This window comes from Ambystoma mexicanum, chromosome 2q, assembly GCF_040938575.1.
Source record: "Ambystoma mexicanum isolate Mex_15411 chromosome 2q, UKY_AmexF1_1, whole genome shotgun sequence".
NCBI classification, from domain to species: Eukaryota; Metazoa; Chordata; class Amphibia; order Caudata; family Ambystomatidae; genus Ambystoma; species Ambystoma mexicanum.
The window spans coordinates 1,489,687,311-1,489,758,846 of record NC_090924.1 but is presented as its reverse complement, the minus strand read 5'-3'; positions in this window follow the sequence as shown (position 1 = coordinate 1,489,758,846).

Sequence of the window (71,536 nt, the reverse complement as noted above, 5' to 3'; positions counted from 1 at the left end):
CGCTGCCTCTTGCCTGGGCACTCACAGGGCCTGGAAGGATGGCCCTCCTGTAGTGTTTGCACTGGCACCTCTGCCTTTTGCCTGGGCACTCACAGGGATTGGGATGGCTGGCCCTCCTGTATTGTTTGCACTGGGCCCCTGCCTCTTGCCTGGGCACTCACAGGGGTTGGGAGGCTGGGCCTCCTGTAATGTTTGCACTGGGCCCTCTGCCTCTTGCCTGGGCACTCACAGGGTTTGGGAAGGCTGGCCCTCCTGTAGTGTTTGCACTGGGCCCTCTACCTCTTGCCTGGGCACTCACAGGGGTTGGGAGGCTGGGCCTCCTGTAGTGTTTGCACTGGGCCCTCTGCCTCTTGCCTGGGCACTCACAGGGGCTGGGAAGGATGGCCCTCCTGTAGTGTTTGCACTGGGCCCCTGCCTCTTGCCTGGGCACTCACAGGGGTTGGGAGGCTGGGCCTCCTGTAATGTTTCCACTGGGCCCTCTGCCTCTTGCCTGGGCACTCACAGGCGTTGGGAGGCTGGGCCTCCTGTAGTGTTTCCACTGGGCCCTCTGCCTTTTGCCTGGGCACTCGCAGGGGTTTGGAGGCTGGGCCTCCTGTAGTGATTACACCGGGACCTCTGCCTCTTGCCTGGGCACTCACAGGGTCTCCGAACGATGGCCCTCCTGCAGTGTTTGCACTGAGCCCTCTGCCTCATGCCTGGGCACTCACAGGGTCTGAGAAGGATGGCCCTCCTGTAGTGTTTACACTGGCACCTCTGCCTCTTGCCTGGGCACTCACAGGGGTTGGGAGTCTGGGCCTCCTGTAGTGTTTGCACTGACCCCTCTGCCTCTTGCCTGGGCACTCACAGGGGTTGGGAGGCTGGGCCTCCTGTAGTGTTTGCATTGGGCCCTCTGCCTCTTGCCTGGGCACTCACAGGGGTTGGGAAGGCTGGGACTCCTGTGCTGTTTGCACCAAGCCCTCTGCCTCTTGCCTGGGCACTCACAGGGGTCGGGAAGGCTGGGCCTCCTGTAGTGTTTGCACTGGCCCCTCTGCCTCTTGCCTGGGCACTCACAGGGGTTGGGAAGGCTGGGCATCCTGTAGTGTTTGCACTGGCCCCTCTGCCTCTTGCCTGGGCACTCACAGGGGTTGGGAAGGCTGGGCCTCCTGTAGTGTTTGCACCGATCCCTCTGCCTCTTGCCTGGGCACTCACAGGGGTTTGGAAGGCTGGGTCTCCTGTAGTGTTTGCACCGAGCCCTCTGCCTCTTGCCTGGGCACTCACAGGGGTTGGGAAGGCTGGGCATCCTGTAGTGTTTGCACCAAACCCTCTGCCTCTTGCCTGGGCACTCATAGGGGTTGGGAGGCTGGGCCTCCGGTAGTGTTTACACCGGGACCTCTGCCTCTTGCCTGGGCACTCACAGGGGCTGGGAAGGATGGCACTCCTGTAGTGTTTGCACTGGAACCACTGCCTCTTGCCTGGGCACTCACAGGTTTTGGGAGGCTAGGCCTCCTGTAGTGTTTGCACTGGTCCCTCTGCCTCTTGCCTGGGCACTCACAGGGGCTGGGAAGGATGGCCCTCATGTAGTGTTTGCACTGGGCCCTCTGCCTCTTGCCTGGGCACTCACAGGCGTTGGGAGGCTGGGCCTCCTGTAGTGTTTGCACTGGGCCCTCTGCCTCTTGCCTGGGCACTCGGAGGGGTTGGGAGGCTGGGCCTCCTGTAGTGTTTACACCGGGACCTCTGCCTCTTGCCTGGGCACTCACAGGGTCTCCGAACGATGGCCCTCCTGCGGTGTTTGCACTGAGCCCTCTGCCTCATGCCTGGGCACTCACAGGGTCTGAGAAGGATGGCCCTCCTGTAGTGTTTGCACTGACCCCTCTGCCTCTTGCCTGGGCACTCACAGGGGTTGGGAGGCTGGGCCTCCTGTAGTGTTTGCACTAGGCCCTCTGCCTCTTGCCTGGGCACTCACAGGGTTTGGGAAGGCTGGCCCTCCTGTAGTGTTTGCACTGGGCCCTTTGCCTCTTGCCTGGGCACTCACAGGGGCTGGGAAGGATGGCACTCCTGTGGTGTTTACACTGGGCCCTCTGCCTCTTGCCTGGGCACTCACAGGGGTTGGGAAGGCTGGCCCTCCTGTGCACTGTTTGTACTGGGCCCTTGCCTCTTGCCTGGGCAATCACAGTGGTTGGGAAGGCTGGACCTCCTGCAGTGTTTGCTCTCGCCCCCTGCCTCTTGCCTGGGCACTCACAGGTTTTTGGAGGCTAGGCCTCCTGTAGTGTTTGCACTGGGCCCTCTGCCTCTTGCCTGGGCACTCACAGGGGTTGGGAAGGCTGGCCTTCATGTGCACTGTTTGTACTGGGCCCTCTGCCTCTTGCCTGGGCATTCACAGGTTTTGGGAGGCTAGGCCTCCTGTAGTGTTTGCACTGGGCCCTCTGCCTCTTGCCTGGGCACTCACAGGGGCTGGGAAGGATGGCCCTCATGTAGTGTTTGCACTGGGCCCTCTGCCTCTTGCCTGGGCACTCACAGGCGTTGGGAGGCTGGGCCTCCTGTAGTGTTTGCACTGGGCCCTCTGCCTCTTGCCTGGGCACTCGGAGGGGTTGGGAGGCTGGGCCTCCTGTAGTGTTTACACCGGGACCTCTGCCTCTTGCCTGGGCACTCACAGGGTCTCCGAACGATGGCCCTCCTGCGGTGTTTGCACTGAGCCCTCTGCCTCATGCCTGGGCACTCACAGGGTCTGAGAAGGATGGCCCTCCTGTAGTGTTTGCACTGACCCCTCTGCCTCTTGCCTGGGCACTCACAGGGGTTGGGAGGCTGGGCCTCCTGTAGTGTTTGCACTGGGCGCTCTGCCTCTTGCCTGGGCACTCACAGGGGCTGGGAAGGATGGCACTCCTGTAGTGTTTGCACTGGAACCTCTGCCTCTTGCCTGGGCACTCACAGGGGTTGGGAAGGCTGGGCCTCCTGTAGTGTTTGCACTGGGCCCTCTGCCTCTTGCCTGGGCACTCACAGGCGTTGGGAGGCTGGCCCTCCTGTCGTGTTTGCACTGGGCCCTCTGCCTCTTGCCTGGGCACTCACAGGGTTTGGGAGACTGGGCCTCCTGTAGTGTTTGAACTGGGCCCTCTGCCTCTTCCCTGGGCACTCACAGTGTATCGGAACAATGGCCCTCCTGCAGTGTTTGCACTGAGCCCTCTGCCTCTTGCCTGGGCACTCACAGGGGCTGGGAAGTATGGCACTCCTGTGGTGTTTACACTGGGCCCTCTGCCTCTTGCCTGGGCACTCACAGGGGTTGGGAAGGCTGGCCCTCCTGTGCACTGTTTGTACTGGGCCCTCTGCCTCTTGCCTGGGCACTCACAAGGGTTGGGAAGGCTGGACCTCCTGTAGTGTTTGCTCTCGCCCCCCTGCCTCTTGCCTGGGCACTCACAGGGATTGGGAAGGATGGCCCTCCTGTAGAGTTTGCACTGGGCCCTCTGCCTCTTGCCTGGGCACGCGCAGGGTCTGGGAAGGATGGCCCTCCTGTAGTGTTTGCACTGGGCCTTTGCCTCTTGCCTGGGCACTCACAGGGGTTGGGAAGGCTGGCCCTCCTGTGCACTGTTTGTACTGGGCCCTCTGCCTCTTGCCTGGGCACTCACAGGGTTTGGGAGGCTGGGCGTCCTGTAGTGTTTGCACTGGCACCTCTGCCTCTTGCCTGGGCACTTCCATAGGTTGGGAGGATGGGCCTCCTGTAGTGTTTGCACTGGGCCCTCTGCCTCTTGCCTGGGCACTCACAGGGGCTGGGAAGGATGGCCCTCCTGTAGTGTTTGCACTGGCACCTCTGCCTCTTGCCTGGGCACTTCCAGGGGTTGGGAGGCTGGGCCTCCTGTAGTGTTTGCACTGGGCCCTCTGCCTCTTGCCTGGGCACTCACAGGGGCTGGGAAGGCTGGCCCTCCTGTATTGTTTGCAGTGGGCCTCCTGCCTCTTGCCTGGGCACTCACAGGGGTTGGGAGGCTGGGCCTCCTGTAGTGTTTGCACGGGGCCCTCTGCCTCTTGCCTGGGTACTCACAGGGTTTGGGAAGGCTGGCCCTCCTGTAGTGTTTACACTGGGCCCTCTGCCTCTTGCCTGGGCACTCACAGGGGTTGGGAAGGCTGGCCCTCCTGTGCACTGTTTGTACTGGGCCCTCTGCCTCTTGCCTGGGCACTCAAAGGGGTTGGGAAGGCTGGACCTCCTGCAGTGTTTGCTCTCGCCCCCTGCCTCTTGCCTGGGCACTCACAGGTTTTGGGAGGCTAGGCCTCCTGTAGTGTTTGCACTGGGCCCTCTGCCTCTTGCCTGGGAACTTACAGGGGTTGGGAAGGCTGGGCCTCCTGTAGTGTTTGCACCAACCCCTCTGCCTCTTGCCTGGGCACTCATAGGGGTTGGGAAGGCTGGTCCTCATGTGCACTGTTTGTACTGGCACTCTGCCTCTTGTCTGGGCACTCACAGGTTTTGAGAGGCTAGGCCTCCTGTAGTGTTTGCACTGGGCCCTCTACCTCTTGCCTGGGCACTCACAGGGGTTGGGAGGCTGGGCCTCCTGTAGTGTTTGCACTGGGCCCTCTGCCTCTTGCCTGGGCACTCACAGGGGCTGGGAAGGATGACCCTCCTGTAGTGTTTGCACTGGGCCCTCTGCCTCTTGCCTGGGCACTCACAGGCGTTGGGAGGCTGGGCCTCCTGTAGTGTTTCCACTGGGCCCTCTGCCTTTTGCCTGGGCACTCGCAGGGGTTTGGAGGCTGGGCCTCCTGTAGTGATTACACCGGGACCTCTGCCTCTTGCCTGGGCACTCACAGGGTCTCCGAACGATGGCCCTCCTGCAGTGTTTGCACTGAGCCCTCTGCCTCATGCCTGGGCACTCACAGGGTCTGAGAAGGATGGCCCTCCTGTAGTGTTTACACTGGCACCTCTGCCTCTTGCCTGGGCACTCACAGGGGTTGGGAGTCTGGGCCTCCTGTAGTGTTTGCACTGACCCCTCTGCCTCTTGCCTGGGCACTCACAGGGGTTGGGAGGCTGGGCCTCCTGTAGTGTTTGCATTGGGCCCTCTGCCTCTTGCCTGGGCACTCACAGGGGTTGGGAAGGCTGGGACTCCTGTGCTGTTTGCACCAAGCCCTCTGCCTCTTGCCTGGGCACTCACAGGGGTTGGGAAGGCTGGGCCTCCTGTAGTGTTTGCACTGGCCCCTCTGCCTCTTGCCTGGGCACTCACAGGGGTTGGGAAGGCTGGGCATCCTGTAGTGTTTGCACTGGCCCCTCTGCCTCTTGCCTGGGCACTCACAGGGGTTGGGAAGGCTGAGCCTCCTGTAGTGTTTGCACCGATCCCTCTGCCTCTTGCCTGGGCACTCACAGGGGTTTGGAAGGCTGGGTCTCCTGTAGTGTTTGCACCGAGCCCTCTGCCTCTTGCCTGGGCACTCAAAGGTGTTGGGAAGGCTGGGCCTCCTGTAATGTTTGCACTGGGCCCTCTGCCTCTTGCCTGGGCACTCACAGAGGTTGGGAAGGCTGGGCCTCCTGTAGTGTTTGCACCAAACCCTCTGCCTCTTGCCTGGGCACTCACAGGGGTTGGGAAGGCTGGCCCTCCTGTGCACTGTTTGTACTGGGCCCTCTGCCTCTTGCCTGGGCACTCACAGGAGTTGGGAGGCTGGGCCTCCTGTAGTGTTTGCTCTCGCCCCCTGCCTCTTGCCTGGGCACTCACAGGTTTTGGGAGGCTAGGCCTCCTGTAGTGTTTGCACTGGGCCCTCTGCCTCTTGCCTGGGCACACACAGGCGTTGGGAGGCTGGGCCTCCGGTAGTGTTTACACCGGGACCTCTGCCTCTTGCCTGGGCACTCACAGGGGCTGGGAAGGATGGCACTCCTGTAGTGTTTGCACTGGAACCACTGCCTCTTGCCTGGGCACTCACAGGGATTGGGAAGGCTGGGCCTCCTGTAGTGTTTGTACTGGGCCCTCTGCCTCCTGCCTGGGCACTCACAGGGTTTGGGAGACTGGGCCTCCTGTAGTGTTTGCACTGGGCCCTCTGCCTCTTCCCTGGGCACTCACAGGGTCTCGGAACAATGGCCCTCCTGCAGTGTTTGCACTGAGCCCTCTACCTCATGCATGGGCACTCACAGGGTCTGAGAAGGATGGCCCTCCTGTAGTGTTTGCACTGGCCCCTCTGCCTCTTTCCTGGACACTCACATGGTCTGAGAAGGCTGGCCCTTTTGCAGTTTTTGCACTGGCACCTCTGCCTCTTGCCTGGGCACTCACAGGGGCTGGGAAGGATGGCACTCCTGAGGCGTTTACACTGGGCCCTCTGCCTCTTGCCTGGGCACTCACAGGGGTTGGGAAGGCTGGCCCTCCTGTGCACTGTTTGTACTGGGCCCTCTGCCTCTTGCCTGTGCACTCACAGGGGTTGGGAAGGCTGGACCTCCTGTAGTGTTTGCTCTCGCCCCCTGCCTCTTGCCTGGGCACTCACAGGGGTTGGGAAGGATGGCCCTCCTGTAGTGTTTGCACTGGGCCCTCTGACTCTTGCCTGGGCACTCGCAGGGTCTGGGAAGGATGGCACTCCTGTAGTGTTTGCACTGGGCCTTCGCCTCGTGCCTGGGCACTCACAGGGGTTGGTAAGGCTGGCCCTCCTGTGCACTGTTTGTACTGGGCCCTCTGCCTCTTGCCTGGGCACTCACAGGGGTTGGGAGGCTGGGCTTCCTGTAGTGTTTGCACTGGGCCCGCTGCCTCTTGCCTGGGCACTCACAGGGCCTGGAAGGATGGCCCTCCTGTAGTGTTTGCACTGGCACCTCTGCCTTTTGCCTGGGCACTCACAGGGATTGGGATGGCTGGCCCTCCTGTATTGTTTGCACTGGGCCCCTGCCTCTTGCCTGGGCACTCACAGGGGTTGGGAGGCTGGGCCTCCTGTAATGTTTGCACTGGGCCCTCTGCCTCTTGCCTGGGCACTCACAGGGTTTGGGAAGGCTGGCCCTCCTGTAGTGTTTGCACTGGGCCCTCTACCTCTTGCCTGGGCACTCACAGGGGTTGGGAGGCTGGGCCTCCTGTAGTGTTTGCACTGGGCCCTCTGCCTCTTGCCTGGGCACTCACAGGGGCTGGGAAGGATGGCCCTCCTGTAGTGTTTGCACTGGGCCCCTGCCTCTTGCCTGGGCACTCACAGGGGTTGGGAGGCTGTGCCTCCTGTAATGTTTCCACTGGGCCCTCTGCCTCTTGCCTGGGCACTCACAGGCGTTGGGAGGCTGGGCCTCCTGTAGTGTTTCCACTGGGCCCTCTGCCTTTTGCCTGGGCACTCGCAGGGGTTTGGAGGCTGGGCCTCCTGTAGTGATTACACCGGGACCTCTGCCTCTTGCCTGGGCACTCACAGGGTCTCCGAACGATGGCCCTCCTGCAGTGTTTGCACTGAGCCCTCTGCCTCATGCCTGGGCACTCACAGGGTCTGAGAAGGATGGCCCTCCTGTAGTGTTTACACTGGCACCTCTGCCTCTTGCCTGGGCACTCACAGGGGTTGGGAGTCTGGGCCTCCTGTAGTGTTTGCACTGACCCCTCTGCCTCTTGCCTGGGCACTCACAGGGGTTGGGAGGCTGGGCCTCCTGTAGTGTTTGCATTGGGCCCTCTGCCTCTTGCCTGGGCACTCACAGGGGTTGGGAAGGCTGGGACTCCTGTGCTGTTTGCACCAAGCCCTCTGCCTCTTGCCTGGGCACTCACAGGGGTTGGGAAGGCTGGGCCTCCTGTAGTGTTTGCACTGGCCCCTCTGCCTCTTGCCTGGGCACTCACAGGGGTTGGGAAGGCTGGGCATCCTGTAGTGTTTGCACTGGCCCCTCTGCCTCTTGCCTGGGCACTCACAGGGGTTGGGAAGGCTGGGCCTCCTGTAGTGTTTGCACCGATCCCTCTGCCTCTTGCCTGGGCACTCACAGGGGTTTGGAAGGCTGGGTCTCCTGTAGTGTTTGCACCGAGCCCTCTGCCTCTTGCCTGGGCACTCACAGGGGTTGGGAAGGCTGGGCATCCTGTAGTGTTTGCACCAAACCCTCTGCCTCTTGCCTGGGCACTCATAGGGGTTGGGAGGCTGGGCCTCCGGTAGTGTTTACACCGGGACCTCTGCCTCTTGCCTGGGCACTCACAGGGGCTGGGAAGGATGGCACTCCTGTAGTGTTTGCACTGGAACCACTGCCTCTTGCCTGGGCACTCACAGGTTTTGGGAGGCTAGGCCTCCTGTAGTGTTTGCACTGGTCCCTCTGCCTCTTGCCTGGGCACGCACAGGGGCTGGGAAGGATGGCCCTCATGTAGTGTTTGCACTGGGCCCTCTGCCTCTTGCCTGGGCACTCACAGGCGTTGGGAGGCTGGGCCTCCTGTAGTGTTTGCACTGGGCCCTCTGCCTCTTGCCTGGGCACTCGGAGGGGTTGGGAGGCTGGGCCTCCTGTAGTGTTTACACCGGGACCTCTGCCTCTTGCCTGGGCACTCACAGGGTCTCCGAACGATGGCCCTCCTGCGGTGTTTGCACTGAGCCCTCTGCCTCATGCCTGGGCACTCACAGGGTCTGAGAAGGATGGCCCTCCTGTAGTGTTTGCACTGACCCCTCTGCCTCTTGCCTGGGCACTCACAGGGGTTGGGAGGCTGGGCCTCCTGTAGTGTTTGCACTAGGCCCTCTGCCTCTTGCCTGGGCACTCACAGGGTTTGGGAAGGCTGGCCCTCCTGTAGTGTTTGCACTGGGCCCTTTGCCTCTTGCCTGGGCACTCACAGGGGCTGGGAAGGATGGCACTCCTGTGGTGTTTACACTGGGCCCTCTGCCTCTTGCCTGGGCACTCACAGGGGTTGGGAAGGCTGGCCCTCCTGTGCACTGTTTGTACTGGGCCCTTGCCTCTTGCCTGGGCAATCACAGTGGTTGGGAAGGCTGGACCTCCTGCAGTGTTTGCTCTCGCCCCCTGCCTCTTGCCTGGGCACTCACAGGTTTTTGGAGGCTAGGCCTCCTGTAGTGTTTGCACTGGGCCCTCTGCCTCTTGCCTGGGCACTCACAGGGGTTGGGAAGGCTGGCCTTCATGTGCACTGTTTGTACTGGGCCCTCTGCCTCTTGCCTGGGCATTCACAGGTTTTGGGAGGCTAGGCCTCCTGTAGTGTTTGCACTGGGCCCTCTGCCTCTTGCCTGGGCACTCACAGGGGCTGGGAAGGATGGCCCTCATGTAGTGTTTGCACTGGGCCCTCTGCCTCTTGCCTGGGCACTCACAGGCGTTGGGAGGCTGGGCCTCCTGTAGTGTTTGCACTGGGCCCTCTGCCTCTTGCCTGGGCACTCGGAGGGGTTGGGAGGCTGGGCCTCCTGTAGTGTTTACACCGGGACCTCTGCCTCTTGCCTGGGCACTCACAGGGTCTCCGAACGATGGCCCTCCTGCGGTGTTTGCACTGAGCCCTCTGCCTCATGCCTGGGCACTCACAGGGTCTGAGAAGGATGGCCCTCCTGTAGTGTTTGCACTGACCCCTCTGCCTCTTGCCTGGGCACTCACAGGGGTTGGGAGGCTGGGCCTCCTGTAGTGTTTGCACTAGGCCCTCTGCCTCTTGCCTGGGCACTCACAGGGGTTGGGGAGGCTGGGCCTCCTGTAGCGTTTGCACTGGCCCCTCTGCCTCTTGCCTGGGCACTCACAGGGGTTGGGAAGGCCGGGCCTCCTGTAGTGTTTGCACCGAGCCCTCTGCCTCTTGCCTGGGCACTCACAGGGGTTGGGAAGGCTGGGCCTCCTGTAGTGTTTGCACTGGGCCCTCTGCCTCTTGCCTGGGCACTCACAGGGGTTGGGAAGGCTGGGCCTCCTGTAGTGTTTGCACCGAACCCTCTGCCTCTTGCCTGGGCACTCACAGGAGTTGGGAAGGCTGGCCCTCCTGTGCACTGTTTGTACTGGGCCCTCTGCCTCTTGCCTGGGCACTCACAGGAGTCGGGAGGCTGGGCCTCCTGTAGTGTTTGCTCTCGCCCCCCTGCCTCTTGCCTGGGCACTCACAGGTTTTGGGAGGCTAGGCCTCCTGTAGTGTTTGCACTGGGCCCTCTGCCTCTTGCCTGGGCACTCACAGGCGTTGGGAGGCTGGGCCTCCTGTAGTGTTTACACCGGGACCTCTGCCTCTTGCCTGGGCACTCACAGTGGTTGGGAAGGCTGGGCCTCCTGTAGTGTTTACACCGGGACCTCTGCCTCTTGCCTGGGCACTCACAGTGGTTGGGAAGGCTGGGCCTCCTGTAGTGTTTGCACTGGGGCCTCTGCCTCTTGCCTGGGCACTCACAGGAGTTGGGAAGGCTAGGCCTCCTGTAGTGTGTGCACTGGCTCTTCCGTGGCGCGGAGCTACTCACATAAAGAGGGGTGAGCTGGGGGGGGGGGGAAATGGGGGACGAGAAGTCCCCTTGCAGTTTATGGAAGAAGGACCTGGACAGCAGATAAAAGCAAGCCGCTCCAGCCAATCAGGATGCGCTGTCAATCACCAACAACCAGAGAGTCTGTGTGACCGCCGTGATCGTGCATCAGACACCCAAACACCCACAACCCACCAGATGGATCCAGTAAAAACTATGGGACCGATTCATGGAATTTTGTGCACGGTTCAAAGTGACTGCAAAAATGCACTTTGCACAGTTCCATGAATCAGAGTTTGTGTCGCGGTGCAAAGGCACTTTGAACCGTGCAAAACTCAAGCCCTACGTGTAAGTGATTGGCTGGAATTTCCACCCAGGTCAAACAGAGATCATCTCTCCAGGTCAAGGATCATCACTCACCCTATGAGGTGCCAAGCTCGCTGCTGGTAACCTTGCTCTCTAAAAGTAGTGCCTTGCACCCTTACCAAGTCTTCAAAGCACTCCTTAGCCACATAAATGACCAATATCAAGATCTATTCCTTCACTTTGGACATGACATTTACTGGCTCCACCTCCTGTTGCTTGACTAATAGGAGGGGATACAGTACCTCCTAATGCTTGCCTGACTAGAGGGATATAGCACCTCTGAATGCTTGCCTGATAGTAGGGGATATAGCACGTCCTAATGCTTTCCCAGATAGGAGGGGATATAACACCTCCTCATGCTTTCATGATAGGAGGGGATATAGCACCTCCTGATGCTTGCCCGATAGGAGGGGATATAGCACCTCCTAATGCTTGCCTGATAGGAGGGGATATAGCACCTCTTAATGCTTGCCTGATAGAGGGGATATAGCAACTATTAATGTTTGCATGATAGAGACATAGCCATTCCTAATGCTTGCCTGACAGGAGGGGATATAGCAACTCTTACTGCTTGCCTGATAAGAGGGATATAGAACCTCCCAATTCTTTTTCGAAAAGAGAGATATAGCACCTCCTTATGTTTGCCATACAAGAGGGGGATATAGCACCTCCTTATGCTTTCCTAATAGGAGGGTATATGGCACCTCCTAATGCTTTCCTAATAGGAGGGATATAGCAACTCCTAATTCATGCCTGACAGGAGGGGATTTACCACCTTCTAATTATTGCCCGATAGGAGGGGAGATATCACCCCATAATGCTTGCCTGTTAGGAGGGTATATAGAACCTCCTAATACTTGCCTGACAGGAAGGGTATAGCACCTTCTAATGTATGCCTGACAAGAGAGATATAGCACCTCCTAATGCTTGCCTGATAGGAGGGTACATAGCACCTACTAATGCTTGCCTGACAGGAAGGATATAGGACCTCCTAATGCTTGTCTGATAGGATGGGATATAGCACATCCTAATGCTTGCCCGATAGGAGGGGTATAGCACCTCCTAATGCTTGCATGATAGGAGGGGATATAGCACCTCCTAATGCTTGCACAATGGGAGGGGATATATCACATCCTGATGCTTGCCTGCTAGGGGATATAGCATCTCCTAATGCTTGCCCGATAGGAGGGGATATAGCACCTCCTAATGCTTGCACTATTCGAGGGGATATAGCACATCCTGATGCTTGCCTGCTAGGGGATATAGCATCTCCTAATGCTTGCCCGATAGGAGGGGATATCGTTCCTTCTAATGCTTGCCAGTTGGGAGGGGATATGGTACCCCTTAATGCTTACTCGATAGGAGGGGGTATAGCACCTCCTAATGCTTGACTGATCGAAGGGGATATAACACCTCCTAATGCTTTCCTGATAGGGAGCAATATCGGAATTCCTAATTCATGCCTGACAGGAGGGATATAGCACCTCCTAATGCTTGCCTGAGAGGAGGGGATAAAGCACATACTAATGCTTGTCTCATAGGAGGGGATATAGCACCCCCTAATGCTTCCCGGATAGAAGGGGATTTACCACCTTCTAATTATTGCCCGATAGGAGGGGAGATATCACCCCATAATGCTTGCCTGTTAGGAGGGTATATAGAACCTCCTAATACTTGCCTGACAGGAAGGGTATAGCACCTTCTAATGTATGCCTGACAAGAGAGATATAGCACCTCCTAATGCTTGCCTGATAGGAGGGTACATAGCACCTACTAATGCTTGCCTGACAGGAAGGATATAGGACCTCCTAATGCTTGTCTGATAGGATGGGATATAGCACATCCTAATGCTTGCCCGATAGGAGGGGTATAGCACCTCCTAATGCTTGCATGATAGGAGGGGATATAGCACCTCCTAATGCTTGCACAATGGGAGGGGATATATCACATCCTGATGCTTGCCTGCTAGGGGATATAGCATCTCCTAATGCTTGCCCGATAGGAGGGGATATAGCACCTCCTAATGCTTGCACTATTCGAGGGGATATAGCACATCCTGATGCTTGCCTGCTAGGGGATATAGCATCTCCTAATGCTTGCCCGATAGGAGGGGATATCGTTCCTTCTAATGCTTGCCAGTTGGGAGGGGATATGGTACCCCTTAATGCTTACTCGATAGGAGGGGGTATAGCACCTCCTAATGCTTGACTGATCGAAGGGGATATAACACCTCCTAATGCTTTCCTGATAGGGAGCAATATCGGAATTCCTAATGCTTGCCTGACAGGAGGGATATAGCACCTCCTAATGCTTGCCTGAAAGGAGGAAATATCACAACTCCTAATGTTTCCCTGACAGGAGGGAAATAGCACCTTGTATTGCATGCCTGAGAGGAGGGGATATAGCAACTATAAATGCTTGCCTGATAGGAGGATATAGCACATTTGAACGCTTGCCTGATAGGAGTGATATAGCACCTTTGAATTCTTGCCTGACAGGAGGGGATATAACACCTCCTAATGCTTGCATGATAGGATGGGATATAGCACCTCCTAATGCATGTCTGACAGGAGGGGATATAGCTCCGTCTAATGCTTGTCTGACAGGAGGGGATATAGCACCTTCTAATGATTTCCTGACGGGGGGATATAGCAACTCTTACTGCTTGCCTGATAGGAGTGATATAAAATCTGCTAATGCTTGCCTGTTAGGAGGAGATATAGAACCTCCCAATGCTTACCCAATAGGATGGATATAGCACCTCTTAATGCTTTCCTGACAGGAGGGGTATAGCATATCCTAATGCTTGCCTGACAAGAGGGGATATAGGACCTCCTAATTCATGCCTGACAGGAAGGATATAGCACCTGGTAATGCTTGCCTGATGGGAGGGCATATCGCACCTCCTATTGCATGCCTGACAAGAGAGGATATAGCCAATCTTAATGCTTGCCTAGCAGGCGGGATATCCCATCTCCTAATGTTTGCCGGATAGGGGGATATAGCACCTTCAAATGCTTGCCTGATTGGAGGGATATATCACCTTCGAATGCTTGCCTGACAGGAGGAATATAGCACATCCTAATGCTTGCCTGACTGGAAGGGATATAGAACCTTCTAATGCTTGTCTGAGAGCAGGGGATATAGCACCTCCTAATGCTTGCCTGATAGGAGGGATATAGCACCTCCTAGTGCTTGCCTTATTGGAAGGGATATAGCACCTTCTAATGATTGCCCGATAGGAGGGGATATAGCACCTCCTAATGCTTGACCGATAGGGGCGTATAGCACCTCCTAATACTTGCATGATAGGAGGGGATATAGTACCTTCTAATGCTTGCATGATAGGAGGGTATACAGCACATCCTGATGCTTGCCTGCTAGGGGATATAGCACCTCCTAATGGTTGCCCGATGGGAGGGGATATAGTACCTTCTAATGCTTCCCTGATAAGAGGGATATGGCACCTTCTAATGCTCGCCTGACAGGCAGAATATAGCTCCTCCTAATGCTTTCTTGACACGTAGGGCATATAGCACCTCCTAATACTTGCCTGATAGGAGGAGATATAGCACCTCATAATGCTTGCCAGAAAAGAGCGATATAGCACATCCTAATGTTTTCCATACAGGACGGGATTTAGCACCTCCTAATGCTTCTCCGATAGAGGGGATATAGCACCTCCTAATGCTTCCCCGATAGAGGGGATATAGCACCTCTTAATGCTTGCCTGACAGGAAGGATATAGCACCTCCTAATTCATACGTGACAATAGGGATATAGCACCTCCTAATTCTTGCCTGACGGGAGGGGATATAGCACCTCTTATTCCTTGCACAGTTGGAGGGATATAGCACCTCCTAATTCTTGCCTGAAAAGCAGGTTATCCCATCTCCTAATGCTTGCCTGATAGGGGGATATAGCACCTTCAAATGCTTGCCTGACAGGAGGAATATAGCACCTCCTAATGCTTACCTGACTGGAGGGTATATAGCACCTTCTAATGCTTGCCTGAGAGGAGGGGATATAGCACACCCTAATGCTTGCCTGACAGGAGGGATATAGGACCTCCTAATGATTGCCTGATAGGATAGGATATAGCACAGCCTAATGCTTGCCCAATAGGAGGGTATACCACCTCCTAATGTTTGCATGATAGGAGGGCATATAGCACCGCCTAATACGTGCACAATAGGAGGGGATATAGCACATCCTGATGCTTGCCTGCTAGGGGATATAGCACCTCCTAATGCTTGCCCTGATAGGAGGGGATATAGTACCTCCTAAGCACCTCCTAATGCTTGACCAATAGGAGGTGATATAGTACCTCCTAATGCTTGCCCGATAGGAGGGAATATAGTACCTCGTAATACTTGCCTGATAGAAGGGGATATAGCACCTCCTAATGCCTGCTTTATAGGAGGAAATATCGCAACTCCTAATGCTTGCCTGACAGGAGGGATATAGCACCTCCTAATTCATGCCTGACAGGAGGGATATAGCACCTGCTAATGTTTGCCTGTCGGAGGTGATATAGCACCTCATATTGCATGCCTGACAGGAGGTGATATAGTGTGATGCTGGAAATGCATCGGAGGGACAGGGCCTCCGTATCCTTGTCCTTTAGTGCCTTTTATCGTGTGTTCTGTCGTGTTTTCCGTGCAGGAGTTCATGTTGGACTCCTGGCGGTGCAGCTCTCTCTTTTGGTTTGGTGAACAGACCCATGGGATACCCTTATGGAACCCATGGGTGGGGGTACAACCCTGTGCCCCTAGGGTATGTTTTTGGGCACCTGTGGGTGACCCACAGAGCAGGGTACGGGCTAGTGGAAGCTCCGTGCTGAAATGCCTGGTGCCCTGAGCGTCCTCCATTTTGGGATGCCCAGGCCCTGTCATTGGAGTCGGTAGATTCCGGATGGAGACAAAATGGCCCCATGGCCTCTTGCCTTCCATCACCTGTTACCTTGATCCTCCCGAAGTCCCGGGAAGCCCTGCCTCTGTCCCTTCTCCCTGACTGGCTGTTGGGTGGAGCCTTCTCAACGACCGTATGTTGTGGGTACGCCTGTGGGTGGGACATGGGTGAATGGAATGTGTGACGAATATACATTCTATGTTGTGGCTGTCTAGTATCTGGTGGTTGACACAATGGTTGAGACAGCCCTGCCCGAAACCGGTATGAATACAGCTTGGAGTGTTGAATGGCTCGGCACTTGTTCCAATACACATAACTTGTTGTGAGTGTCTGGAGAGAAGTGAATGGCATGAATGCCCCGTGTGCCTGATTGGCTGCCTGCCTGCATGAATGACCGTAGTCATGATTGGATGCTTGAGTGTGACCCAGCGGAATGATGGGAGATCAACAGTATATCTGGGGACCTCTCACTGCTAGGAATCGTGTTCAGAAGCTGAAGCCCACTACGACGAGTAACTGGAGTAACTGAAGCTTGATCTTGAAACCCTGCTGGACGAGAAGAATTGCTGTTGCTCTCCTTCGCAATCTGAAAGCTGCTGTGCTTGAAGAACTGACCTAGAGAAGACCTGGTAAGGCGCCCTCTTCCCGAGCTATGAGGGACCATCGTGCACAGCGGATCTTTGCCTAAGCTCCCTGGTAGACAGACCTTCGACAGGCTGCCGACCCGATACAGGGATTGCTGCGGAACTCTAAGGAGAAGCGCCCGGACTGTTGTCCACCACTGTCGACGACCGCCATTGCCGACTGGAGCCGCTGTGCTCCCGTTGCCTAAGAACTTCATTGATCCAAGGAGCTCTCATCCGCATCGTCGCTGCTGTATCCTGCTGGAGAAGGCCTGACCATCGACGTGCCGAGGAGCATCCACCGGTGGGTTTCCTGCCACCCAAAGACCACAGAGACACAGACAACTCGGCGCCCTTGCTGGGCCACAGTTCTTCAACTCTTTGCGGTCCAGAACTATCGACACTGAGGAGCCCCGCATGCCTCTTCCTGGGAGGACGTTTACATTTCCCCGTCAACGAGCACCGCTAGGAACGACGCGGCCACTTCACCGTCATAGCTCGACCTGTTCTCCGTCGGACGTTCGACGACCCGTGACTCCTGCCTGAAAGGGAGGACACTCAAGAAGGGCCATCGATTCCCCGAATCGGAACGCTACAAGGCCAAGGTACTTTGGGGTTGCAGAACTATTGGAAAGTCTAGTGGGAACTATATATGGACTGGGCTTGTATCTTTCTTCTACAGGTTGCCCAGGTGGGGGGATCTCCACACAGAACTGTGTATAGTGGTAGGGGCCAGTATTCTGTCAATTGTTCTACCATCTTGCTTTCCTTCCTCTCTCTACTGTTGGTTTCCTCTTTATTCTGATCTGGCGGTCGTTCTGACCGTATGCACTTTAATGAGATCTAATAACATTAGTGGTACCACTTTAGAAACTGTATATATTTACCATTGCTGATTTTCGGAGTACAAAGTGAGTTATCGTGATATTGTATATACCTTTGAACATTAATTATATAAAGACTTTGTTGTAACCGATACAGTGTGTGGACATTCCTTTGTTTGTGCTTGGGGACAACACTGTCCTTAAGAACCAGCTCTCATCACCTCCTGAGAAGCTATGCCTTGATTGCTCGACCAGGTACCAATAATAGAGAATCTTGGCAGGGGTCTCTGTGCCTTCCCTCTACCATATAGAGAGCGGAAGTGCAGACCCCCCCTCCGGTCTTTACGTATAGCACCTCCTAATTCTTGCCTGAAAGGCAGGATATCCCATCTCCTAATGCTTGCCTGATAGGGGGATATAGCACCTTGAAATGCTTGCCTGATAGGAGGGATATAGCACCTCCTAATGCTTGCCGGATAGGATGGGATATAGCACCTCCTAATGCTTGCATGATAGGATGGGATATAGCACCTTCTAATGATTGCCTGAGAGGAGGGGATAGAGCACATACTTATGCTTGCCTTATAGGAGGGGATATAGCACATACTAATGCGTGCCTTATAGGAGGGGATATAGCACTCCCTAATGCTTGCTGGATAGGAGGGGATACAGCACGTCCTAATGCTTGCCCGAAATGAGGGATATAGCACCTTCTAATGATTGCCCGATAGGAGGGGATATATCACCCCATAATGCTTGCCTGCTAGGAGGTTATATAGAACCTCCTAATGCATGCCTGACAGGAGGGGATATAGCAACTCTTAATGCATGCCTGATAGGATAGATATAGCACTTCCTAATGATTGCCCGATAGGAGGGGATATAGCACTTACTAATGCTTGCCTTACAGGCGGGATATAGGACCTACTAATGATTGCCTGATAGGATGGGATATGGCACATCCTAATGCTTGCCCGATAGGAGGGTATAACACCTCCTAATGCTTGCATGATAGGAGGGGATATAGCACCTCCTAATGCTTGCACGATAGGAGGGGATATAGAACATCCTGATGCTTGACTGATAGGGGATATAGCACCTCCTAATGCTTGCCCGATAGGAGGGGATATAGTACCTCCTAATGCTTACCTGATAGGGGGGGATATAGCACCTTCTAATGCTTGACCTATAGGAGGAGATATAGTACCTCCTAATGCTTGCCCGATAGGAGGGAATATAGTACCCCGTAATGCTTGCCTCATAGAAGGGGATATAGCACCTCCTAATGCTTGCCTGATAGGAGGAAATATCGCAACTCCTAATGCTTTCCTGACAGGAGGGATATAGCACCTCCTAATTCATGCCTGACAGGAGGGATATAGCACCTGCTAATGCTTGCCTGTCGGGAGATGATGTAGCACCTCCCATTGCATGCCTGACAGGAGGGGATATCCCATCCCCTAATGCTTGCCTGATAGGGGGATATAGCTCCTTTGAATGCTTGCCTGATAGGAGTGATATAGCACCTTTGAATGCATGCCTGACAGGAGGAATATAGCACCTCCTAATGCTTGCCTGACAGGAGGGGATATAGCATATCCTAATGTTTGCCTGACAAGAGGGGGTATAGCACATCCTAAAGCTTGCCTGACAGGATGGATATAGCACCTCCTAATGCTTGCCTGACAGGAAGGATATAGCACCTCCTAATGCATACCTGATAGGAGGGATATAGAACCTCCTAATTCTTGCCTGAAATGTGCGATATTCCATCTCCTAATGCTTGCATTATAGGGGGATATAGCACCTTCAAATGCTTGCCTGATAGGAGGGATATAACACCTTTGAATGCTTGCCTGACAGAAGGAATATAGCACCTCCTAATACTTGCCTGACAGGAGGGGAAATAGCACCTCCTAATGATTGAATGATAGAATGGGATATAGCACATCCTAATGCTTGCCTGAGATGAGGGGATATAGCACATACTAATGCGTGCCTTAATGGAGGGGATATAGCACCCCCTAATGCTTGCTGGATAGGAGGGGATATAGCACATCTTAATGCTTGCCCAATAGGAGGGATATAGCACCTTCTAATGATTGCCCGATAGGAGGGGATATATCACCCCATAATGCTTGCCTGATAGGAGGGTATATAGAACCTCCTAATACTTGCTTGACAGGGGAGATATAGCACCTTCTAATGCATGTCTGACAGGAGGGATATTGCACCTCCTAATGCTTGCCTGATAGGAAGAGATATAGCACCTCCTAATGCTTGCCTGATATGAGGAGATATAGCACTTACTAATGCTTGCCTGACAGGAGGGATATAGCACCTCCTAATGCTTGCCTGACAAGAGAGATATAGCACTTCCTAATGCTTGCCTTACAGGAGGGATATAGGACCTCCTAATGCATGCCTGATAGGATGGGATATAGCATATCCTAATGATAGCCCAATAGGAGGGGATATAGCACCTCCTAATGCTTGACCGATAGGAGCGTATAGCACCTCCTAATGCTTGCATGATAGGAGGGGATATAGCACATCCTGATGCTTGCCTGATAGGGGATATAGCACCTACTAATGCTTGCCCAATAGGAGGGGATATAGTACATCCTAATGCTTGCCCGATAGGAGGGAATATAGTACTTCCTAATGCTTACCTGATAGGAATAAATATTGCAACTCCTAATGCTTGCCTGACAGGAGGGATATAGCACCTCCTAATTCATGTCTGACAGGAGGGATATAGCAACTCTGAATGCTTGCCTGACAGGCAGGATATCTCATCTCCTAATTTTTTCCATGAAAGGTGGATATTGCACCTTTGAATGCTTGCCTGACAGGAGGAATATAGCACCTCCTAATGTTTGCCTGACAGGAAGGGATATAGAACCTTCTAATGCTTGTCTGAGAGGAGGGTATATAGCACCTCCAAATGCTTTTCTGATAGGAGGGGATATAGCACCTCCTAGTGCTTGCCGGATAGGAGGGGATATAGCACGTCCTAATGCTTGCCCGATAGGAGGGATATAGCACCTTCTAATGATTGCCCTATAGGAGGTTATATATCACACAATAATGCTTGTCTGATAAGAAGGTTTCTGATGCTTGTTAATCTGCTTAAAATCACATGTTGTGTATATGGTCCAACATCCAGGGGTAACCACGGAGTATTGCATCTTTTCTTTCGGGGACCAAAAGGGAACGTCGGCATAGGCGTGTCTGTAACACTCTCCCTATCGTGACATTTGTAGTACCCAAAATCCCTCACGCGCCGAGGTCCCTCAGATTGTTTCCACCCAGATAACTGGTCGCCCTATAGCGGAGCTCTTACTAGAGACATTGTTTATGTTACCGAATTGTCGGTTATTCCACGTTATGTCACTTCGCCAATAACTACATCTTCGACGAAGACTACGGGGAATTGTCTACGGCTGTGGATTTTGGCACCTAAGATCCGGCGGCCGGATTGTCCACGTGGTCGGGCCCTCTGACCGACCTATACAGTAGGGAGAGTGGGGTCGGGGTGACCATATTGTTTAGTATGTCTTTCCTCCTTTCCCCTCTTTTCCCTTGCGGTCTGGTCCTCCTTCCCTTTTGCTATGGAAAGGACTCCTTTTAGATTCTGCCCTAAGTGTAGGGTCAGATATCCTTGGAAGGACGAACACAGGATTTGTAACGCCTGTCTTTCCCTAGAGCACCACGAGAAGCAGTGTGCGGCTTGCAAACTCCTTCAGCCCAAGACCCTTAAGGAGCGCCGTGTAAAGCGGTGGGCCGCGAACGCTATGTCACGCGTGGAGCCCCCCACCGCCACACCAGCCGAAAGTGACGGGGGTACTTCGGATGACCAAATGTCCAATGCGGATGTTATAGACCTTGAGGCGGACACTTCTAGATCCGCCACGCCCGTCCCTGACCCTTCCAGGCTCGACTCTGGTCTTGCTACAGGGACCACACCCGGCGACAGGGGCGTACAAGCGCATCGCACTAAGCACACAACCCCTATGCCAATTTTGACGCCTTCGTCGAAAAAGGCGAAAGCACCAACTGGGCCACCGAAGTCTTCGCCGGTTCCCTCGGATCGCTTTGATCCAAAGCCTTCCCCGCATTTGCAGCAGTGTATGGCGACTGGGCAATCAAAACAAACAAAGGGCGCTACTCCAAAACCTACATGCGTCGAAATTCGTGAGTCCGACACTTCGACGACTTCCAAGGCCTCAGTAGGCCCGAAAACGATGGCTAGGCCTATACACGGAAACCCGACCGCTAAGCCTCCTGGTGGCGCGGACGGTATTTATACTGCTGACAAATCACCGGAGCCTTTGTCTCACGACGATTCGGCGACTATCCAAAGTATCATTGGAAGAATCGCAGCGGCGGTGGGAATTATTCCGGTTCCGCCGAAGGTTAAGGGTCAATCTGCTGAAAAGATTTCGGCGGATTGGATTCTTAATTCCAATGAGATCTACGTAGATAGTTAAGAGACTCTCTCCGACACCCTTAGAGGTTCCCGTCAGCGCTAAAGTACGGAGAACGTCACTTCTCCTCCCGCCGGCCCGTTTGGGTCCTCTAAATGGACTACAGAAAAATTTGAGGGTTGTATGAATCGGCTGGAGCGGATTATCAGTTCTTCTGATCATCTGCCCCCAAAAAAGGCTCGGGTAGACCCGAACCCCCAAATTGAAGTAGATCAGTCTCAGGTTTTCCAACAAGGAGGTGTGATCCATATGGATACTTATAGAGACATCTGCAATGAAGAAGAGGAAGCTTCCTTTCTCGAAAACTATGAGGAGGATCAACAGGATACGATGGACAACTGGGAGGAAATCAAGCAGGAAGATGAAAACCCTTGGACACAACAAGATCAGGACTCTGATATTTTGTGCCTAGATTCTCCTCCGTCCACCCCGGCTCGCCAGGCCTTACCTGTGGATAACAAATGGCTTTCAACTCCATGTTGAAAAAAGCAATAGAATTCTTCAAAATTGCCACTCAAGATGCGGTACCGGAGCAGGATTTCGTGGAGGATATTATTAAAGAAAAACCTCAGGCAAGTCAATCCATCCTCCTCCTTAACTCTGTTAAGACACAGGTAGCTTCCTCTTTGGTCACACCTGCTCAGACACGGGCAGTGGACCCGAGAGTCAAAAAATTATTTCGGCCTTCTCCTACCGACCCTCTGTATATCAAAGAGCACGCCATTCCGGACTCACTGGTAGTGACTACCACTCAAAAGAGGGCAGGGGTATCCCTTGCCACGGGAGAATCACCACCGGACAAGGAGTCTAAAAGGTTGTATACCCTGGGCAAACGGGTCACATCAGCAGCTGCATACTCCATTTGGGTTGCTAATAATACTACGCTATTAGCAAGCTATGCTGATGCCTAATGGAACTTACTCCAAGTATGCCTCCAGGAGGTTCCTGAACCCACCAGAACAAAGCTTCTCGCCATTGTTTTGGAGGGAAAACTGGTTAACCAGAATGTGGTGAAGAACACTCTGGACACTGCAGAAACAGCAGGCAGGTCTCCTGCACAAGGTACTCTTCTAAAAAGACACGCATGGCTGCGTACATCGGGCTTCAGACCTGAGACTCAGGCCTCCCTCATTAATAAACCCATTGAGGAGATTAACCTCTCCGGGAAAGCAGTTGATGAAGTGTTGGAGACGGCCAAGAAGGAGCACAAGACTATTAGGTCTTTGCACCAAATTACACAAAAACCCTCCTCCCAGACGGGTAACAATTCTCAGCGGTCCTTTCGAGGACAAGCCCATGCCGGACAGAACAACTACGGCACGGGTAACTTCAACACGAATCAAGCATCCAGAAGCCCTACTTACTACCCCTCAAGGGGTCAGAAACATGGCAAAGGTAGAGGCAGAGGCCCCAATCCCAGAGGAGCCACAGCCTCTGGTCAGAAATGACCACCAAGTCTAGGTCCCCTCCCATGTCTCCCCGGTCAGGGGCGATTAACATCTTTCCTCAAGGCATGGGAGGGGATAACTTCCGACCAGTGGGTCTTAAAGACGGTCGACCATGGTTATTGCATGGAATTCGCCCAACCTCCACAGTTCAGACCGCCGCGATCACGGCGCCTTTCACCGGACCATCTGGAGATCCTGATCCAAGAGGTGGAAGCACTGCTGGGAAAGGACGCCATAGAAGCCGTCCCTATTCTTCAGGTAACAAGGGTATTTATTCAGTGTACTTCCTTGTACCCAAAAAGGATCGCACCATGTGTCCTGTTCTGGATTTGCACCCAACAAACACATTTATAAAACCCGAAGATTTTGCATGGTAACACTGCAGGAGGTGATCCCATTGCTGAAACAGGGGGGCATCATGGCAACATTGGATATGAAAGAGGCATACTTTCATATTTCAATGTTGCCAGCACACAGAAAATACCTAAGGTTCATAATCCAGGACAAACACTACCAGTTCAAAGTACTCCACTTCGGAATCGCCTCGGCACCAAGGGTGTTTACCAAAGTCCTGGCAGTGACAGCAGCACATCTGCGCAGACGATCAGTCCCAGTTTACCCTTACCTCGACTACTGGCTCATTACGGGGGACTCGTTCGACGCTTGTTTTTCAAACACCAAAAAAACAGTAGATCTCCTCTTCAGCCTGGGTTTTTCAATCAATGGAAAGAAATCCAGCTTAGTCCCCAGCCAAGTAAAACAGTTCCTGGGGGTTCTAATTCGGAAGGAAGACGGTCTAGTCTTCCCCTCCAGCGAGACGGTTCAGAACATGCTCTCTCAGGTTCCTCAATATGTAGCCAGTCGGGAGGTGATGGTGCGCAAAGCGATGCATTTGCTAGGGATGATGGCGTCATGTATATACTTGGTTCCCCACGCGCGGCTGCGCATGCGTCCCATGCAAGAGTGGTTCAACAGCCAGTGGTGTCAGGCCAGCGGGCAATGGGAAGATCTGGTAGTTGTCTCGCCAGCCCTCGTTCTCTCTCTACAGTAGTGGTCGAGGGAACACCTCCTGAAGGGGAAAACCTTCACCACCCCTGCAGTGGAAGCCACTCTCATGACAGACGCATCTCTCACGGGGTGGGGGGCTCACCTGCTTCAGCATACAGCACACGGAGTGTGGTCCCCTCAAGTCGCGTCCAACCATATGCAGTTATTGGAACTACTGGTGGTGTTTAAAGCATTGAAAGCCTTTCAGGTCCATCTGCAAGGGAAGACAGTACTGATCCTAAGAGACAGCACTACAGCAATGTATTACCTGAACAAACCGGGGAGCACTCACTCTCCAGGGCTATCCAAGCTATCCCAAAACATTTGGATATGGGCTCTCAAACACAAGATGTTTTTGTTGTCCCAACATGTTCCAGGGGAACTCAATCTTCTGGCAGACGTGCTCAGCAGAGATTTTCCTCTGCCAGAAGAATACGAATGGCGACTGCACAAAGACATTGTGTCCAACATCTTCACAGAATGGGGTTTCCCAGAGATCTACCTGTTCGCTACTCAGGAGAATGCCCAATGCCAAGACTATGCCTCCAGGTACCCCCAGAACCGATCCAAGGGGAACGGTCCCTGGATAACTTGGTGATGGGAAATTTGTCTACGCTTCCCCCCCCCCCCATGACTCCCCTTCTCAACAAGATAGTGCACAAGATGCACCAGCAACCAGTCATCATGATACTGGAGGCCCCCATATGGGCCTGCCAACCCTGGTTCGCTCACCTGATGGAAATTTCCCGCTTCCCACCAGTCAAGCTGCCCTGCCCGTACAAAATGTTGTCTCAGGACAGGGGGGAGACCCTACACCCATGCCCACAAACTCTGAACTTAGCAGCCTGGCTCCTGAGATCATAGAGTTTGGACACCTGCTACTCCCTCAGAGATGCATGGACATACTCAGGGAAGCGAGAAAGCCTAATACACGTTATTGCTATGCCAGCAAATGGAAACGGTTTGTCATCTGGTGCAATCCCATTAATTGCTCACCCTCACACCTTGTGTTGTATCTCACCCACCTGTCGGACTCGGGGTTAGTCTTCAATTCCCTAAAGGTTCATCTGGCTGCTCTGTCAGCCTACACCACATCACAACAAAAAGTATTGTGGTGGAAAATACCAGTAATTAAGGCCTTTATGGAAGGGGTTAAAAGGATTTATTCTCCCATCTCTCACCTAGCTCCTGGATGGGATCTGAATGTAGTTTTAACCAGGCTCATGGGCGCTCCCTTCGAGCCTTTGCATAAAGCAAGTCTGAAGGACCTGACTTATAAGACAGCCTTCCTAGTGGCTATCACTTCTATCAGAAGAGTTAGCGACTACAGGCCCTGTCTGTACTAGACCCCTTTGTTACAGTCCACAAAGATAAGGTAGTTCTGCGCACACATCCCAGGTTTGCGTCTAAATTGATTTAAAAGTTCCATGTGAACCAGTCAATAGAACTACCCACTTTCTTCCAGAACCCTACTAACATGGCCGAAAGAAGCCTTCACACACTAGACGTGCGCAGGGCAGTCATGTTTTACCTGGAAAGAACTAAACCACTAAGGAAGACAAAACAATTCTTTGTTTCAGTGGCAGCTGGTAGAGAAGGGTATCCTGTCTCTAAATCAGTGATCTCAAGGTGGATTGTCAAATGCATCACACTATGTTACACTCTTGTGAAGAGAACTGCCCTTCAAGCCTAGAGCACACTCTACTCGAGGCACTGGGGCTTCCATAGCATTCATTGCAAATGTTCCCCTTGAGTCCATTTGCAAAGCGGCAAGCTGGAGTTCTGTACACACCTTTACAAAACACTATTGCCTAGACACTCATTCTAGGTCTGATTCTCAGGTGGGACAAGCAGTACTAAGACCTCTTTTCACTACTGTTCCTTCTCACAACCCACCTCCAACTCCGGGTACTGCTCGCTAGTCTATGCACAGCATGTGATTCTAAGCAGATTAACAAGCATCAGAAGACATGCATTACTTACCGTAAAAGCATTTCTGATGATTGTATCTGCTTAGATTCACATGCGCCCTCCCTACCTCCCCGCTCGGAGTGGAAGGAACATAGACGTCTTACTACTTTCTCTCTTTATGTACTCACTCACTATAGCCTTGGGCTCCCTCATTGCAGAATAAATACAATCGGTTGGACCTCGGCGTGTGAGGGATTTTGGGTACTACACATGTCACAATAGGGATAGTGTTACAGACACGCCTATGCCGAGGTCCCCTTTCGGTCCCCGAAAGACAAGATGCAATACTCCGCGGTTACCACTGGATGTCGGACCATATGCACAGCATGTGAATCTAAGCAGATACAATCATCAGAAATGCTATTATGGTGAGTAATGCATGTCATATAGCACCTCCTAATGCTTGCCTGACAGGAAAGTTATAGCACCTCGTAATGCTTGCCTGATAGAGGGGATATAGCACCTCCTAATACTTGCCCAATAGAGGGGATATTGCACCTCCTAATGCTTGCCTGATAGGAGGGATATAGAACCTTCTAATGATTGCCCGATAAGGGGGGGGGGTGTAGCACCTCCTAATGATTGCCTGATATAGGGGATATAGCACCTCTTAAAACTTGCATGATTGGATAGGATATAGAACATCCTAATACTTGCCTGATAGGAGGGCATTTAGCACCTCCTAATGCTTGCCTGATAGAGGGGATATAGCACCTCCTAATACTTGCCTGATAGGAGGGGATATAGCACCTCCTAATGCTTGCCCGATAGGAGGGATATAGCACCTCTTAATGCTTGCCTAACAGGAGGGGTATAGCATATCCTAATGTTTGCCTGACAAGAGGGAATATAGCACCTCCTAAAGCTTGCCTGACAGGAAGGATATAGCACCTCTTAATTCATGCCTGACATGAGGGATATAGCACCTCCTAATTCTTGCCTGACAGGAGGGGGATATAGCACCTCCTATTCCTTGCACAATTGGAGGGACATAGCACCTCCTAATGCATACCTGACAGGAGGGATGTAGCACCTCCTAATGATTGCCTAATGGGAGGGGATATGGCACCTCCTATTGCTTGTCTGGCAGGAGGGGATATAGCAACTCTTACTGCTTGCCTGATATGAGGGATATAGCATCTGCTAATGCTTCTGAGATAGAGGGGATATAGCACCTCCTAATGCTTGCCCGGTAGGAGAGATATAGCACCTCTTAATGCTTGCCTGACAGGAGGGATGTAGCATATCCTAATGCTTGCCTGACAAGAGGGGATATAGCACCTCCCAAAACGTGCCTGACAAGAAAGATATAGCACCTCCAAATGCATACCTGCACTCCTAATTCTTGCCCCACAGGAGGGGATATAGCACCCACTAATTCTTGCCTGACATGAGGTGATATAGCAACTCTTAATGCTTGCCTGACATGCAGAATATCACATCTGCTAATGCTTGCCTGCTAAGAGGGATGTAGCACCTTCGAATGCTTGCCCAATTGAGGGGATATAGAACCTCCTAATGGTTGCCTGACAGGAGGGGATATAGCACATCCTAATGGTTGCCCAATAGAGGGGATATAGCACCTCCTAATGGTTTCCCAATAGAGGGGATATAGCACCTCCTAATGGTTTCCCGATAGGAGGGGATATATCACCCCATAATGCTTGCCTGATAGGAGGGTATATAGCTCCACCTAATGCTTGCCTGACAGGAAGGGTATAGTGCCTCCTAATGCTTGGCTGACAGAAGGGGATATAACACCTCCTAATGCATGCCTGAAAGGGTGAGGGGGGTGTAGCACCTCCTAATGCTTCCCAGATAGAATGGATACAGCACCTCTGAATGCTTGCCTGATAGGAGGGATATAGCACCTCTTAATGCTTGCCTAACAGGAGGGGATATAGTACCTCCCAAAGCTTGCCTGACAGGAAGGGATATAACACCTCCTAGTGCTTGCCTCATATGAGGGATATAGCAGCTCCTTATTCTTGCCTGACAGGAGGGATATAGCACCTCCTAATTCATACCTGACAGGAGGGATATATCACCTCCTAATGCATGCCCGATAGGAGGGATATAGCATCTGCTAATGCTTGCCTGAAAGGAGAGATATTGCACCATCTAATTCTGGCCTTACAGGAGGAACATAGCCGCCTCCTATTGCCTGCCTGACAGGAGGGGATATAGCAACTCTTACTGCTTGCCTGATAGGAAGGATATAGCATCGGCTAATGCTTGCCTGTTAGGAGGGGATATAGCACCTCCCAATGCTTACCCAATAGGAGGGATATAGCACCTCTTAATGCTGGCCTGACAGGAGGGGTACAGCATGTCCTAATGCTTGTCTGACAAGAGGGGATATAGCACCTCCTTAAGCTTGCCCAACAGGAGGGATATCGCACCTCCCAATTCTTGCCTGACAGGAGAGGATATAGCACCTCCTATTGCTTGCACAATTGGAGGGATATAGCACCTTCTAATGCTTGCCTGATGGGAGGGGATATTGCACCTCCTATTGCATGCCTGACAGGTGGGGATATAGCAAATCTTAATGTTTGCCGGGCAAGCGGAATATAGCACCTCCTAATGCTTCCCTGACAGGAGAGGCTATAGCACCTCCTAATGCTTGCATGATCGGATAGGATATAGAACATCCTAATACTTGCCTGACAGGAAGGGTATATCACCTCCTAATGCTTGCCTGACAGGAAGGGATATAGCACCTCCTAATGCTTGCCTGATAGGAGGGGATATTGCACCTCCTATTGCATGCCTGACAGGTGGGGATATAGCAAATCTTAATGTTTGCCGGGCAAGCGGAATATAGCACCTCCTAATGCTTCCCTGACAGGAGAGGCTATAGCACCTCCTAATGCTTGCATGATCGGATAGGATATAGAACATCCTAATACTTGCCTGACAGGAAGGGTATATCACCTCCTAATGCTTGCCTGACAGGAAGGGATATAGCACCTCCTAATGCTTGCCTGATAGGAGGGGATATAGCACCCCCTAAAGCTTGCCAGATAGGAGGGGATATAGCACGTCCTAATGCTTGCCCGATGGGAGGGATATAGCACCTTCTAATGGTTGCCCGATAGGAGGGATATAGCACCTCCTAATGCTTGCCTGCCAGGAATGATATAGCACATCCTAATGCTTGCCTGAATGTAGGGGATATAGCACCTCCTAATGCTTGCCTGATTGTAGGGGATATAGCATCTCCTAATGCTTGCCTGATTGTAGGGGATACAGCACCTCCTAATGCTTGCCTGATAGAGGGGATATAGCACCTGCTAATGCTTGCCTGATTGTAGGGGATATAGCACCTCCTAATGCTTGCCTGATTGTAGGGGATATAGCACCTGCTAATGCTTGCCTGGTTGTAGGGGATAAAGCACCTCCTAATTGTTGCCTGATAGGAGGGGATATAGCACCTCCTAATGCTTGCCCGATAGAGGGGATATAGCACATGCTAATGCTTGCCTGATTGTAGGGGATATAGCACCTCCTAATGCTTGCCTGAGAGAGGGGATATAGCACCTGCTAATGCTTGCCTGATAGAGGGGATATAGCACTTGCTAATGCTTGCCTGATTGTAGGGGATATAGCACTTCCTAATGCTTGCATGATTGTAGGGGATATGGCACCTCATAATGCTTGCCTGATAGAGGGGATATAGCACCTGCTAATGCTTGCCTGATTGTCGGGGATATAGCACCTCCTAATGCTTGCCTGATAGAGGGGACATAGCACCAGCTAATGTTTGCCTGATTGTAGGTGATTTAGCACCTCCTAATGCTTGCCTGATAAAGGGTATATAGCACCTCCTAATGCTTGCCTCATAGAGGGGATATAGTACCTGCTAATGCTTGCCTGATAGAGGGGATATAGCACCTCCCAATGCCGGCCTGATTGTAGGGGATATAGCACATCCTAATGCTTGCCTGATTGTAGGGGATATAGCACCTCCTAATGCTTGCCTGATTGTAGGGGATATAGCACGTCCTAATGCTTGCCTGATTGTAGGGGATATAGCACCTCCTAATGCTTGCCTGATTGTAGGGGATATAGCACCTCCTAATGCTTGCCTGATTGTAGGGGATATAGCACCTGCTAATGCTTGCCTGATAGAGGGGATATAGCACCTGCTAATGCTTGCCTGATTGTAGGGGATATAGCACCTCCTAATGCTTGCATGATTGTAGGGGATATGGCACCTCATAATGCTTGCCTGATAGAGGGGATATAGCACCTGCTAATGCTTGCCTGATTGTAGGGGATATAGCACCTCCTAATGCTTGCCTGATAGAGGGGATATAGCACCAGCTAATGCTTGCCTGATTGTAGGTGATTTAGCACCTCCTAATACTTGCCTTATAAAGGGTATATAGCACCTCCTAATGCTTGCCTCATAGAGGGGATATAGTACCTGCTAATGCTTGCCTGATAGAGGGGATATAGCACCTCCTAATGCTGGCCTGATTGTAGGGGATATAGCACATCCTAATGCTTGCCTGATAGAGGGGATATAGCACCTCCTAATGCTTGCCTGATTGTAGGGGATATAGCACTTCCTAATGCTTGAATTCATGGCCACCAGGACCTACCTCTAAAGGACCCTGGGTCCTTCGCTGCTTCTGGAGTGAGGCCGAACACCGGCATCGGTTCCCTTGAGAGAACTCTTGGCCACCAGGACCTACCTATGAAGGACCTTGTGTCCTGAGTAGCACGAGAGCAGGAATATCAGGACCAGAACATGGCGTGAAGATCAGAATCTGGGCATGTGCAGACAGTGTGTCCCATCAAGGCAGGGCATAGTCTGCACCCGAGGGGCATCCAGGAGCGGGCATGGGGATCAGACATGATCTTCGTGATGTGCTATACATTCTCTGCCCACACAGCTTCCAGTTCTGTAGTGCTGTGCAACCATAATGTTACTGTGGGAGGCATTCGAGGGAGCGCTGAGTGTGTCTGTGAGTCTATGAGTCTGCAAGTTCATAAACCTATAGGTTCGTGAGTGAAGGAGCTCCTAGGTCTCTGCGTCTCTGATTCTATAGTTGTATGCACCTATGACTGTATCAGTCTCTGAGCCTCCAAATCTATGAATCTGTGTGTCTATGAGCCTCTGATCCTGGATATCTATATGTCTTTCAGTCTATGAGAGCATGGCTCTACGGGCTTAAACACCTGTACGGATGTGAGTCTATGAGTCTATAAGTGTATGAGTCTCTGTGCCTATAAACCTATAATATGATGTGGGGGCTCTTATCTCCAGGTACTGAGGGGCGGATGAGGTAAAGGGGAAGTCCTCCTGAATGTGTGTGCTTCACTCATGGTCCAGGGGGCGGGGATCGGAATCTCTCTCCAGGTACTGATGGGTGGGTGTAAAGGAGGAAGTCCTCATGAATCTGGGTGCTTCACTCATTGTTCCAGGGGGCAGGGATTGGAATATCTCTCCAGGTACTGATGGGTGGGTGGGTGTAAAGGGGGAAGTCCTCATGAATCTGAACACTTCACTCATTGTTCCAGGAGGCAGGGATCGGAATATCTCTCCAGGTACTGACGGGTGGGTGGGTGTAAAGGGGGGAAGTCCTCATGAATCTGGGCACTTCACTCATTCTTCCAGGGGGCGGGATTGGAATATCTCTTCAGGTACTGATGGGTGGGTGGGTGTAAAGGGGGAAGTCCTCATGAATCTGGGCGCTTCACTCATGGTTCCAGGGGGCGGCGATTGGAATATCTCTCTAGGTACTGATGGGTGGGTGGGTGTAAAGGGGGAAGTCCTCATGAATCTGGGCGCTTCACGTATTGTTCCAGGGGGCAGGGAATGGAATATCTCTCCAGGTACTGATGGGTGGGTGGGTAAGGGGGAAGTCCTCATGAATCTGGGTGCTTCACTCATTGTTCCAGGGGGCGGGGATTGGAATATCTCTCCAGGTAATGATGGGCGGGTGAGGGTAAAGGGTGAAGTCCTCATGAAACGGTGCACTTCACTTATTGTTCCAGGGGGCGGGGATTAGAATATCTCTCCAGGTACTGATGGGTGGGTGAGGGTAAAGGGTGAAGTCCTCATGAATCGGTGCGCTTCACTCATGGTTCCAGCGGGCGGGGATTGGAATATCTCTCCAGGTACTGATGGGCGGGTGGGTGTAAAGGGGGAAGTCCTCATGAATCTGGGCGCTTCACTCATTGTTCCAGGGGGCGGGGATTGGAATATCTCTTCAGGTACTGATGGGTGGGTGGGTGTAAAGGGGGAAGTCCTCATGAATCTGGGTGCTTCACTTATTGTTCCAGGGGGCGGGGATTGCAATATCTCTCCAGGTACTGATGGCCGGGTGAGGGTAAAGGGTAAAGTCCTAATGAATCTGGGCGCTTCACTCATTGTTCCAAGGGGCTGGCATATCTCTCCAGGTACTGATGGGCGGGTGAGGGTAAAGGGTGAAATCCTCATGAATCTGGGCGCTTCACTCATTGTTCCAGGGGGCGGGGATTGGAATATCTCTCCAGGTACTGATGGGCGGGTTGGTGTAAAGGGGGAAGTCCTCATGAATCTGGGCGCTTCACTCATTGTTCCAGGGGGCAGGGATTGGAATATCTCTCCAGGTACTGATGGGTGGGTGGGTGTAAAGGGGGAAGTCCTCATGAATCTGGGTGCTTCACTCATGGTTCCAGGGGGCGGGAATGGAACATCTCTCCAGATACTGATGGGCAGTTGGGTGTAAAGGGGGAAATCCCCATGAATCTGGGCGCTTCACTCATTGTTCCAGGGGGCGGCGATTGGAATATCTCTCCAGGTACTGATGGGCGGGTGAGGGTAAAGGGTAAAGTCTTCATGAATCTGTGCGCTTCACTCATGGTTCCAGGGGGCGGGAATTGGAATATCTTTCCAGGTACTGATGGGTGGGTGGGTGTAAAGGGGGAAGTCCTCATGAATCTGGGTGCTTCACTCATTGTTCCAGGGGGCGAGGATTGGAATATCTCTCCAGGTACTGATGGGCGGGTAAGGGTAAAGGGTGAAGTCCTCATGAATCGGTGCGCTTCACTCATGGTTCCAGGGGGCGGGGATTGGAATATCTCTCCATGTACTGATGGGCAGGTAGGGGTTAAAGGGGGAGGTCCTCATGAATCTGTGCACTTCACTCATGGTTCCAGAGGACGGGGATTGGAATATCTCTCCAGGTACTGATGGGCGGGTTAGGTTAAAGGGTGAAGTCCTCATGAATCGGTGCACTTCACTCATGGTTCCAGGGGGCAGGGGTTGGAATATCTCTCCAGGTACTGATGGGCGGTTGAAGGCAAAGGGTGAAGTCCTCATGAATCGGTGCACTTCACTCATGGTTCCAGAGGGCGGGGATTGGAATATCTCCCTAGGTACTGATGGGCGGTTGAGGGTAAAGGGTGGAATCTTCATGAATCAGTGCACTTCACTCATGGTTCCAGAATGCAGGGCTCGGAATATCTCCCCAGGTACTGATGGGCGGGTTAGGTTAAAGGGTGAAGTCCTCATGAATCGGTGCACTTCACTCATGGTTCCAGGGGGCAGGGGTTGGAATATCTCTCCAGGTACTGATGGGCGGTTGAAGGCAAAGGGTGAAGTCCTCATGAATCGGTGCACTTCACTCATGGTTCCAGGGGCTGGAATATCTCTCCAGGTACTGATGGGCGGGTGAGGGTAAAGGGTGAAATCCTCATGAATCGGTGCACTTCACTCATGGTTCCAGGGGCTGGAATATCTCTCCAGGTACTGATGGGCGGGTGAGGGTAAAGGGTGAAATCCTCATGAATCTGGGCGCTTCACTCATTGTTCCAGGGGGCAGGGATTGGAATATCTCTCCAGGTACTGATGGGTGGGTGGGTGTAAAGGGGGAAGTCCTCATGAATCTGGGCGCTTCACTCATTGTTCCAGGGGGCAGGGATTGGAATATCGCTCCAGGTACTGATGGGTGGGTGGGTGTAAAGGGGGAAGTCCTCATGAATCTGGGTGCTTCACTCATAGTTCCAGGGGGCGGGAATGGAACATCTCTCCAGATACTGATGGGCAGTTGGGTGTAAAGGGTGAAGTCCTCATGAATCGGTGCGCTTCACTCATGGTTCCAGGGGGCGGGGATTGGAATATCTCTCCAGGTACTGATGGGCGGGTTGGTGTAAAGGCTGAAGTCCTCATGAATCTGGGTGCTTCACTCATAGTTCCAGGGGGCGGGAATGGAACATCTCTCCAGATACTGATGGGCAGTTGGGTGTAAAGGGTGAAGTCCTCATGAATCGGTGCGCTTCACTCATGGTTCCAGGGGGCGGGGATTGGAATATCTCTCCAGGTACTGATGGGCGGGTGAGGGTAAAGGGTAAAGTCTTCATGAATCTGTGCGCTTCACTCATGGTTCCAGGGGGCGGGAATTGGAATATCTTTCCAGGTACTGATGGGTGGGTGGGTGTAAAGGGGGAAGTCCTCATGAATCTGGGTGCTTCACTCATTGTTCCAGGGGGCGGGGATTGGAATATCTCTCTGGGTACTGATGGGCGGGTGAGGGTAAAGGGGGAAGTCCTTATGTATCTGTGTGCTTCACTCATTGTTCCAGGAGGCAGGGATTGGAATATCTCTCCAGGTCCTGTTGCGCGGGTGAGGGTAAAGGGTGAAGTCCTCATGAATCGGTGCACTTCACTCATGGTTCCAGGGGCCGGGATTGGAATATCTCTCCAGGTACTGATGGGCGGGTGAGGGTAAAGGGGGAAGTCCTTATGTATCTGTGTGCTTCACTCATGGTTCCAGGGGGCGGGGATTGGAATATCTCTCCATGTACTGATGGGCAGGTAGGGGTTAAAGGGGGAGGTCCTCATGAATCTGTGCACTTCACTCATGGTTCCAGAGGACAGGGATTGGAATATCTCTGTAGGTACTGATGGACAGGTGGGAGTAAAGGGTGAAGTCCTCATGAATCTGTGCACTTCACTCATGGTTCCAGAGGATGTGGATTGGAATATCTCTCCAGGTACTGATGGGTGGGTGGGTGTAAAGGGGGAAGTCCTCATGAATCTGGGTGCTTCACTCATTGTTCCAGGGGGCGAGGATTGGAATATCTCTCCAGGTACTGATGGGCGGGTGAGGGTAAAGGGTGGAATCCTCATGAATCTGTGCGCTTCACTCATGGTTCCAGGGGCCGGGATTGGAATATCTCTCCAGGTACTGATGGGCGGGTTGGTGTAAAGGGGGAAGTCCTCATGAATCTGGGCGCTTCAATCATTGTTCCAGGGAGCGGGGATTGGAATATCTCTCCAGGTACTGATGGGCTGGTGAGGGTAAAGGGTAAAGTCCTCAAGAATCTGTGCGCTTCACTCATGGTTCCAGGGGGCGGGGATTGGAATATCTCTTCAGGTACTGATGGGTGGGTGGGTGTAAACGGGGAAGTCCTCATGAATCTGGGTGCTTCACTCATTGTTCCATGGGACGGCGATTGGAATATCTCTCTAGGTACTGGTGGGTGGGTGGGTGGGTGTAAAGGGGGAAGTCCTCATGAATCTGGGCGCTTCACTCATGGCTCCATAGGGCGGCGATTGGAATATCTCTCCAGGTACTGATGGGCGGGTGAGGGTAAAGGGTAAAGTCTTCATGAATCGGTGCACTTCACTCATGGTTCCAGGGGGTGGGGATTGGAATATCTCTCCAGGTACTGATGGGTGGGTGGGTGTAAAGGGGGAAGTACTCATGAATCTGGGTGCTTCACTCATTGTTCCAGGGGGCGGGGATTGGAATATCTCTCTAGGTACTGATGGGCGGGTAAGGGTAAATGGTGAAATCCTCATGGATCGGTGCGCTTCACTCATGGTTCTAGGGGGCGGGGATTGGAATATCTCTCTAGGTACTGATGGGCGGGTGAGGGTAAAGGGGGAAGTCCTTATGTATCTGTGTGCTTCACTCATTGTTCCAGGAGGCAGGGATTGGAATATCTCTCCAGGTCCTGTTGCGCGGGTGAGGGTAAAGGGTGAAGTCCTCATGAATCGGTGCACTTCACTCATGGTTCCAGGGGCCGGGATTGGAATATCTCTCCAGGTACTGATGGGCGGGTGAGGGTAAAGGGTGAAATCCTCATGAATCGATGTGCTTCACTCATGGTTCCAGGGGGCGGGGATTGGAATACCTCTCCAGGTACTGATAGGCGGGTGAGGTAAAGGATGAAGTCCTCAGGAATCGGAGCGCTTCACTCATGGTTCCAGGGGGCGGGGATTGGAATATCTCTCCAGGTACAGATGGGTGGGTGGGTGTAAAGGGGGAAGTCCTCATGAATCTGGGCACTTCACTCATGGTTCCAGGGGGAGGCGATTGGAATATCTCTCTAGGTACTGATGGGTGGGTGGGTGCAAAGGAGGAAGTCCTCATGAATCTGGGCGCTTCACTCATTGTTCCAGGGGGCGGGGAATGAAATATCTCTCCAGGAACTGATGGGTGGGTGGGTGTAAAGGGGGAAGTCCTCATGAATCTGGGCGCTTCACTCATTGTTCCAGGGTGCGGGATTGGAATATCTCTCCAGGTACTGATGGGTGGGTGAGGGTAAAGGGTGATGTCCTCATGAATCGGTGCGCTTCACTCATGGTTCCAGGAGCCGGGGATTGGAATATCTTTCCAGGTACTGATGGGCGGGTGAGGGTAAAGGGTGAAATCCTCATGAATCGGTGCACTTCACTCATGCTTCCAGGGGGCGGGGATTGAAATATCTCTCCAGGTACTGATGGGCGGGTGGGTGTAAAGGGGGAAGTCCTCATGAATCTGGGTGCTTCACTCATTGTTCCAGGGGGCGGGATTGGAATATCTCTCCAGGTACTGATGAGTGGGTAAGGGTAAAGTGTGAATTCCTCATGAATCGGTGCGCTTCACTCATGGTTCCAGGGGGCGGGGATTGGAATATCTCTCCTGGTACTGATGGTTGGGTGGGTGTAAAGGGGGAAGTCCTCATGAATCTGGGCGCTTCATTCATGGTTCCAGGGGGCGGGGATTGGAATATCTCTCCAGGTACTGATGGCCGGGTGAGGGTAAAGGGTGAAGTCCTCATTAATCTGTGGGCTTCACTCATGGTTCCAGAGTGTGGGGATCGGAATATCTCTCCAGGTACTGATGGGCAGGTGAGGGTAAAGGGTAAAGTCCTCAAGAATCTGTGCGCTTCACTCATGGTTCCAGGGGCCGGGATTGGAATATCTCTCCAGGTACTGATGGGCGGGTTGGTGTAAAGGGGGAAGTCCTCATGAATCTGGGCGCTTCAATCATTGTTCCAGGAGGCAGGGATTGGAATATCTCTCCAGGTACTGATGGGCGGGTTGGTGTAAAGGGGGAAGTCCTCATGAATCTGGGCGCTTCAATCATTGTTCCAGGAGGCAGGGATTGGAATATCTCTCCAGGTACTGATGGGTGGGTGGGTGTAAAGGGAGAAGTCGTCATGAATCTGGGCGCTTCGCTCATTGTTCCAGGGGGCGGGGATTGGAATATCTCTCCAGGTACTGATGGTTGGGTGGGTGTAAATGGGGAAGTCCTCATGAATCTGGTCGCTTCACTCATGGTTCCAGAGGGCGGTGATTGGGATATCTCTTCAGGTACTGATGGGTGGGTGGGTGTAAACGGGGAAGTCCTCATGAATCTGGGCGCTTCACTCATGGTTCCATAGGGCGGCGATTGGAATATCTCTCCAGGTACTGATGGGTGAGTGGGTCTAAAGGGGGAAGTACTCATGAATCTGGGTGCTTCACTCATTGTTCGAGGGGGCGGGGATTGGAATATCTCTCTAGGTACTGATGGGCGGGTGAGGGCAAAGGGCGAAGTCCTTATGTATCTGTGTGCTTCACTCATTGTTCCAGGGGGCGGGGATTGGAATATCTCTTCAGGTACTGATGGGCAGGTGAGGGTAAAGGGGGAAGTCTTCATGAATCTGGGCGCTTCACTCATTTTTCCAGGGGTCGGGGATTGGAATATCTCTCCAGGTCCTGTTGCGCGGGTGAGGGTAAAGGGTGAAGTCCTCATGAATCGGTTCACTTCACTCATGGTTCCAGGGGCCGGGATTGGAATATCTCTCCAGGTACTGATGGGCGGGTGAGGGTAAAGGGTGAAGTCCTCATGAATCGGTGCACTTCACTCATGGTTCCAGGGGCCGCGATTGGAATATCTCTCCAGGTACTGATGGGCGGGTGAGGGTAAAGGGTGAAATCCTCATGAATCGGTGTGCTTCACTCATGGTTCCAGGGGGCGGGGATTGGAATACCTCTCCAGGTACTGATAGGCGGGTGAGGTAAAGGATGAAGTCCTCAGGAATCGGTGCGCTTCACTCATGGTTCCAGGGGGCGGGGATTGGAATATCTCTCCAGGTACTGATGGGTGGGTGGGTGTAAAGGGGGAAGTCCTAATGAATCTGGGCGCTTCACTCATTGTTCCAGGGGGCGGGGATTGGAATATCTCTTCAGGTACTGATGGGTGGGTGGGTGTAAAGGGGGAAGTCCTCATGAATCTGGGCACTTCACTCATGGCTCCAGGGGGAGGCGATTGGAATATCTCTCTAGGTACTGATGGGTGAGTGGGTGTATTGGGGAAAGTCCTCATGAATCTGGGCACTTCACTCATGGTTCCAGGGGGAGGCGATTGGAAAATCTCTTCAGGTACTGATGGGTGGGTGGGTGCAAAGGAGGAAGTCCTCATGAATCTGGGCGCTTCACTCATTGTTCCAGGGGGCGGGATTGGAATATCTCTCCAGATACTGATGGGTGGGTGAGGGTAAAGGGTGATGTCCTCATGAATCGGTGCGCTTCACTCATGGTTCCAGGGGCCGGGGATTGGAATATCTTTCCAGGTACTAATGGGCGGGTGAGGGTAAAGGGTGAAATCCTCATGAATCGGTGCACTTCACTCATGCTTCCAGGGGGCGGGGATTGAAATATCTCTCCAGGTACTGATGGGCGGGTTGGTGTAAAGGGGGAAGTCCTCATGAATCTGGGCGCTTCACTCATTGTTCCAGGGGGCAGGGATTGGAATATCTCTCCAGTTACTGATGGGCGGGTGAAGGTAAATGGTATAGTCTTCACGAACCGGTGCACTTCACTCATGGTTCCAGGGGGCGGGGATTGGAATATCTCTCCAGGTACTGATGGGTGGGTGGGTGTAAAGGGGGAAGTACTCATGAATCTGGGTGCTTCACTCATTGTTCCATGGGGCGGGATTGCAATACCTCTTCAGGTACTGATGGGTGGGTGGGTGTAAAGGGGGAAGTCCTCATGAATCTGGGCGCTTCACTCATTGTTCCAGGGGGCGGGATTGGAATATCTCTCCAGGTACTGATGAGTGGGTAAGGGTAAAGGGTGAATTCCTCATGAATCGGTGCGCTTCACTCATGGTTCCAGGGGGCGGGGATTGGAATATCTCTCTAGGTACTGATGGGCGGGTGAGGATAAAGGGGGAAGTCCTTATGTATCTGTGTGCTTCACTCATGGTTCCAGAGGCGGGGATTGGAATATCTCTCCAGGTACTGATGGGCGGGTGAGGGTAAAGGGTGAAGTCCTCATGAATCTGGGCGCTTCACTCATTGTTCCATGGTGCAGGGATTGGAATATCTCTCCAGGTACTGATGGGCGGGTGAGGGTAAAGGGTGAAATCCTCATGAATCGGTGCGCTTCACTCATGGTTCCAGGGGGCAGGGATTGGAATATCTCTCCAGGTACTGATGGGTGGGTGGGTGTAAAGGGGGAAGTCCTCATGAATCTGGGCACTTCACTCATTGTTCCAGGGGGCGGGGATTGGAATATCTCTTCAGGTACTGCTGGGTGGGTGTAAAGGGAGAAGTCCTCATGAATCTGGGCACTTCACTCATGGTTCCAGAGGGCGGCGATTAGAATATCTCTCCAGGTACTGTAGGGTGGGTGGGTGTAAAGAGGGAAGTCCTCATGAATCTGGGCGCTTCACTCATTGTTCCAGAGGGCGGGGATTGGAATATCTCCCTAGGTACTGATGGGCGGGTGAGGGTAAAGGGTGAAGTCCTCATTAATCTGTGCGCTTCACTCATGGTTCCAGAGGGCGGGGATTGGAATATCTCTCCAGGTACTGATGGGCTGGTGAGGGTAAAGGGTAAAGTCCTCAAGAATCTGTGCGTTTCACTCATGGTTCCAGGGGGCGGGGATTGGAATATCTCCCCAGGTACTGATGGCCGGGTGAGGGTAAAGGGTGAAGTCCTCATTAATCAGTGGGCTTCACTCATGGTTCCAGAGTGCGGGGATCGGAATATCTCTCCAGGTACTGATGGGCAGGTGAGGGTAAAGGGTAAAGTCCTCAAGAATCTGTGCGCTTCACTCATGGTTCCAGGGGCCGGGATTGGAATATCTCTCCAGGTACTGATGGGCGGGTTGGTGTAAAGGGGGAAGTCCTCATGAATCTGGGCGCTTCAATCATTTTTCCAGGAGGAAGGGATTGGAATATCTCTCCAGGTACTGATGGGTGGGTGGGTGTAAAGGGAGAAGTCCTCATGAATCTGGTCGCTTCACTCATGGTTCCAGAGGGCGGTGATTGGGATATCTCTTCAGGTACTGGTGGGTGGGTGGGTGTAAACGGGGAAGTCCTCATGAATCTGGGTGCTTCACTCATTGTTCCATGGGACGGCGATTGGAATATCTCTCTAGGTACTGATGGGTGGGTGGGTGTAATGGGGGAAGTCCTCATGAATCTGGGCGCTTCACTCATGGTTCCAGGGGGCGGCGATTGGAATATCTCTCTAGGTACTGATGGGTGAGTGGGTGTATTGGGGGAAGTCCTCATGAATCTGGCCGCTTCACTCATTGTTCCAGGGGGCGGGGATTGGAATATCTCTCCAGGTACTGATGGGCGGGTGAGGGTAAAGGGTGAAGTCCTCATGAATCGGTGCGCTTCACTCATGGTTCCAGGGGCCGGGGAATATCTCTCCATGTACTGATGGGCAATGGGCAGGTGGGTGGCAAAGAAGGCATAAGTGGCTGGGGATAGGGCTGCCACATTATCTGGCACTCCACAGGTGGGCATGTGTAGTGGCACCTGGGTGTGGGTAGCCATCGTTTGGGCTGGCATCTTTTACCAGTGGTGCAGTACTGCGGGTTCAGGTATGAGAGAAAGGGGTGCTGCACAGGGTGTGGGTAGCCAACGTTTGGGCTGGCATCTTTTACCAGTCGTGCAGTACTGCGGCTTCAGGTTTGAGAGCAAGGGGTGCTGTACAGGGTGTGGGTAGCCAATGTTAGGGCTGCCATCTTTTACCAGTGGTGTAGTACTGTGGGTTCAGGTCTGTACGTCAGCCTGTCCATGCTAGCTGAAGAGCAAGGGGTGCTGCACGGGTGTGGGTAGCCAATGTTAGGGCTGGCATCCTTTACCAGTGGTGTAGTACTGTGGGTTCAGGTCTGTACGTCAGCCTGTCCCTGCTAGCTGAAGAGCAAGGGGTGCTGCACGGGTGTGGGTAGCCAATGTTTGGGCTGGCATCTTTTACCAGTGGTGCAGTACTGCGGGTTCAGGTCTGAGAGCAAGGGGTGCTGTACAGGGTGTGGGTAGCCAATGTTAGGGCTGACATCCTTTACCAGTGGTGTAGTACTGTGGGTTCAGGTCTGTACGTCAGCCTGTCCATGCTAGCTGAAGAGCAAGGGGTGCTGCACGGGTGTGGGTAGCCATCGTTTGGGCTGGCATCTTTTACCAGTGGTGCAGTACTGCGGGTTCAGGTCTGAGAGCAAGGGGTGCTGCACGGGTGTGGGTAGCCAATGTTAGGGCTGGCATCCTTTACCAGTGGTGTAGTACTGTGGGTTCAGGTCTGTACGTCAGTCTGTCTCTGCTAGCTGAAGAGCAAGGGGTGCTGCACGGGTGTGGGTAGCCATCGTTTGGGCTGGCATCTTTTACCAGTGGTGCAGTACTGCGGGTTCAGGTCTGAGAGCAAGGGGTGCTGCACGGGTGTGGGTAGCCAATGTTTGGGCTGGCATCTTTTACCAGTGGTGCAGTACTGCGGGTTCAGGTCTGAGAGCAAGGGGTGCTGTACAGGGTGTGGGTAGCCAATGTTAGGGCTGACATCCTTTACCAGTGGTGTAGTACTGTGGGTTCAGGTCTGTACGTCAGCCTGTCCATGCTAGCTGAAGAGCAAGGGGTGCTGCACGGGTGTGGGTAGCCATCGTTTGGGCTGGCATCTTTTACCAGTGGTGCAGTACTGCGGGTTCAGGTCTGAGAGCAAGGGGTGCTGCACGGGTGTGGGTAGCCAATGTTAGGGCTGGCATCCTTTACCAGTGGTGCAGTACTGCGGGTTCAAGTCTGTACGTCAGTCTGTCCCTGCATGTTCCAATAGCCACGTTTTGAGAGCTTTGCTGAATGGGTCAGTTCTGGAGGCATTCCAAGCCAATGTTCCAGAGGCTGTGTGCGTGATAAGAGAAGAGTTGTTTGCAGGTCCTCCCTTTACAGGTGAGTTGTGATTTGCGCTAGTTTGTGGTTTTCTTGTGCGAGGGGCGTGTGCCACCAGATATGTGGAGCTTAGCCACAAGGTACGTTGGTGTACTACTCGTGAGTGCTTTGTGGGTGATACCTGATGTATTGAACAGTATCCTGGCCTGGAGAGGAAGCCACTGTAGTCGGAGTAGGGCAGGGTGATTTGCTCAAATTCACACGCACCCATAATCAGGCTTGCTGTGGCATGGTGAACTGGTTCTTTTGGGGCCGGATGGGCGTCACGGAGCCTCGTCGACGTGCAAGACTGCATGGGCCTGCATTACAGTCTGGAAGTGACCATAGGGGCCTGCATTACGCTCTGGAAGTGACCACTGGAGCCTGCATTAAGGTCTGGAAGTGACCACAGGGACCTGCATTACGGTCTGGAAGTGACCACAGGGGTCTGCATTACGGTCTGGAAGTGACCAGAGGGGCCTGCATTACGCTCTGGAAGTGACCACCGGAGCCTGCATTAAGGTCTGGAAGTGACCACAGGGACCTGCATTACGGTCTGGAAGTGACCACAGGGGTCTGCATTACGGTCTGGAAGTGACCAGAGGGGCCTGCATTATGGTCTGGAAGTGACCACAGGGGCCTGCATTACAGTATGGAAGTGACCACAGGGGCCTGCATTACTGTCTGGAAGTGACCACAGCGGCCCGCATTACGCTCTGGAAGTGACCAGAGGGGCCTGAATTAAGGTCTGGAAGTGACCACAGTGGCCTGCATTACTGTCTGGAAGTGACCACAGGGGCCTGCATTACGCTCTGGAAGTGACCAGAGGGGCCTGCATTAAGATCTGGAAGTGACCACAGGGGCCTGCATTATGGTCTGGAAGTCACCAGAGGGGCCTGCATTACGCTCTGCAAGTGACCAGAGGGGCCTGCATTAAGGTCTGGAAGTGACCACAGGGACCTGCATTACGGTCTGGAAGTGACCAGAAGGGTCTGCATTACAGTCTGGAAGTGACCAGAGGGGCCTGCATTACTGTCTGGAAGTGACCACAGGGGCCTGCATTACAGTATGGAAGTGTCGAGAAGGACCTGAATTACGGTCTTGAAGTGGCCAGGAGGGCCTGCATTGAGGTCTGGAAGTGACCACAGGGGCCTGCATTAAGGTCTGGAAGTGACCACAGGGGCCTGCATTAAGGTCTGGAAGTGACCAGAGGGGCCTGCATTACTGTCTGGACGAGACCACAGGGGCCTGCATTAAGGTCTGGAAGTGACCACAGGGGCCTGCATTAAGGTCTGGAAGTGACCAGAGGGGCCTGCATTAAGGTCTGGAAGTGACCACTGGAGCCTGCATTAAGGTCTGGAAGTGACCAGAGGGGCCTGCATTACGGTCTGGAAGTGACCAGAGGGGCCTGCATTACTGTCTGGAAGAGACCACAGGAGCCTGCATTACGCTCTGGAAGTGACCGGAGGGGCCTGCATTAAGGTCTGGAAGTGACCACAGGGGCCTGCATTACTGTCTGGTAGTGACCACAGCGGCCTGCATTACGGTCTGGAAGTGACCAGAGGGGCCTGCATTACTGTCTGGAAGAGACCACAGGGGCCTGCATTAAGGTCTGGAAGTGACCACAGGGGCCTGCATTAAGGTCTGGAAGTGACCACAGGGGCCAGCATTAAGGTCTGGAAGTGACCACAGGGGCCTGCATTAAGGTCTGGAAGTGACCACTGGAGCCTGCATTAAGGTCTGGAAGTGACCAGAGGGGCCTGCATTACGGTCTGGAAGTGACCAGAGGGGCCTGCATTACGGTCTGGAAGAGACCACAGGAGCCTGCATTACGCTCTGGAAGTGACCAGAGGGGCCTGAATTAAGGTCTGGAACTGACCACAGAGGCATGCATTACTGTCTGGAAGTGACCACAGGGGCCTGCATTATGGTCTGGAAGTGACCAGAGGGGCCTGCATTAAGGTCTGGAAGTGACCACAGGGGCCTGAATTAAGGTCAGGAACTGACCACAGGGGCCTGCATTACGCTCTGCAAGTGACCAGAGGGGCCTGCATTAAGGTCTGGAAGTGACCAGAGGGGCCTGCATTAAGGTCTGGAAGTGACCAGAGGGGCCTGCATTACGCTCTGGAAGTGACCACCGGAGCCTGCATTAAGGTCTGGAAGTGACCACAGGGACCTGCATTACGGTCTGGAAGTGACCACAGGGGCCTGCATTACGCTCTGGAAGTGACCACCGGAGCCTGCATTAAGGTCTGGAAGTGACCACAGGGACCTGCATTACGGTCTGGAAGTGACCACAGGGGTTTGCATTATGGTCTGGAAGTGACCAGAGGGGCCTCCATTAAGGTCTGGAAGTGACCACAGGGGCCTGAATTAAGGTCAGGAACTGACCACAGGGGCCTGCATTACGCTCTGCAAGTGACCAGAGGGGCCTGCATTAAGGTCTGGAAGTGACCAAAGGGGCCTGCATTAAGGTCTGGAAGTGACCAGAGGGGCCTGCATTATGCTCTGGAAGTGACCAGAGGGGCCTGCATTACGTTCTGGAAGTGACCAGAGGGGCCTGCATTACGGTCTGGAAGTGACCACAGGGGCCTGCATTACGGTCTGGAAGTGACCACAGGGGCCTGCATTTCTATCTGGAAGTGACACAGGGGCCTGCATTTCTGTCGGGAAGTGACCACAGGGGCCTGCCTTACGCTCTTGAAATGACCAGAGGGGCCTGAATGAAGGTCTGGAAGTGACCACAGGGGCATGCATTACTGTCTGGAAGTGACCACAGGGGGCCTGCATTACTGTCTGGAAGTGACCACAGGGGCCTGCATTACGCTCTGTAAGTGACCAGAGGGGCCTGCATTAAGATCTGGAAGTGACCACAGGGGCCTGCATTATGGTCTGGAACTGACCTGAGGGGCCTACATTACGCTCTGGAATTGCCCAGAGGGGCCTGCATCATGGTCTGGAAGGGACCACAGGGGCCTGCATTACGCTCTGGAAGTGACCAGAGAGGCCTGAATTAAGGTCTGGAAGTAACCAGAGGGGCCTGCATTACGGTCTGGAAATGACCACAGGGGCCTGCATTACCGTCTGGAAGTGACCACAGGGACCTGCATTACGGTCTGGAAGTGACCACAGTGGCCTGCATTATGGTCTGGATGTGACCGGAGGGGCCTGAATTAAGCTCTGGAAGTGACCAGAGGGGCCTGCATTACAGTCTGGAAGTGACCACAGGGGCCTGCATTACGGTCTGGAAGTGACCACAGGGGCCTGCATTACTATCTGGAAGTGACCAAAGGGGGCCTGCATTACTGTCTGGAAGTGACCACAGGGGCCTGCCTTACGCTCTGGAAGTGACCAGAGGGGCCTGCATTACTGTCTGGAAGTGACCACAGGGGCATGCATTACTGTCTGGAAATGACCACAGGTGGCCTGCATTACTGTCTGGAAGTGACCACAGGGGCCTGCATTACTGTCTGGAAGTGACCACAGGGGCCTGCATTACGCTCTGTAAGTGACCAGAGGGGCCTGCATTAAGATCTGGAAGTGACCACAGGGGCCTGCATTATGGTCTGGAACTGACCTGAGGGGCCTACATTACGCTCTGGAATTGCCCAGAGGGGCCTGCATCATGGTCTGGAAGGGACCACAGGGGCCTGCATTACGCTCTGGAAGTGACCAGAGAGGCCTGAATTAAGGTCTGGAAGTAACCAGAGGGGCCTGCATTACGGTCTGGAAATGACCACAGGGGCCTGCATTACCGTCTGGAAGTGACCACAGGGACCTGCATTACGGTCTGGAAGTGACCACAGTGGCCTGCATTATGGTCTGGATGTGACCGGAGGGGCCTGAATTAAGCTCTGGAAGTGACCAGAGGGGCCTGCATTACAGTCTGGAAGTGACCACAGGGGCCTGCATTACGGTCTGGAAGTGACCACAGGGGCCTGCATTACTATCTGGAAGTGACCAAAGGGGGCCTGCATTACTGTCTGGAAGTGACCACAGGGGCCTGCCTTACGCTCTGGAAGTGACCAGAGGGGCCTGCATTACTGTCTGGAAGTGACCACAGGGGCATGCATTACTGTCTGGAAATGACCACAGGGGGCCTGCATTACTGTCTGGAAGTGACCACAGGGGCCTGCATTATGCTCTGTAAGTGACCAGAGGGGCCTGCATTAAGATCTGGAAGTGACCACATGGGCCTGCATTATGGTCTGGAAGTAACCTGAGGGGCCTGCATTGCGCTCTGAAATTGCCCAGAGGGCCCTGCATCATGGTCTGGAAGGGACCACAGGGGCCTGCATTACGCTCTGGAAGTGACCAGAGAGGCCTGAATTAAAGTCTGGAAGTAACCAGAGGGGCCTGCATTACGGTCTGGAAATGACCACAGGGGCCTTCATTACGGTCTGGAAGTGACCACAGGGACCTGCCTTACGATCTGGAAGTGACCACGGTGGCCTACATTATGGTCTGGATGTGACCAGAGGGGTCTGAATTAAGCTCTGGAAGTGACCAGAGGGGCCTGCATTACCGTCTGGAAGTGACCACAGGGGCCTGCATTATGGTCTGGAACTGACCACAGGGGCCTGCATTATAGTCTGGAAGTGCTCTAGCAGGATAAAGGGTTTGGTTTACAAAGGGCCGAGTTGTTGAGTTGTTGAGTTGTGTGGTTATGTAGCTTCTTGGCTATGTGTTTCTGGAAGGACAGGCGGCTGTCGATGGCGAAACCTAAGGATTTTGATGAATTTGAGAGTTGCAGATGAAATAATTCTGGCTGCATATCAATGAGCCATTATTGGACAAGTTATTGGGTGGGGGGTGGGGGCGAGAGTTTGGTCTTGTATAGGCTACATTTGGGTTAGCCAGTTGACAACCAGGACTGAATGATGGCGAGGTAATGCTGGAGACCATTCATGGCCAGTAGCTTTCTGCTCTCATGCGGAAGAGACTCTTCAGCCTCTCCATTCTGACCCCCGGGTACCTTCGTGCACGGGTGTGTGCTGCAGCCTCTCCATTCCGACCTCAGGGTCCCTTCGTGCACAGGTGTGTGCTGCATCCTCTCCATTCTGACCTCAGGGTCCCTTCGTGCACAGGTGTGTGCTGCAGCCTCTCCATTCTGACCCCTGGGTCCCTTCGTGCACAGGTGTGTGCTGCATCCTCTCCATTCTGACTCCCGGGTCCCCTCATGCACAGGTGTGTGCTGCAGCCTCTCCATTCTGACCCCCGAGTCCCTTCATGCACAGGTGTGTGCTCCAGCCTCTCCACTCTGACCCCCGGGTCCCTTCGTGCACAGGTGTGTGCTGCAGCCTCTCCATTCTGACCCCCGGGTCCCTTCGTGCACAGGTGGGTGCTGCAGCCTCTCCATTCTGATGCCCCGGGACCCTTCGTGCACAGGTTGGTGCTGCAGCCTCTCCATTCTGGACCCCGGGTCCCTTTGTGCACAGGTGTGTTTTGCAGTCTCTCCATTCTGACCCCTGGGTCCCTTCCTGCATGGGTGTGTGCTGCAGCCTCTCCATTCTGACCCCCGGGTTCCTTCGTGCACGGGTGTGTGCTGCAGCCTCCTCTCCATTCTGACCCCCGGGTCCCTTCGTGAACGCATGTGTGCTCCAGCCTCTCCATTCTGACCCCCGGGTCCCTTCGTGCCCTTCGTGCCCTTTGTGCACGGGTGTGTGCTGCATCCTCTCCAATCTGACCCCTGGAGCCCTTCGTGCACGGGTGTGCTTCAGCCTCTCCATTCTGACCCCCGGGTCCCTTCATGCACAGGTGTGTGCTCCAGCCTCTCAATTTTTACCCCCGGGTCCCTTCGTGCACAGGTGTTTGCTGCAGCCTCTCCATTCTAACCGCGGGTCCCTCCGTGCACCGGCGTGTGCTGCAGCCTCTCCATTCTAACCGCCGGTCCCTCCGTGCACAGGCGTGTGCGGCAGCCACTCCATTCTGACCCCTGGATCCCTTCGTGCACGGGTGTGTGCTGCAGCCTCTCCATTCTGACCCCCGGGTCCCTTTGTGCACAGGTGTGTGCTGCTGCCTCTCCATTCTGAAACCCGGGTCCCTTCGTGCCTTTCGTGCCCTTCGTGCCCTTCGTGCACGGGTGTGTGCTGCAGCCTCCTCTCCATTCTGACCCCGGGGACCCTTTGTGCATGGGTGTGTGCTGCAGCCTCTCCATTCTGACCCCGCGTCCCTTCCTGCACAGGTATGTGCTCCAGCCTCGCCATTCTGACCCCCAGGTCCCATTGTGCACAGGTGTGTGCTCCAGCCTCTCCATTCTGACCCCCGGGTCCCTTCATGCACGGGTGTGTGCTGCAGCATCTCCATTCTGACCCCCAGGTCCCTTTGTGCACGGGTGTGTGCTGCAGCCTCTCCGCTCTGACTCTTGGGTCCCTTTGTGCACAGATGTGTGCTGCAGCCTCTCCATTCTGACTCCTGGTCCCTTCGTGCACAGGTATGTGCTGCAGCCTCTCCATTCTGAACCCTGGTTCCCTTCGTGCACGGGTGTGTGCTGCAGCATCTCCATTCTGACCCCAGGTCTCTTTGTGCACGGATGTGTGCTGCAGCCTCTCCATTCTGACTCCCGGGTCCCTTCGTGCACAGGTGTGTGCTGTAGCCTCTCTATTCTGAATTTCGGGTCCCTTCGTGCACAGGTGTGTGCTGCAGCCTCTCCATTCTGACCCTGCGTCCCTTCCTGCACAGGTATGTGCTCCAACCTCTCCATTCTGACCCCCGGATCCCTTCGTGCACGGGTGTGTGCTGCAGCATGTCCATTCTGACCCCCGGGTCCCTTTGTGCACGAGTGTGTGCTGCAGCCTCTCCATTCTGACTCCCGGGTCCCTTTGTGCACAGGTGTGTGCTGCAGCCTCTCCATTCTGACCCCCGGTTCTCTTTGTTAAGCAGAAACCTGTGCAGTTCCCTCTGGGACCACTGCAAAGATTTAGGCCTACAGGTGTTTGGCAGTAAACCCACTTGGTAGCAGTCTGTACCACACAGATTCACTTGGTAGCTGTGGCTGAGCAGTCAGACTTCCCTCAAGAAGAGTTAGGCAGTATGTGGAGTATACAAAATAGGGCAATTTACACAGTAGAACAAGCAAACACGGAACAAGGCTTCGGTGTAAAGATATATAGTTATTTATTTATAAAAACACATCTATGGAAAACACACTGGCACTAATACGGGAAACAACTTCAGTTACAATTACTATAAGTATATCACTCCTCTAACAATAGTTCGACAAGTCTAGGTTCAACGGCACCACTTATTTGCAGACAGAGGTAAATGCTTTAACCTAGATGGCACTCTAATATTCGTTAGAACAGGAGAAAATAAAAAGGCAGGGTATGAAACCAAATCGGTACCAACTCTTTTACGAAGCAAATGCAAGGCAAGTAAGGCAGGGTCTACTGTGGATCACAAAGTTCAGAGGTCAGGCCCACTCGGAGAGAGGCAAGGCAATATGTCCCAAAAAGTATCACAGTGATAATGCACTTCGAGTCTTTGTAGCAAATTGTCACAGAAAGGTTGAACCAGTTTAGAACAAAATGTTAAGAATGTCTGGAGGCGACCCAATGGCAAGGTAAGGATTAAGACACCTCACGCTAACAGTCACCAGGGAAGCCAGGCGGACACTGTACCTTGTATGTGGAGAGACAGCTCCGGCGGGGCAGTTGTTCCTGGTTGTGGATGCAAGTCGGGGCTTTGCCAAGAGATGAGATGATCTCGTCGTCGATGGAAAGTTGAAGATCGTTGCACCACCAGGGAAGAGACCAGCCGCGGAGTGCTCCGTCACAAGGCACCACCTTTTGGTCGCGGTATGGGCTAGTGGCTATCCGGTTGCCGGGGTGCTCAGCACGGGCAATTCGACCACTACGCCCTGGAAGCCAAGAAAAAGCAAAGGGACTGGTTGTTCCCACCAGTCAGGGGAAGAAGACTCTCCAGCCGGGAGATCTCCTCTGTCGTTGGGAAGTGGTGAGTCAGTTCAGCAGGGCTCCTCCGGAGGTGTCGTCGTTGCAGGTCGGCTCAGCTTTACCCTCGTCGGATTCTTACGTCCTGTGGCAACTTCTGAAGATCCAGTCCCAAAAGCCCTGCTTTTATGCAGCAAACCCCCATTCATTCAGCCTAGCTGTCAATCAAAACACGCTAAGTGGTGAGCGGGGTGGCTCACCACTTGGGCCAATCACACCAGAGTGTGACTTGAGTTGGCAAGGCAACTCAGTCCAGGGTGCCTAAACCCCCTCCCACACCCCGGTGGTGCCCAGACAGAATGGCACCACTTTGGAGGGCTTCTGTGTTGAAGCCCGCCAAAAGTGGAACAAAGGACTCAACCTTTGGTTCAGAGTTACAGAGGTGAACACAGACGCCATTTTAAAAACCGAGTTCTGGCAGAAAATACCGACTGGTAGATTTATTTAAGACAAATAAACCGGCGGTATGTTAGAGACTAACGGGAAAAAGTATTAGCCTCCAACAATGGGAAGAATCCCATAGAGTTATATTCGGAGTCGAATATAACAAGTAGTTTCCACTGCCACCAGCCAAAACTCGACGAGGGGGGACGGGACAGTGCCCCCTCGAATAACAGACCCAGGGGTAATCGAATTACCCCTACTAGTACGTCCGCAATAGGATGGTTTGTACTAGTTCTGTTAGTAAATTTAGGTCTAGTAAAGCCAATGGTGACTTTACATGACTGGGGAGACAGTAGTCAGTCCCCGGGTATGGAGTCTATGGTGGGGGTCCTCTAGGACGCCCCGGTGTTATGGCACGGAGGGTGCTGTGTAACACACATAGCAAAACACCTGAGACCCTATGGAGTAAAAGACCCCATAGCCCATAGAACACATTGACATTCACAGGAATTAACCACATTCATGTCCAAGAGTGGGAGAAAAGAGTCTCACTCTTGACAGGATGGACAAAAATAAACTCCAGAAATCCAGCAAAGCTGCTGGGGGACTCACTAGGTTAGGAAATTCAGCCTAAACAGAGAATTCTCCCTAACACCCTTCGCGAACAGGTGTGTGCTGCAGCCTCTCCATTCTGACTCCCGGGTCCCTTCGTGCACGGGTGTTTGCTGCAGCCTCTCCATTATGACCCCCGGGTCCCTTCGTGCATGGGTGTGTGCTGCAGCCTCTCTATTCTGACTCCCGGGTCCCTTCGTGCACGGGTGTGTGCTGCAGCCTCTCCATTCTGACCCCCGGGTCCCTTCATGCATGGGTGTGTGCTCCAGCCTCTCTATTCTGACCCCCAGGTGCCTTTGTGCATGGGTGTGTGCTGCAGCATCTCCATTATGACCCCCGGGTCCCTTCGTGCACAGGTGTGTGCTGCAGCATCTCCAGTCTGACCCCCGGGTCCCTTTGTGCACACGTGTGTGCTACAGCCTCTCCATTCTGACCCCTGGGTCCCTTTGGGCACGGGTGTGGGCTGCAGCCTCTCCATTCTGACCTCCGGGTCCCTTTGTGCACGGGTGTGTGCTGCAGCCTCTCCATTCTGACCCCTGGGTCCCTTCATGCACAGGTGTGTGCTCCAGCCTCTCCATTCTCACCCCCGGGTCCCTTCGTGCACAGGTGTGCTCCAGCCTCTCCATTCTGACCCCCGGGTCCTTTCGTGCATGGGTGTGTGCTGCAGCCTCTCCATTATGACCCCCGGCTCCCTTCGTAAACGAGTGTGTGCTCCAGCCTCTCCATTCTGACCCCCAGGGCCCTTCGTGCACGTGTGTGTGCTTCAGCCTCTCCATTCTGACCCCCGGGTCCCTTCATGCACAGGTGTGTGCTCCAGCCTCTCCATTCTGACCCCCGGGACCCTTCGTGCATGGGTGTGTGCTGCAGCCTCTCCAATCTGACCCCTGGGTCCCTTCCTGTACAGGTGTGTGCTGCAGTCTCTCCATTCTGACCCCCGGGTCCCTTCGTGCACCGGTGTGTGCCGCAGCCTCTCCATTTTAACTTCCGGGTCCCTTCGTGCACGGGTGTGTGCTGCAGCCTCTCCATTCTGACCCCTAGGTCCCTTTGTGCACGGGTTTGTGCTGCAGCCTCTCCATTCTGACCCCGCATCCCTTCCTGCACAGGTGTGTTCTGCAGCCTCTCCATTCTGACCCCCGGGTCCCTTCATGCATGGGGGTGTGCTGCAACCTCTCCATTCTGACTTCCGGGTCCCTTCGTGCACGGGTGTGTGCTGCAGCCTCTCCATTCTGACCCCCGGGTCCCTTCCTGCACAGGTGTGTGCTGCAGCCTCTCCATTCTGACCCAGGTCCCTTCGTCCACGAGTGTGTGCTGTAGCCTCGTGCATGGGTGTGTGCTGCAGCCTGAGCTGGGGGCCTTCGTGCACGGGTGCGTGCCGCAGCCTGAGCTGTGGGCCTTCGTGCACGGATGTGTGCTGCAGCCTCGTGCACTGCTGTGTGCCGCAGCCTGAGCTGGGGGCCTTCGTGCATGGGTGTGTGCTGCAGCCTGAGCTGGGGGCCTTCGTGCACGGGTGTGTGCTGCAGCCTGAGCTGGGGGCCTTCGTGCACGGGTGCGTGCCGCAGCCTGAGCTGGGGGCCTTCGTGCACGGGTGTGTGCTGCAGCCTCGTGCATGGGTGTGTGCCGCAGCCTGAGCTGGGGGGCTTCATGCACGGGTGTGTGCTGCAGCCTGAGCTGGGGGCCTTCGTGCATGGGTGTGTGCTGCAGCCTGAGCTGGGGGCCTTCGTGCACGAGTGTGTGCTGCAGCCTGAGTTGGGGGCCTTCGTGCACGGGTGTGTGCTGCAGCCTCGTGCACAGGTGTGTGCCGCAGCCTGAGCTGGGGGCCTTCGTGTACGGGTGTGTGCTGCAGCCTGAGCTGGGGGCCTTCCTGCACGGGTGTGTGCTGCAGCCTGAGCTGGGAGCCTTCGTGCACGGGTGCGTGCCGCCGCCTGAGCTGGGGGCCTTCGTGCACGGGTGTGTGCTGCAGCCTCGTGCACGGGTGTGTGCCGCAGCCTGAGCTGGGGGCCTTCGTGCACGGGTGTGTGCTGCAGCCTGAGCTGGGGGCCTTCGTGCACCGGTGTGTGCTGCAGCCTGAGCTGGGGGCCTTCGTGCACGGGTGTGTGCTGCAGCCTGAGCTGGGGCCCTTCGTGCACAGGTGTGTGCTGCAGCCTCGTGCACGGGTGTGTGCCGCAGCCTGAGCTGGGGGCCCTCGTGCACGGGTGTGTGCTGCAGCCTGAGCTGGGGGCCCTCGTGCACGGGTGTGTGCTGCAGCCTGAGCTGGGGGCCTTCGTGCACGGGTGTGTGCTGCAGCCTGAGCTGGGGGCCTTCGTGCACGGGTGTGTGCTGCAGCCTCGTGCACGGGTGTGTGCCGCAGCCTGAGCTGGGGGCCTTCGTGCAAGGGTTTGTGCTGCAGCCTGAACTGGGGGCCTTTGTGCACAGGTGTGTGCTGCAGCCTGAGCTGGGGGCCTTCGTGCACGGGTGTGTGCTGCAGCCTGAGCTGGGGCCTTCGTGCACGGGTGTGTGCTGCAGCCTGAGCTAGGGGCCTTCGTGCACGGGTGTGTGCTGCAGCCTGAGCTGGGGGCCTTCTTGCACGGGTGTGTGCTGCAGCCTGAGCTGGGGGCCTTCATGCACGGGTGTGTGCTGCAGCCTGAGCTGAGGGCCTTCGTGCACGGGTGCGTGCTGCAGCCTCGTGCACTGGTGTGTGCTGCTGCCTGAGCTGAGGGCCTTCGTGCACAGGTGCGTGCTGCAGCCTCGTGCACGGGTGTGTGCTGCAGCCTGAGCTGGGGGCCTTCGTGCACTGGTGTGTGCTGCAGCCTCGTGCACGGGTGTGTGCTGCAGCCTGAGCTGGGGGCCTTCGTGCACTGGTGTGTGCTGCAGCCTCATGCACGGGTGTGTGCCGCAGCCTGAGCTGGGGGCCTTCGTGCACGGGTGTTTGCTGCAGCCTGAGCTGGGGGCCTTCGTGCACGGGTGTGTGCTGCAGCCTGAGCTGGGGGCCTTCGCACGAGTGTGTGCTGCAGCCTGAGCTGGGGGCCTTCGTGCACGGGTGTGTGCTGCAGCCTGAGCTGGGGGCCTTTGTGCACTGCTGTGTGCTGCAGCCTCGTGCACGGGTGTGTGCTGCAGCCTGAGCTGGGGGCCTTCGTGCACTGGTGTGTGCTGCAGCCTCGTGCACGGGTGTGTGCCGCAGCCTGAGCTGGGGGCCTTCGTGCACGGGTGTGTGCTGCAGCCTGAGCTGGGGGCCTTCGTGCACGGGTGTGTGCTGCAGCCCGAGCAGGGGCCTTCGCACGGGTGTGTGCTGCAGCCTGAGCTGGGGGCCTTCGTGCACGGGTGCGTGCTGCAGCCTCGTGCACGGGTGTGTGCCGCAGCCTGAGCTGGGGGCCTTCGTGCACGGGTGTGTGCTGCAGCCTGAGCTGGGGGCCTTCCTGCATGGGTGTGTGCTGCAGCCTGAGCTTGGGGCCTTCGTGCACGGGTGCGTGCCGCAGCCTGAGCTGGGGGACTTCGTGCACGGGTGTGTGCTGCAGCCTCGTGCACGGGTGTGTGCCGCAGCCTGAGCTGGGGGCCTTCGTGCACGGGTGTGTGCTGCAGCCTGAGCTGGGGGCCTTTGTGCACGGGTGTGTGCTGCAGCCTGAGCTGGGGGCCTTCGTGCACGGGTGTGTGCTGCAGCCTGAGCTGGGGCCCTTCGTGCACGGGTGTGTGCTGCAGCCTCGTGCACGGGTGTGTGCCGCAGCCTGAGCTGGGGGCCTTCGTGCACGGGTGTGTGCTGCAGCCTGAGCTGGGGCCTTCGTGCACGGGTGTGTGCTGCAGCCTGAGCTGGGGGCCTTCGTACACGGGTGCGTGCCGCAGCCTGAGCTAGGGGCCTTCGTGCACTGGTGTGTGCTGCAGCCTCGTGCACGGGTGTGTGCCGCAGCCTGAGCTGTGGGCCTTCGTGCAAGGGTGTGTGCTGCAGCCTGAGCTGGGGGCCTTTGTGCACGGGTGTATGCTGCAGCCTGAGCTGGGGGCCTTCATGCACGGGTGTGTGCTGCAGCCTGAGCTGGGGCCTTTGTGCACGGGTGTGTGCTGCAGCCTGAGCTGGGGGCCTTCGTGCACGGGTGTGTGCTGCAGCCTGAGCTGGGGGCCTTCGTGCACGGGTGTGTGCTGCAGTCTGAGCTGGGGCCTTCGTGCACGGGTGCGTGCTGCAGCCTCGTGCACGGGTGTGTGCTGCTGCCTGAGCTGGGGGCCTTCGTGCACGGGTGCGTGCTGCAGCCTCATGCACGGGTGTGTGCTGCAGCCTGAGCTGGGGGCCTTCGTGCACTGGTGTGTGCTGCAGCCTCGTGCACAGGTGTGTGCTGCAGCCTGAGCTGTGGGCTTTCGTGCACTATTGTGTGCTGCAGCCTCGTGCACGGGTGTGTGCCGCAGCCTGAGCTGGGGGCCTTCGTGCACGGGTGTGTGCTGCAGCCTGAGCTGGGGGCCTTCGTGCACAGGTGTGTGCTGCAGCTTGAGCTGGGGGCCTTCGCACGGGTGTGTGCTGCAGCCTGAGCTGGGGGCCTTCGTGCACGGGTGCGTGCTGCAGCCTCGTGCACGGGTGTGTGCTGCAGCCTGAGCTGGGGGCCTTCGTGCACTGGTGCGTGCTGCAGCCTCGTGCACGGGTGTGTGCTGCAGCCTGAGCTGGGGGTCTTCGTGCACGGGTGCGTGCTGCAGCCTCGTGCACGGGTGCGTGCCGCAGCCTGAGCTGGGGGCCTTCGTGCACGGGTGCGTGCAGCAGCCTCGTGCACGGGTGCGTGCCGCAGCCTGAGCTGGGGGCTATCGTGCACGGGTGCCTGCTGCAGCCTCGTGCACGGGTGCGTGCCACAGCCTGAGCTGGGGCCTTCGTGCACGGGTGCGTGCTGCAGCCTCGTGCAGGGGTGCGTGCCGCAGCCTGAGCTGGGGGCCTTCGCGCATGGGTGCGTGCTGCAGCCTCGTGTAGGGGTGCGTGCCGCAGCCTGAGCTGGGGGCCTTCGTGCACGGGTGTGTGCTGCAGCCTCGTGCACGGGTGTGTGCTGCAGCCTGAGCTGGGAGCCCTCGTGCACGTGTGTGTGCTGCATCCTGAGCTGGGTCCCTTCCTGCACAGGTGTGTGTTGCAGCCTGAGCTGGGTCCCTTCGTGCAAGGGTGCGTGCCGCAGCCTGAGCTGGGTCCCTTCGTGCACTGGTGTGTGCTGCAGCCTCGTGCACGGGTGTGTGCTGCAGCTTTGTGCACGGGTGTGTGCTGCAGCCACGTGCACGGGTTTGTGCTGCAGCCTGAGCTGGGGGCCTTCGTGCACGGGTGCATGCTGCAGCCTCGTGCACGGGTGCGTGCTGCGGCCTCGTGCACGGGTGTGTGCTGCAGCCTGAGCTGGGGGCCTTTGGGCACGGGTGGGTGCTGCAGCCTCGAGCACGGGTGCGTGCTGCAGCCTCGTGCACGGGTGCGTGCTGCAGCCTGAGCTGGGGCCTTCGTGCACTGGTGCGTGCTGCAGCCTCGTGCACAGGTGTGTGCTGCAACCTCATGCATGGGTGCATGCCGCAGCCTGAGCTGGGGGCCTTCGTGCATGGGTGTGTGCTGCAGCCTCGTGCACGGGTGCGTGCTGCAGCCTTGTGCACGGATGTGTGCTGCAGCCTGAGCTGGGGGCCTTTGGGCACGGGTGCGTGCTGCAGCCTCGTGCACGGGTGCGTGCCGTAGCCTGAGCTGGGGGCCTTCGTGCACGGGTGTGTGCTGCAGCCTCGTGCACGGGTGCGTGCCGCAGTCTGAGCTGGGTCCCTTCGTGCACGGGTGTGTGCTGCAGCCTTATGCACGGGTGCGTGCCGCAGCCTGAGCTGGGGGCCTTCGTGCACTGATGTGTGCTGCAGCCTCGTGCACGGGTGTGTGCTGCAGCCTGAGGTGGGTCCTTTCCTGCACAGGTGTGTGTTGCAGCCTGAGCTGGGTCCCTTCGTGCACGGGTGCGTGCCGCAGCCTGAGCTGGGTCCCTTCGTGCACGGGTGTGTGCTGCAGCCTTGTGCACAGGTGTGTTCTGCAGCCTCGTGCACGGGTGTGTGCTGCAGCCTGAGCTGGGGGCCTTCGTGCACGGGTGCGTGCTGCAGCCTCGTGCACGGGTGTGTGCTGCAGCCTGAGCTGGGGGTCTTCGTGCACGGGTGAATGCTGCAGCTTCGTACATGGGTGCGTGCTGCAGCCTTGTGCATGGGTGCGTGCCGCAGCCTGAGCTGGGGGCCTTTGTGCACGGGTGTGTGCTGCAGCCTCGTGCACGGGTGCGTGCCGCAGCCTGAGCTGGGTCCCTTCGTGCACGGGTGTGTGCTGTAGCCTCGTGCACGGGTGCGTGCCGCAGCCTGAGCTGGGGGCCTTCGTGCACGGGTGCGTGCTGCAGCCTCGTGCACGGGTGCATGCTGCAGCCTTGTGCACGGGTGTGTGCTGCAGCCTCGTGCACGGGTGCGTGCTGCAGCCTGATCTGGGGGCCTTCGGTCATGGGTGCGTGCTGCAGCCTCATGCATGGGTGTGTGCTGCAGCCTCGTGCACGGGTGTGTGCTGCAGCCTGAGCTGAGGGCCTTCGTGCACGGGTGCGTGCTGCAGCCTGAGCTGGGGGCCTTCGTGTTCGGGTGCGTGCTGCAGACTCGTGCACGGGTGCGTGCTACAGCCTCATGCATGGGTGTGTGCTGCAGCCTGAGCTGGGGGCCTTCATGCACGGGTGCGTGCTGCAGCCTCGTGCACGGGTGCGTGCTGCAGCCTGAGCTGGGGGCTTTCGTGCATGGGTGCGTGCTGCAGCCTCGTGCACGGGTGCGTGCTGCAGCCTGAGCTGGGGGCCTTCGTGCACGGGTGCGTGCTGCAGCCTCGTGCACGGGTGCATGCTGCAGCCTTGTGCACGGGTGTGTGCTGCAGCCTCGTGCACGGGTGCGTGCTGCAGCCTTGTGCACGGGTGCGTGCTGCAGCCTGAGCTGGGGGCCTTCGTGCACGGGTGTGTGCTGCAGCCTGAGCTGGGGGCCTTCGTGCACGGGTGCGTGCTGCAGCCTTGTGCACGGATGCGTGCTGCAGCCTCGTGCACGGGTGCATGCTGCAGCCTTGTGCACGGGTGTGTGCTGCAGCCTGAGCTGGGGGCCTTCGTGCACTGGTGCGTGCTGCAGCCTCGTGCACGGGTGCATGCTGCAGCCTTGTGCACGGGTGCGTGCTGCAGCCTGAGCTGGGGGCCTTCGTGCACGGGTGTGTGCTGCAGCCTGAGCTGGGGGCCTTTGTGGGGTGTGTGTTGCAGCCTCGTGCACGGGTGCGTGCTGCAGCCTGAGCTGGGGGCCTTCGTGCACTGGTGTGTGCTGCAGCCTCGTGCACGGGTGCGTGCTGCAGCCTGAGCTGGGGGCCTTCGTGCATGGGTGCGTGCTGCAGCCTCGTGCACGGGTGTGTTGCAGCCTGAGCTGGGGGCCTTCGTGCATGGGTGCGTGCTGCAGCCTCGTGCATGGGTGTGTGCTGCAGCCTGAGCTAGGGGCCTTCGTGCACGGGTGCGTGCTGCAGCCTCGTGCACGGGTGCGTGCTGCAGCCTCGTGCACGGGTGTGTGCTGCAGCCTGAGCTGGGGGCCTTCGTGCACGGGTGCGTGCTGCAGCCTCGTGCACGGGTGCGTGCTGCAGCCTGAGCTGGGGGCCTTCGTGCACTGGTGTGTGCTGCAGCCTCGTGCACGGGTGCATGCTGCAGCCTCGTGCACGGGTGCGTGCTGCAGCCTCGTGCACGGGTGTGTGCTGCAGCCTGAGCTGGGGGCCTTCGTGCACATGTGCGTGCTGCAGCCTCTTGTACGGGTGCGTGCTGCAGCCTCGTGCATGGGTGTGTGCTGCAGCCTCGTACACGGGTGTGTGCTGCAGCCTGAGCTGGGGGCCTTCGTGCACGGGTGCGTGCTGCAGCCTCGTGCACAGGTGCGTGCTGCAGCCTTGTGCACGGGTGCGTGCTGCAGCCTGAGCTGGGGGCCTTCGTGCACGGGTGCGTGCTGCAGCCTCGTGCACGTGTATCTGCTGCAGCCTGAGCTGGGGGCCTTCGTGCACGGGTGCGTGCTGCAGCCTCGTGCACGGGTGCGTGCTGCAGCCTGAGCTGGGGGCCTTCGTGCACGGGTGCGTGCTGCGGCCTTGTGCACGGGTGCGTGCTGCAGCCTTGTGCACGGGTGCGTGCTGTAGCCTCGTGCACGGGTGTGTGCTGCAGCCTGAGCTGGGGGCCTTCGTGCACTGCTGCCTGCTGCAGCCTCGTGCACGGGTGCGTGCTGCAGCCTCGTGCACGGGTGCGTGCTGCAGCCTGAGCTGGGGGCCTTCGTGCACGGGTGCGTGCTGCAGCCTCGTGCACGGGTGCGTGCTGCAGCCTCGTGCACGGGTGCGTGCTGCAGCCTGAGCTGGGGGCCTTCGTGCACGGGTGCGTGCTGCAGCCTCGTGCACGGGTGCGTGCTGCAGCCTGAGCTGGGGGCCTTCGTGCACGGGTGCATGCTGCAGACTCGTGCACGGGTGCGTGCTGCAGCCTGAGCTTGGGGCCTTCGTGCACGGGTGCGTGCTGCAGCCTGAGCTGGGGGCCTTCATGCATGGGTGCGTGCTGCAGCCTTGTGCACGGGTGCGTGCTGCAGCCTGAGCTGGGGGCCTTCGTGCATGGGTGCGTGCTGCAGCCTCGTGCACGGGTGTGTGCTGCAGCCTCGTGCACGGGTGCGTGCTGCAGCCTGAGCTGGGGGCCTTCGTGCACGGGTGCGTGCTGCAGCCTCGTGCACGGGTGCGTGCTGCAGCCTGAGCTGGGGGCCTTCGTGCACGGGTGCATGCTGCAGCCTCGTGCACGGGTGCGTGCTGCAGCCTGAGCTGGGGGCCTTCTTGCACGGGTGCGTGCTGCAGCCTGAGCTGGGGGCCTTCGTGCATGGGTGCGTGCTGCAGCCTTGTGCACGGGTGCGTGCTGCAGCCTGAGCTGGGGGCCTTCATGCATGGGTGCGTGCTGCAGCCTCGTGCACGGGTGTGTGCTGCAGCCTCGTGCACGGGTGCGTGCTGCAGCCTGATCTGGGGGCCTTCGTGCATGGGTGCGTGCTGCAGCCTCGTGCACGGGTGCGTGTTGCAGCCTGAGCTGGGGGCCTTCGTGCACGGGTGCATGCTGCAGCCTCGTGCACGGGTGTGTGCTGCAGCCTAAGCTGGGGGCCTTCGTGCACTGGTGCATGCTGCAGCCTCGTGCACGGGTGCGTGCTGCAGCCTCGTGCACGGGTGCGTGCTGCAGCCTGAGCTGGGGGCCTTCGTGCACGGGTGCGTTCTGCAGCCTCGTGCACGGGTGCGTGCTGCAGCCTGAGCTGGGGGCCTTCGTGAACGGGTGCGTGCTGCAGCCTGAGCTGGGGGCCTTCGTGCATGGGTGCGTGCTGCAGCCTTGTGCACGGGTGCGTGCTGCAGCCTGAGCTGGGGGCCTTCGTGCATGGGTGCGTGCTGCAGCCTCGTGCACGGGTGTGTGCTGCAGCCTCGTGCACGGGTGCGTGCTGCAGCCTGAGCTGGGGGCCTTCGTGCATGGGTGCGTGCTGCAGCCTCGTGCACGGGTGCGTGTTGCAGCCTGAGCTGGGGGCCTTCGTGCACGGGTGCATGCTGCAGCCTCATGCACGGGTGTGTGCTGCAGCCTCGTGCACGGGTGTGTGCTGCAGCCTGAGCTGGGGGCCTTCGTGCACTGGTGCGTGCTGCAGCCTCGTGCACGGGTGTGTGCTGCAGCCTGAGCTGGGGGCCTTCGTGCACGGGTGCGTGCTGCAGCCTCGTGCACGGGTGTGTCCTGCAAGCTCGTGCATGGGTGCGTGCTGCAGCCTGAGCTGGGGGCCTTCGTGCACGGGTGCGTGCTGCAGCCTCGTGCACGGGTGTGTGCTGCAGCCTCGTGCACGGGTGTGTGCTGCAGCCTGAGCTGGGGGCCTTCGTGCACGGGTGCGTGCTGCAGCCTTGTGCACGGGTGCGTGCTGCAGCCTGAGCTGGGGGCCTTCGTGCACTGGTGTGTGCTGCAGCCTCGTGCACGGGTGCGTGCTGCAGCCTCGTGCACGGGTGCGTGCTGCAGCCTCGTGCACGGGTGTGTGCTGCAGCCTGAGCTGGGGGCCTTCGTGCACATGTGCGTGCTGCAGCCTCGTGTACGGGTGCGTGCTGCAGCCTCGTGCACGGGTGTGTGCTGCAGCCTCGTACACGGGTGCGTGCTGCAGCCTGAGCTCGGGGCCTTCATGCACGGGTGCGTGCTGCAGCCTCGTGCACGGGTGCCTGCTGCAGCCTTGTGCACGGGTGCGTGCTGCAGCCTGAGCTGGGGGCCTTCGTGCACGGGTGTGTGCTGCAGCCTCGTGCACGGGTGTGTGCTGCAGCCTGAGCTGGGGGCCTTCGTGCACGGGTGCGTGCTGCTGCCTCGTGCACGGGGGCGTGCTGCAGCCTCATGCACGGGTGTGTGCTTCAGCCTGAGCTGGGGGCCTTCGTGCACGGGTGTGTGCTGCAGCCTCGTGCACGGGTGCGTGCTGCAGCCTGAGCTGGGGGCCTTCGTGCACTGGTGTGTGCTGCAGCCTCGTGCACGGGTGTGTGCTGCAGCCTCGTGCACGGGTGCGTGCTGCAGCCTGAGCTGGGGGCCTTCGTGCATGGGTGCGTGCTGCAGCCTCGTGCACGGGTGCGCGTGCTGCAGCCTCGTGCACGGGTGCGTGCTGCAGCCTGAGCTGGGGGCCTTCGTGCACGGGTGCGTGCTGCAGCCTCGTGCACGGGTGCGTGCTGCAGCCTCGTGCACGGGTGCGTGCTGCAGCCTGAGCTGGGGACCTTCGTGCACGGGTGCGTGCTGCAGCCTCGTGCACGGGTGCGTGCTGCAGCCTCGTGCACGGTTGCGTGCTGCAGCCTGAGCTGGGGTCCTTCGTGCACGGGTGCGTGCTGCAGCCTCGTGCACGGGTGCGTGCTGCAGCCTCGTGCACGGGTGCGTGCTGCAGCCTCGTGCACGGGTGCGTGCTGCAGCCTGAGCTGGGGGCCTTCGTGCACGGGTGCGTGCTGCAGCCTCGTGCACGGGTGTGTGCTGCAGCCTGAGCTGGGGGCCTTCGTGCACGGGTGCGTGCTGCAGCCTCGTGCACGGGTCCGTGCTGCAGCCTCGTGCACGGGTGCGTTGTGCAGCCTCGTGCACGGGTGTGTGCTGCAGCCTGAGCTGGGGGATGCTGATTGCATGTTGGCGCCTTTAGAGAGATTACCCACAGCGATTTCCTAATCTGCCTATCAGAGTTCTGTCTGATCAGACATCTGGATGGCTGAAGTAGCGCCTAGGCGGCGTGTGCTGGGTGCCAGGGTGCCGCGGCAGATGGGAGGTTTGCCAGAAGCTGGACGCTAGCACGTGGGCTGCTCCTGAGCGGAGCCTGCTCTCTATATAAGGCCGAGGGCGGAGGTCAGGCCACATCCCGCTCCTTCCTTCTCACCACCACCGGCAGACTTCAAGGTGAGTCCTTTCTGAGCCTTAGTATATACCTGGTACTCTCCGTGGGAGAGCCGGGGTGCACTCATGCACCCCACTGTGGGTGAGAGGCTACCGGGGGGATTACCCATTGGGTCACATCAGCTGAACATACGGTTAAAGGCGCGATTCATGGAATTGTTTGCACGTCACTTTTCAGCAGTGCAAAAACATTCTGTGAAACAGGTCCAAAATGTAGAACCGGTGGAGCTCTGTGCAAGGACTCTGCATCTGTGATCATGTATGAAGCGTGTTGCTCTTTGGCTCTCTGGATGGGTTGGACTCCAACTGCACTCAGCCTTAGAAGACATAGTCAAGGGTTAAGATCAAGGTAGAGCTTTCGGTGGCGGACCCTTAATGTACAGCATAACACAGTGCAGACATGCAAGCACAGGCAGCTTGCAGGAGTCACAATGCTGCACACATAACAGGGTCATGAGCGAGTGTGGAAGCACAGGCAGCTTGCAGGAGTCACAATGCTGCACGGGTAACAGGGTCATGGGCGAGTGTGGAAGCACAGGCAGCTTGCAGGAGTCACAATGCTGCACAGATAGGAGGGTCATGGACGAGTGTGGAAGCACAGGCAGCTTGCAAGAGTCACAGTGCTGCACAGATAGGAGGGTCATGGGCGAGTGTGGAAGCACAGGCAGCTTGCAGGAGTCACAGTGATGCACAGATAACAGGACCATGGGCGAGTGTGGAAGCACAGGCAGCTTGCAGGAGTCACAATGCTGCACAGTTAGGAGGGTCATGGACGAGTGTGGAAGCACAGGCAGCTTGCAGGAGTCACAGTGCTGCACAGATAGGAGGGTCATGGGCGAGTGTGGAAGCACAGGCAGCTTGCAGGAGTCACAGTGATGCACAGATAACAGGACCATGGGCGAGTGTGGAAGCACAGGCAGCTTGCAGGAGTCACAATGCTGCACAGATAGGAGGGTCATGGACGAGTGTGGAAGCACAGGCAGCTTGCAGGAGTCACAATGCTGCACAGATAAGAGGGTCATGGACGAGTGTGGAAGCACAGGCAGCTTGCAGGAGTCACAATGCTGCACACATAAGAGGGTCATGGGCGAGTATGGAAGCACAGGCAGCTTGCAGGAGTCGCAATGCTGCACACATAACAGGGTCATGAGCGAGTGTGGAAGCACAGGCAGCTTGCAGGAGTCGCAATGCTGCACAGATAACAGGGTCATGGGCGAGTGTGGAAGCACAGGCAGCTTGCAGGAGTCACAGTGCTGCACAGATAACAGGGTCATGGGCGAGTGTGGAAGCACAGGCAGCTTGAAGGAGTCACAATGCTGCACAGATAGGAGTGTCATGAGCGAGTGTGCAAGCACAGGCAGCTTGCAGGAGTCACAGTGCTGCACAGATAAGAGGGTCACAGACGAGTGTGGAAGCACAGGAAGCTTGCAGGAGTCACAATTCCGCACAGATAGGAGTGTCACGGGTGAGTGTGGAAGCACAGGCAGCTTGCAGGAGTCACAATGCTGCACAGATAAAAGGGTCATAGGCGAGTGTGGAAGCACAGGCAGCTTGTAGGAGTCACAATGCTGCGCAGATAAAAGGGTCATAGGCGAGTGTGGAAGCACAGGCAGCTTGCAGGAGTCACAATGCTGCACGGGTAACAGGGTCATGGGCGAGTGTGGAAGCACAGGCAGCTTGCAGAAGTCGCAATGCTGCACAGGTAACAGGGTCATGGGGGAGTGAGGAAGCACAGGCCGCTTGCAGAAGTCGCAATGTTGCACGGGTAACAGGGTCATGGACGAGTGTGGACAGCACAGGCAGTTTGCAGGAGTCACAATGCTGCACAGATAAGAGGGTCATGGACGAGTGTGGAAGCACAGGCAGCTTGCAGGAGTCGCGATGCTGCACAGATAGGAGTGTCATGGACGAGTGTGGACGCACAGGCAGCTTGCAGGAGTCGCAATGCTGCACACATAAGAGGGTCATGGGCGAGTATGGAAGCACAGGCAGCTTGCAGGAGTCACAATGCTGCACACATAAGAGGGTCATGGGAGAGTATGGAAGCACAGGCAGCTTGCAGGAGTCACAATGCTGCACAGATAACAGGGTCATGAGCGAGTGTGGAAGCACAGGCAACTTGCAGGAGTCACAATGCTGCACACATAAGAGGGTCATGGGCTAGTATGGAAGCACAGGCCTTTGCAGGAGTCACAATGCTGCACACATAACAGGGTCATGAGTGAGTGTGGAAGCACAGGCAGCTTGCAGGAGTCACAATGCTGCACACATAAGAGGGTCATGGGCGAGTATGGAAGCACAGGCAGCTTGCAGGAGTCACAATGCTGCACAGATAACAGGGTCATGGGCGAGTATGGAAGCACAGGCAGCTTGCAGGAGTCATAATGCTGCACAGATAAGAGGGTCATGGGCGAGTGTGGAAGCACAGGCAGCTTGCAGAAGGCGCAATGCTGCATGGGTAACAGGGTCATGGGCAAGTGTGGAAGCACAGGCAGCTTGCAGGAGTCGCAATGCTGCACAGATAGGAGTGTCATGAGCGAGTGTGGAAGCACAGGCAGCTTGCAGGAGTCACAGTGCTGCACAGATAAGAGGGTCACAGGCGAGTGTGGAAGCACAGGCAGCTTGTAGGAGTCACAATGCTACGCAGATAAAAGGGTCATAGGCGAGTGTGGAAGCACAGGCAGCTTGCAGGAGTCACAATGCTGCACAGATAAAAGGGTCATGGGCGAGTATGGAAGCACAGGCAGCTTGCAGGAGTCGCAATGCTGCACACATAAGAGGGTCATGGGCGAGTATGGAAGCACAGGCAGCTTGCAGGAGTCACAATGCTGCACACATAAGAGGGTCATGGGGGAGTATGGAAGCACAGGCAGCTTGCAGGAGTCACAATGCTGCACAGATAACAGGGTCATGAGCGAGTGTGGAAGCACAGGCAACTTGCAGGAGTCACAATGCTGCACACATAAGAGGGTCATGGGCTAGTATGGAAGCACAGGCATTTACAGGAGTCACAATGCTGCACACATAACAGGGTCATGAGTGAGTGTGGAAGCACAGGCAGCTTGCAGGAGTCACAATGCTGCACACATAAGAGGGTCATGGGCGAGTATGGAAGCACAGGCAGCTTGCAGGAGTCACAATGCTGCACACATAACAGGGTCATGAGCGAGTGTGGAAGCACAGGCAGCTTGCAGGAGTCGCAATGCTGCACAGATAACAGGGTCATGGGCAAGTGTGGAAGCACAGGCAGCTTGCAGGAGTCGCAATGCTGCACAGATAACAGGGTCATGGGCGAGTGTGGAAGCACAGGCAGCTTGCAGAAGTCGCAATGCTGTACGGATAACAGGGTCATGGGCGAGTGTGGAAGCACAGGCAGCTTGCAGGAGTCACAATGCTGCACAGATAGGAGTGTCATGAGCGAGTGTGGAAGCACAGGCAGCTTGCAGGAGTCACAGTGCTGCACAGATAAGAGGGTCACAGGCGAGTGTGGAAGCACAGGAAGCTTGCAGGAGTCACAATTCCGCACAGATAGGAGTGTCATGGGTGAGTGTGGAAGCACAGGCAGCTTGCAGGAGTCACAATGCTGCACGGGTAACAGGGTCATGGACGAGTGTGGAAGCACAGGCAGCTTGCAGATGTCGCAATGCTGCACGGATAACAGGGTCAGGGGCGAGTGTGGAAGCACAGGCAGCTTGCAGAAGTAGCTTGCAGAAGTCGCAATGCTGCACGGGTAACAGGGTCAGGGGCGAGTGTGGAAGCACAGGCAGCTTGCAGAAGTCGCAATGCTGCACGGGTAACAGGGTCATGGGCGTGTGTGGAAGCACAGGCAGCTTGCAGAAGCCGCAATGCTGCACGGGTAACAGGGTCATGGGCGAGTGTGGAAGCACAGGCAGCTTGCAGAAGTCGCAGTGCTGCACGGATAACAGGGACATGGCGCATGGACATTTCCACAGGCTCAACACGCTTTGGGTATTCTCTTCATTAGGAGCACATTTTCAATATGTAGGGCCCGATTCATGGAATGTTTTGCACGGCCGACACAAACCCTGATCCATGGAACTGTGCAAAGTGTATTTTTGCAGGGCAAAGTCAGTGCAAGGTCATTTTGTACTGCAAAAAAGACTATGCACTGAATTGCACTGACTTTTCAAATACACTTCACACATCTTATCCCCCTAACAGCTCAGATCAAAAAAGGTTACTTGTGATTTTAACGAATCACAAAACAACAAATGAATTTTTAACGAACCAAAAACATCTTTGTTTTTTGGGGGGTTCCCATCAAGCTGCCCCTTTTTTTATTCATACTTTCCCCCACCCCCAAAACTACTATTCCCATTCCCATCTACATATATATAGATTCAGTAAAAAAACGTTGTTAAAGGGACGTTATGGTTAAGTTGCGCTACTAAAAATCTATAAAATTCAATGAAAAAACTTTGTTAAAGGGACGTTATAGTTCCAAGTAAAACCGAAAACCCCTGAAATTCGCCAGTTAAGGTAAGCTAAGCACCCATAACTCGTGCAACCACCCTGCACTGCTAAGACTAACACCCAGGACATCAAAGATGACATCACATGTGCATTTACTTTTCATGCAGAGCTTCCACAAGGGATTGTCATTATAATATTGGCAGAAAAGTATCAGAGATAATTGAAGAACTATCTTATGCCAAATAGTTCATTAAGCAATGCATTGCTAAAATGTTTTATTGCATTACTGAGTTCTTTCAGTACATGAACGAACTCATGAAGAAACGTAGGCATTGTGTGCAGCATGCGCTATAGAGGTCAAATATTTGAAATCTTCCCATGTTGGATACTAAATTGATAAATGCTTCCATTACAGAATTTTGCATACTGTGAAACATAAGTATCTACGAATGCTTCCCTTACTGCATAATTGTACTATTACACACAAAACACAAAGAGACCACAATGCATATAAAGAGAAGCATATACAGGGAACGTAAAGTAAGCAAAAAAAACTGCAGTATTACCAGAAAGTCTTCATAACCGAACGAATTAACTTCTTGAACAGAAAAGATTCTTGTGTTTCAGGATTCCTTCTTCTGCCGTGCATATGTATCATATGATGTGACTGGACCCTAAGGAAAGTATTGTAAGAACATATGAGAAGGGTAAGGACTACAAATATAGCACTTTTTACTTTTTTAATTCCTGACTGACAGTGAAGAAAGCCACCTGGCTTAGATATGTCAGTGAACAAAAACAAATGGCATCAGCTAAGGCCATCCCTCCTCCCCAAGAGACACCACCACTGCTGTAATCAAGGAGCGTGAAATAACACATGCGCAACATTTTCCTCTGTCCACCTGCCCCTCCATATTAGTGTTTGGTGCCTCTTCCTTCGTTTCCCTCCCCACCTTTCGTTCTTAGCTCTCCTGCCAAAAAAAATCCATCCAAAAACAAAATAAATGTTCCTTTAGGAACCACCTTTCACAGTTAAAAAATAGAACTAAAAATAAAACCGCATAGACTCCATCTACTTTATATTTCTCAGTAAAGTACATAGACTTAATAATATTTTCCAACATTTCCATTTACATTTTGTGTTATGCTAATGGGAATATTGGGTCCTTCATCCTCCGTTCCACAGACTGGAACGGTGGATACCGGCCCAGCAGCCCAAGTTATCAGCCCAACCGAAGCAAGGGTGGATAACGAGGTCTCTCGACCATTATCCCCCCATTCCAGCCCCTGAAATGGAGTATGAAGGCCATAAGCAGCCTAGGTTTCCAAAGCGGTAACTCGTGCTACTAAAAAAGAGGATTTTTCGTCCTATACCGGAACGCCTTTGGCGTCCCAGTTTAGGAAGGAAAATCCTTTTCCAAGATGGCCACCATGGAAAGTGAAGGCGAGGATTCCATACAGGGCCCCTCTGCGCTTTCGATGGCAGCCTGCAAATGGCAAAAAGAAAACCCTGTGACTATATTACCACAAGCACATTTTTCTTCACTTTCAAATCTGTCCTAATTTCAAATAACTTTACCACAAAGCCAGTCCCAGGTGGACATGGCCACTTTAATCCTATGCTTTGTCCCTTCTGGTCATGGCCAGTAGCCACATTGTCCGGATCATGACCTTATACCATGACCCGACATTCTAACCACTGCCCATGGCTACAGCCTACCCCTCAGTCACTAAAGGTATACCGCTAATTTAACTACATTATGACACTTGTCAAATAAGAAAACACTGCCACATTTGCAAAACCATGCTTTTCGATCCTTGCTAATGAGCCTTACGCAAGTTTGCTGGAAATCCAGCCACATTTTATTTTTTCAAAACTGTCAAATGAATGCACATACAATCGTCATATAAGCTCTGCACAAAATCCCAACAAACTTTGTAAACTCATTCGAAATCACGTCAGAAATATTCCACCCATCATCATCACCCCTCACCTCCCCAGACATTATTTCATAAATTTCACAAGTGCAATGCTCAGAAAATATTATTGTCCCGAGGGTTCGACCATGTGTTTTTATACATACGTTGATCTATCGCAAACATTTCTAATTCACCTTACCTCATTTTTCCTCTTTTAAAAACATGAAATCTGGCACAAGGCCGCGTCTATCTTGTGCTATTCTTATCCATTGCTGCATCTGCCAAAGGTAAACTGGCCTGACGTCACTAAATCATATGCTCCGCCCCTGACCCTCACATCACCAACCCTAGTGATATTCTACACCTTTCTCTGTGACGTTCCTCTTCAGTGCAGCCAAACGCGCCCATAATCACCTACGTGACATGACGTAGAACCCGAAAATCAACACACATCGACTAGCAACACAGCACGTCACAATTCAAAATATTAAACCGTTCTTTAAAAGAAAATAATAACACTGCACAATTTGTAAAGTACTCTTATTTCACAATAAACTATCCGAGAACATCCAACTATTCCCATATTCAATCAAATTGCAAATTTGTTTCTTCGCTCATGATCCAAAATGTTAATCGTGAGGCACACGTTGTTCTTTTTCCATACACAAAGTGTTCGTTTTCGATAAAGGAACCGCTTGGGTCGCACAGTGAATTCCAGGGCTTCTGCATCAACTTGGGCCTAGACCCCCATAAAGGATGTTATGTTATTCCTAATCGCTAGTGCAGCGTACGAGCACATTGGCCCTGGCCGATCGTCCCAAAAAACAGTCACTGTGATCCAGCCGTTGACAACTATGTGCACCTGCCGATTGACAAAGCCATCAGTTGGCATCTGGAATCTATGGCAATCGCAGTAAGGCAGCATGTAGCTATTTGGAAAAGATAACAGAAAATGTGTTTCAATACCCAAACTTTATTATAATATATCTATTGACTTTTTAATTCGGCATAGAGCTTAAACTAACGATTAGCCCACACATCAAACAATCTCAACAAAGACTAAAACAACGTGGAAACTGATACACAATTCGATATGGTCATACATGACATTTTAATGAAATATTAGCGTTGAACCTGGGTGTCATGATGCCTACCCCCGGAGCACCAGGTCAGGCCCAGCACCCCCGGGAGCAGGCATCATGCCCCCGGGTAAAAGCCCAGCGGCCCCTTATAGGGGCTCTTTGGACTCTGCACTGGCGCCTTTGGCGCCAGGCTCATGTTGGACATCAGCCCTGGCGCCATAGGCGCCAGGCTCATAAAGGAAGGTGTTTTGTGCACTTACCTGATGCAGACCATGCTGCAAGATTCAGGCCTCCCTGAGACCTGAAAGGGACTATTTTTTCATTGGGACTATTTTGCCACTCGGGCGTGGCCAGGGAAGGATACTTACCTGGAACTACTTTGGGGGCTATTTAAGCCACACCCAGACAGTAGCTCACGCTTCGCGTTGTTCCGCATCCAAGCAGCTGAACGCTCACTGTGTCTGCTCAAGCATCTGGTCTCCAGCCACGCCCGCCTCGATCCTGGAAAACCTGTAAGGAAAGAAGAGAAGAGAAAGGTGAAAACCGAGAATTTTATCAAACTTCTTACCTGCATCCGGAACCTTCACGCCAGCGTTTCTGAGAAAAGACTTTCATTTAAAAGCACTGCGTTGCTCGCTGCAGCGCCGCGCTTCACTCACCTGTCCTCGGGAGTTCTTCTGGCTCCACCGCGACTGTCTGCACCGGTCGCCACATCTCTGCGCCCAGGGGAGAGAAGAAGAGACACAAGTTGAGCAGAAGGAACATATGAGGAAAGCCTAATTTTCCGCCATAACACTTACCGGTCTTCTGTTGGTGGAAAATTCCTCATTTCGCGTCAGCGCCGCTACGTTGGCAGGTACCTCACCCCAGCCCCTATGGGGAAAGGACAAAAGACATTACTGGAGGAAGAGGGATCGCCCCCATCGCTAACTCACCTGAGTTTACCATCGGTAAGTCAATCCCTCAACGCATCGCCTTCATTCTGCACCTGAAATAAAGGACAGATCACAGGTTAGGAAGGCAACAGGAAAGGAGGCTCAACACTTGAACTTTTGTAATCTTCATACTTACGGCATTCCGCTCGGAAAAGTCAAGTGGATTTTGCCAGCGCCATTCTGAAAACCAGTGAAGTAACTGGACAAACACGCGCCCCTGCACCAGAAGCAGGATGGAGAGTTCATCCTTTCAAACCATAAGGTGAGCTTCAACCGGGGATTTCGGAGGAAGTTAGAGAAGAACGAAGGGGGGAAGGGGGGAGCAAGCACACTATTCTGCAGACTGTTAATCCCCTTTCTCATCTGCAGAAGGATATTCCTACGGGCCAGACAAGCAAGATTTAAGGGTCCAGTTCAGTCGGTGTTCCGAGTTCTGCGCATCACGCTCGAAGAGGCCACAGCAACCCAGACTAGACCAGCGCCTCCGTGGGAGTCACGTGAGCGTTACACTGGGTGAACCTAGTGACAGTCTACATGCA